The sequence below is a fragment of the Salvia splendens genome, chromosome 18, assembly GCF_004379255.2.
Source record: "Salvia splendens isolate huo1 chromosome 18, SspV2, whole genome shotgun sequence".
NCBI lineage: Eukaryota > Viridiplantae > Streptophyta > Magnoliopsida > Lamiales > Lamiaceae > Salvia > Salvia splendens.
Window position 1 is genome coordinate 2,667,119 of NC_056049.1, and position 64,848 is coordinate 2,731,966.

At 40.7% G+C, this 64,848-nt stretch overlaps 9 protein-coding genes across 12 annotated transcripts in view; 2 read left to right on the forward strand and 7 right to left on the reverse strand.

Annotated features, from left to right (window-relative positions):
• Positions 1–1,012: 1,012 nt before the first annotated feature.
• LOC121775701 (splicing factor 3B subunit 2-like) lies at positions 1,013–7,158 on the reverse strand. The gene is made up of 18 exons (XM_042172724.1): positions 6,779–7,158; positions 6,030–6,146; positions 5,790–5,915; positions 5,638–5,700; positions 4,819–4,926; positions 4,000–4,077; positions 3,755–3,847; positions 3,318–3,404; positions 3,106–3,207; positions 2,862–2,981; positions 2,710–2,772; positions 2,471–2,619; positions 2,274–2,355; positions 2,125–2,183; positions 1,988–2,036; positions 1,662–1,753; positions 1,496–1,565; positions 1,013–1,416 (listed from the first exon to the last, which is right to left on the reverse strand). The coding sequence occupies exons 1-18, from the start codon at positions 7,016–7,018 to the stop codon at positions 1,345–1,347; spliced, it is 1,770 nt and encodes a 589-aa protein (XP_042028658.1). The 5' UTR covers positions 7,019–7,158; the 3' UTR covers positions 1,013–1,344.
• Positions 7,159–8,126: 968 nt separating this feature from the next.
• LOC121777370 (protein RTF1 homolog) lies at positions 8,127–11,217 on the reverse strand. 2 transcript variants are annotated; one of them, XM_042174609.1, is made up of 3 exons: positions 11,009–11,217; positions 10,348–10,413; positions 8,127–10,240 (listed from the first exon to the last, which is right to left on the reverse strand). In XM_042174609.1, the coding sequence occupies exon 3, from the start codon at positions 10,222–10,224 to the stop codon at positions 8,338–8,340; it is 1,887 nt and encodes a 628-aa protein (XP_042030543.1). In that variant the 5' UTR covers positions 10,225–10,240; positions 10,348–10,413; positions 11,009–11,217; the 3' UTR covers positions 8,127–8,337. The 2 variants fall into 2 exon arrangements, with proteins under 2 accessions (XP_042030543.1, XP_042030544.1); XM_042174610.1 differs by lacking the exon at positions 10,348–10,413.
• Positions 11,218–11,508: 291 nt separating this feature from the next.
• On the reverse strand, positions 11,509–14,606 carry LOC121775827 (4-hydroxy-tetrahydrodipicolinate reductase 1, chloroplastic-like). Its single transcript, XM_042172893.1, has 8 exons — positions 14,280–14,606; positions 13,910–14,147; positions 12,887–13,020; positions 12,725–12,799; positions 12,489–12,590; positions 12,048–12,157; positions 11,870–11,957; positions 11,509–11,733 (listed from the first exon to the last, which is right to left on the reverse strand). The coding sequence occupies exons 1-8, from the start codon at positions 14,508–14,510 to the stop codon at positions 11,665–11,667; spliced, it is 1,047 nt and encodes a 348-aa protein (XP_042028827.1). The 5' UTR covers positions 14,511–14,606; the 3' UTR covers positions 11,509–11,664.
• A 2,286-nt stretch (positions 14,607–16,892) lies between these two features.
• Positions 16,893–20,050, forward strand: LOC121777047 (G-type lectin S-receptor-like serine/threonine-protein kinase At4g27290). The gene is made up of 7 exons (XM_042174174.1): positions 16,893–18,237; positions 18,307–18,438; positions 18,506–18,642; positions 18,722–18,929; positions 19,066–19,303; positions 19,389–19,539; positions 19,606–20,050. Exons 1-7 carry the CDS (start codon positions 16,956–16,958, stop codon positions 19,912–19,914), a joined length of 2,457 nt encoding a protein of 818 aa, XP_042030108.1. The 5' UTR covers positions 16,893–16,955; the 3' UTR covers positions 19,915–20,050.
• Positions 20,051–20,278: 228 nt separating this feature from the next.
• On the reverse strand, positions 20,279–26,563 carry LOC121777046 (wings apart-like protein 2). Its single transcript, XM_042174173.1, has 12 exons — positions 25,508–26,563; positions 24,397–24,496; positions 23,938–24,283; positions 23,369–23,481; positions 22,602–22,730; positions 22,412–22,505; positions 21,692–22,251; positions 21,320–21,519; positions 21,062–21,212; positions 20,880–20,977; positions 20,718–20,799; positions 20,279–20,623 (listed from the first exon to the last, which is right to left on the reverse strand). The coding sequence occupies exons 1-12, from the start codon at positions 26,362–26,364 to the stop codon at positions 20,540–20,542; spliced, it is 2,814 nt and encodes a 937-aa protein (XP_042030107.1). The 5' UTR covers positions 26,365–26,563; the 3' UTR covers positions 20,279–20,539.
• A 4,019-nt stretch (positions 26,564–30,582) lies between these two features.
• LOC121777387 (bifunctional bis(5'-adenosyl)-triphosphatase/adenylylsulfatase FHIT-like) lies at positions 30,583–32,514 on the reverse strand. The gene is made up of 5 exons (XM_042174634.1): positions 32,384–32,514; positions 32,158–32,264; positions 31,274–31,412; positions 30,975–31,073; positions 30,583–30,899 (listed from the first exon to the last, which is right to left on the reverse strand). Exons 2-5 carry the CDS (start codon positions 32,262–32,264, stop codon positions 30,783–30,785), a joined length of 462 nt encoding a protein of 153 aa, XP_042030568.1. The 5' UTR covers positions 32,384–32,514; the 3' UTR covers positions 30,583–30,782.
• On the reverse strand, positions 32,410–36,048 carry LOC121777386 (bifunctional bis(5'-adenosyl)-triphosphatase/adenylylsulfatase FHIT-like). 2 transcript variants are annotated; one of them, XM_042174633.1, is made up of 6 exons: positions 35,839–36,048; positions 35,615–35,725; positions 34,728–34,874; positions 34,445–34,543; positions 34,230–34,371; positions 32,410–32,541 (listed from the first exon to the last, which is right to left on the reverse strand). In XM_042174633.1, the coding sequence occupies exons 1-5, from the start codon at positions 35,974–35,976 to the stop codon at positions 34,255–34,257; spliced, it is 612 nt and encodes a 203-aa protein (XP_042030567.1). In that variant the 5' UTR covers positions 35,977–36,048; the 3' UTR covers positions 32,410–32,541; positions 34,230–34,254. The 2 variants fall into 2 exon arrangements, with proteins under 2 accessions (XP_042030567.1, XP_042030566.1); XM_042174632.1 differs by lacking the exon at positions 32,410–32,541 and having other exon boundaries at positions 34,069–34,371.
• A 6,184-nt stretch (positions 36,049–42,232) lies between these two features.
• Positions 42,233–49,258, forward strand: LOC121777435 (RNA polymerase II C-terminal domain phosphatase-like 1). The gene is made up of 17 exons (XM_042174697.1): positions 42,233–42,841; positions 43,482–43,958; positions 44,275–44,485; positions 44,572–44,729; positions 44,808–44,878; positions 44,969–45,074; positions 45,254–45,337; positions 45,547–46,116; positions 46,222–46,285; positions 46,735–46,865; positions 46,949–47,002; positions 47,222–47,318; positions 47,480–47,715; positions 47,811–47,900; positions 48,118–48,183; positions 48,316–48,389; positions 48,558–49,258. Exons 1-17 carry the CDS (start codon positions 42,566–42,568, stop codon positions 48,664–48,666), a joined length of 2,874 nt encoding a protein of 957 aa, XP_042030631.1. The 5' UTR covers positions 42,233–42,565; the 3' UTR covers positions 48,667–49,258.
• Positions 49,259–61,730: 12,472 nt separating this feature from the next.
• The window catches only part of LOC121777541 (putative serine/threonine-protein kinase), a 4,517-nt gene continuing 1,399 nt past the window's right edge, over positions 61,731–64,848 (reverse strand). For both annotated transcript variants that reach the window (XM_042174831.1, XM_042174830.1), the window contains exons 3-7: positions 63,968–64,080; positions 63,293–63,503; positions 62,973–63,207; positions 62,681–62,831; positions 61,731–62,349 (exon numbers count right to left, since the gene is read on the reverse strand). In XM_042174831.1, coding sequence (XP_042030765.1) covers positions 62,023–62,349; positions 62,681–62,831; positions 62,973–63,207; positions 63,293–63,503; positions 63,968–64,080 — 1,037 coding nt within the window. In that variant the 3' untranslated portion in view covers positions 61,731–62,022. The remainder of the gene's footprint in view (positions 62,350–62,680; positions 62,832–62,972; positions 63,208–63,292; positions 63,504–63,967; positions 64,081–64,848) is intronic.

Sequence of the window (64,848 nt, forward strand, 5' to 3'; positions counted from 1 at the left end):
AAATTTGGTTGTGTGAGGGCAGCAGCCCCTGCTGTGCTCCCACCACAGCAGGGGATCCCCATCCCAAGTTGAAGAGATGGAAAAGATTGTGGGATGGCATATGCAATAAACATGACAAGGCGACAACAGCCTAAGATCAAGCACAAATCACACTACTTTCGGCCTTTCATAACTTACTCGACTAAAAATTTTCCACCCACAATCATATGTTATCGAGAATTTGTGAATTGTGAGTCATCCTATATTTAGGGAGATGATGATGGTTGGTGAAAATTAAAATTATAGTTTCTTTTTTTAAGTAAAATTACAAGTATAACAAAAACTTCCTCATAACTATTTCCACCATCTTTCTTTTAGCAATGGGAAACAACCTAGTTCGTACTATATCCAATGTTGCACGACTTGCTTCCAATAAAAAGATACACTCACACCATCCCCATAAATAAAAGCTTTATGAACTACACAAATTTAATGTAAAATCGGTAAAATATAAGAGGGTAAAATATAAGAGGAAGAGAAACATAATCAAAATAGTGTTAACAAATAAATAAACTTATGACATCAATTGTACCCCCTCCGTCTCACATTAGGATTAGGAGTCACACTTGCGTTTCTGCACATGTTTTGTAAAAATAATAATAAATAGTTAAAGTGGAAAAATAGTAAAATAAAAGAGAGAATAATGTAAAAAAGAGTGACTCCTAATGTGGGACGAATAGAGTATAATCTATTATGTCTCGTTGAAAATGTGTTACTTCCTCCGTTCTTTAAAAATAAAAACTATTGAAATATACACAGTTGATAAAGTAAAAATAAAAAAGAAAAAATAATTAAACTACTAATAATAAAAAATAAGTCATCTCTTTAGATGGAAAAAAGTTCCATAATATACAAAGTTTTTACTCTTAAGAAACATATTAAAATAGAAATAGTTACTAATTTTTAAAATTAAAAGACAGAATCTAGCATTTCCAACATATTATCTCAAGTTTTTAATTAGCTAGGATCATCATTAAGAAACTCAATATGCAAATACTTTGATTATAAGCCTTTGTCACATTAAACACTATTGCATACATGCCTCTTAAAAGCATTTTTCAACTGTTCCTTGAAGAACCAGGAAGCTTAACAGAGAGATAAAGGGCATATTCATATTGTAACAGAGTCAACAGATTGCAGCAAAATTACCACTAGTAGGAACAGAGCCAAACATGTGACGACCCTTAGTCGGGTAACGACAATGGTTGCAGAAGACGATAACCCATAGCATGGTATAAGCAATACAAATACCCCCAACAACTACATTCAAACCCATCCATCGAATCTCCAGCCAAGTTGCAGCAGTTAAAACTTGAAATCCTTCTTTTTCGACTGTTTCTCCTTCTCCTGCATCTTCCGTTTTCTTTTGTTCGCATTCTGCAATAATCTCAAAAGGGTCACAACTTCTTTAACAAGACACACGGACTAAATGTATCGATAATGGTGTACTATTTACCTCAGCAACCATGTCACTGAAATCCTCCTTCTGGGTGCGCAACTTCTCTTCTTCTCTGGCTTCCTCGTACCTAGGGAAGACGGTATAAGAGTAAAGCTTATCTGATATGCCAGACAAAGTATTTCTACTACATAAAATGGAAATAAATAAATGTCCTGTAACTTACTTGGCTTGCAAAACATTCTCCATCGCATCCAACTCCTCCGGTGCCAATGTGACATCCACCTTATCTGACTTCTGACCTTTTAGCAAATCAACCTGGCATATAATCAATTTGATACAATAAATTCAGTTTATTGTTTAATCCAAATAATATACGAAACTGTTCCTTCTCTATGAGTAGCTAACATGATACAACAGTATATCTCACCAGCCAACCGAAAGAAGGAAATACAAAATGACTTCAAGATTTAATATAAGTTAACTTCAGTTTTAATATACAGACACATACTTTATATGTATATAGTATAGACCCAGAGTTAAACTACTTACCCTCTTTGCACCACCAGATTTGTCTTGTGTTCCAGTGTTAATGACATACCTGTATTAGATCATAATTGAGAATAAAAAGTCAGAAGACAGAATGCAAAAACATTTCTAAAATGCAAATTTTGTGATGTTTGACATACGTGTGGCCTGGTGCAAGCAGGGTTCCTGGTGCTATCTTCTCTTCTTTTTCTTCAAGCACCTTAACACAAAACAAAAGACAAAGTTGGTACATATTGAAACCTTGAAAAAGTGGTAACAATGCCAGGAAAAAATAGGGAAAAATAAATACTTGGTAGAGAGGCCTATCAGGTTCCTTCCTCTGCTGCTTCCGAAGATCAATAACATCAGGGGTTTCAACACCAGTAGGAGTGCTGTAAGCATCCACCATTTAAACAGTTAGAGCAGCTCAAGAAGATATATACACCAGTCATTGGAGTACAGTATATAAAAAAATCTCAGTATAAAAGAGCAAAGCATGTATTTCACCTTGAAAGGCTGTCGACGGACTGTATGCCATCTTCAAGTTCCTCTTCTGCCATCTGTTCCTCCTCTTCCTCCTCCTCTTCCTCCTCCTCTTCTTCCTCCTCCTCCTCCTCCAAGTCACCCCAGTGCTTACTCTTATCAACTGGTTCTTCCTGCAAATCAATGCGTTTAAATTACATGGAGAAAAAATCATAACAAAAGGCTCATGCATGAAAACGATTGAAATGAACTATGTATTTTACCTCATAATTGGGTTCATCTTGCTGTACAAAGCCAAATACATCTCCATAGAGGGGACGTCCATACTGGTTCACAAAAGAAAATACAAATATATGAGGGAGAGTCGTTGATGAAACTCAAGGTAATACCACAAAGTATATAAAAGTAAACTCACTTCATCAACGGGAGGTTTGCCCCATTCCCCATGTCCATAGCCAAATTTAGCTCGAGCGGGAATAGGTGCATTAAGCCCGGGGATTTTTAGATGAGGATAAGAAGGTGGAGGACCGTATCTCTGCATGACAAAATAAAGTATTAATTGCAACTCATCTCTATTACGAGAAAGTGACAACAATTTAGAAATTAGCTTTAATGAAACAACCAAATGAAGTAAACAAAGTAGTAATAATCTTTTAAACCTGCATATTGATGAGCCATGGTGGAGGGGCACCATCAGGCATGCCTAGAGCCTCTTTTAACTCATGTGACAATGTCCCTGGTTTCATTTCTCGTAGTTTCACCTGATAGCAGCCAAAGAAAATTGGCATATCAGAGTTCAAGATATTATAAAAAATGCAGATGAACTGACAAAATATACTTTAAGTAATAGTATCTATGTTGATTTCCATACCTCAAATTCCTTCCCCTCATAATACAAATCGCCATGATATGTTAATTTCGGCTTAGTCTGATGCTTGAAGAATGCATCATGAAGAACCTACAAAAGTTAAAATAGAACAATGATTATCAAGAAATAAGATGTGAAGTCAACGAAGAAGAAAGCTTAGCACATCATACAAATCCATACATCCTCCAGTATAAGCAATTACTCCCTCCGTCCCCAAAGAATATGCACTTTAGGGACGAGAGAGGTAGAGAGAAAAAGTAATTAAAGTATAGTTAGTGGAGAATGGGTCCCACCTTATTAGAGAGAAAAGACTTTCCAAAATTAGAAAGTGCATATTCTTGTGGGACGGAATAAAAAGGAAAGAGTGCATATTCTTGTGGGACGGAGGGAGTATATCATAACCAGAAATGTAGGGTTAAAGACTTATTATACTCAAATACCTGATAATCAATGTCCATCTTTCCCATTTTAGGCTGCATTCTCTCGCGTTGCTTTTGTTTCAACTTTTTACTATCCTCTTTTTCAATGTAAGCCTGTTAAATATAATAACAAAGCAGCAGGGATTAAATTAGGTTACAAAATAATAAGTAACTATCTGATCTGCCATCAGAGTTCTGGAATTAGAGAAGACAGAAGAAATCAATAAGAATGATACACATAAGAACAGAAAGGGGGAAAGTCTTACTTGTCTAATTTTCTCTATTCCTGTAGCAGCAATGAAATCAGGAAGTTGAAAAGGCTGTTTTTCGATACCTCTCTTTCCCTGAAAAGCAGTCATCAAAGAAGTTGAGATGTGTGACAAGCATGTACGTTTGAAGCATAATCTAATATTCATAAAATGCATCAAATAATATTTGGTCCCGCTTGTAAACTCAATGTTCCAACTTCTGATTTTAGCATCGACCAATAACATCTAATTTAAGAAGCAAAGATCTTCACTTCAGAGATACTCAGATACTTTCAGTTACTGTATGACAAAATACATTCTTCATCAAGAACTGCACAGACATTCAAAATCTTCATTCCCTATTACCACTAAAGAGTGTCAATTCAAAAGGGGATTGGTGTAGGGAACTGTGAACTAGTTGAAACAAATAAAATATAAAATCCCCAGCAAATTCCTAGGATTGTGATATCCAGAATTTAAAGTTTATTTCTCACATAAGACTGTTTCTAAGGGCATATTAAAAAGGATTATGGTACGGCCAACACCCAACCCACACTAGCCAATACGATAAACATAACTCAGACAAGGTTCCCCTTGTCAACACCTACATGTCAAGGCTCCACAAGTTCCACCGCAGCACCCCTGCAAGAACGATATATGCATATAAGACAAACCTCATTGACTTATCGTCCATTACAGTCTTCCCTAACCCCCCATTATTTAATTAAACAACCATCATGCCTCTTAGAAATATGTTTACACAAGCAATGAACGCAGTACTCATTAGTAAAACAAGCCATACTCAACCCACCATGCAACTCAGACATAATGATTCACCTGTAAAAACTTCCTTTTCTGGCACCAGTGTCGTGGTACTGCAACAGTGTTTCGGTATGACTTGAGATATACCAACAGCTTTGGATCTGAAGAAGTTGCATCCCATACCTAGAATGCGATAAATGTAAGTATTTGGTTTACTGGAAAGAGTCAAGTTATATTCCAAAGTAGAAAAAAGGCAGTTGTTCTGTAGAATATATAATCTGATCCTGATAAAAACAAGAATGCACCAGTCGTTTTAGAACTTCAATGTTTGTTCACAACTATCAGGCAAATCACTTCTCCCGAGACAGCCCCGTTATTTTCGGTAAGGCAAGGGGATTTTGAGAAATATCATTAATAAAGACTGAAATAGACCATCTTAACAAGAGTATCATATATGCTGCATTGATAAACGTAGGACTGTAAGATCCACAATGTCATCATAAAAACACTGGTCTAAAATTGGGAATGGAGGAGCATAACACGACAAAATCCTTCATCAATTTTCATTACTTGTAATACAGCAATTATCATGCATCTTGAATGAGTTGAGATATGAATATGTAAAAAAAGGAAACAGTAGTTTACTAGTTCCATCATCTTTTGCATTAGCAGACATGTTGGGGTAAAGTTCATTAGAAGTGGGAGACTTCAATAAAAAGTTGATTACATAGACATAACAACTCCCATAACCAGAGCATATCAAAGCTTGCATCATAACATTGGCAAATATTAAAGATAAAAAGGTTGGAACTGGTAAATCTAAAAATCTACAAAGTTAACAAACAAGGCTGGTACGAAGGTAAATAAAATATATTTAAGAAATTTAGTTTTAACCTCAACAACATCAGGTCTTGTACAAATCTGCTTCAGTTCAGCAATCTTCATCCGACGTTGAAGCTGCAACAGAACAAGGTAAGTATTACAAGGTCATTGTGAATTGTGATTGATAAGATCAAACACGAAAACCATGTCTGTTAGTGGAGAACCTTTTTCTTTTTATTAGAGATTCCCTTTTCTTTTTGCTGAGTATCTTGTTCCTCTTCTTCAGAATCTGAGTCCGCCTTCTTCTTTAATGCTGGATCAGGGGCAGTCTCATCCTTTTTATCATTTTCCTGAAGAAACAAAAATGGAAGTACAGATCAGGTGTATGATCAGAAAAACATAGAGAACTAACAAAAGGGGGCATTGTGAAAAATGCACCAAAAATGCATCAGGTGTATTCTTACCTCAGCAACCGTGTTGTCCATGAAATTAAATTTCTCAAAAACCTTCCTGAATTCCTCATCAACGCCATCTAATTCTGCTTTTTCTGGTACATATTCAACCTCTACTAGTTCCAAAGCCTGATGATTACACAATAAAGATGAAATGGACGTCAGGTCTATTTAATGAGTTAACAACCAGCAACCACAAAGTAATCACATAACAAAACCTATCCATTTTCCATTCATATATTTGTCTAACATCCAATACTAACACACTGAAACTAGCAATTCTCTAAGGTAATGGAACTGATCTAGTGAGAAAATAATGGATAAAATTCTAGAGTTCATCAAGCTGAAGAAACACTTCCATCACCAGTAACTGTTGCGCGTGGCTAAAAAAATCAGAAAACCAGATTGACACATACAACCATTCATATCAACCAGAAATTCAGTGGTCTGAAGCTAATAAATAAGTTGCAATGACTCGAAACTACCAGTTCCCTCACATTTCTTTTCTAGAACACTATGTCTTCACTTTTTTAGAATTGTGCAAGTTATAAATCATTTGTTATTCCATGCATCCTTCTATTAGCGTTTACGACAGATCCAACTAGCAATACAGTATACCATTCATACAGCTTCAGCATGCTAAAACCTAGATAAAACAGATGTGAAATGAAACCAAGACAACTCCATTTCCACACCAGCTAGATATCATTTCCCCCAGCTCAGGGCCTCAAAAAAACAAACCGCTGCATAAACTTCAGTACCTTGGCAGGGTCAGAGTTCTCCTTAGAACTGTCATGCGATCCGCCGTCGGCGTCCTCCGCCGCAGTGTCGCTGTCATTTCCGTTGGCGTTGCTCTGCTTGTTCTTCTTCTGCTTCCGCCTCCTCCTGCGCTTCTCGGTTTCCCGTGACTTCTTCGCGGCGGCCTTAGGGTTTTGCGATTTGAGATCGCCGCTGGGGACCGAAAGAGATTCTGCGACGCCGTTCGCAACTTCCACCGGCATCCTGAATTTGGTTGGTTTGCACGAGCTGAATCAGCCCTAATATTCTCCCCCTTTCGTGTGCAGATTGAATTTGCCGGGATCGGAAGCGGCTTCAAATCTGTGGAGTTTTGCGGATAATACTGTTGGGCTATTTCTAAGTATATTTTCCAATTCTATATTTGTCGGTGCTATGAAGTTGGGTTCTAAATGGGCCTAACTAGTCGGACCTTCTTTTGTGGACAAATTTGACAAAATATCTGATCCCACAAAAGGCGATTCTATTTTTATTTTGACAAATTTGGAATAGAGAAATTGATGTTAAAAGTTTAATGAGTAGAGAGATAATAGTGTTGAGAGAGAAAATAGAGTAAAATATGATATAGAATAATTTTTTTGCCAATAACAAAACTGAATTTAAGTAATTTGGGATAATCCAAAAAAAATATACTCCCTCGGTCCCATCGTCCCATAAAAGATGTCACATTTCCATTTTTAAAAAAAGTTTTCTCTCACATTTATATAAATATTATATTTTCTATCTCCAAACTCACAAAACAAAAGCTCCTAAAATCCTGTGCCGTCCCACAGGTGTGACATCTTTTGTGGGACGGAGGGAGTACTACTTAAGTAACTTAGGAAAACACAAAATAAAATACATGACTTAGATAACTTGGAACAAATAGAGTATTAGTATTTTAATTCTTATTTTACTAACTAGGATTTATTTGAATATAGACATTTAACTTTAATAATTGAGATTTTGTATGGCTATCATGTCACGTGGAATCAGATTTTTGTATCGTGTTTATGTTGTATCTGTGTTGTTTATGTTTGAGCATATATTGATAACAGGTCTTGTTCGTATTTAACCTATTGTGTTGTCACGTTGACCCAATAACAACCAGCACGATTTGTCAGTTCAGATTTCAGGGTTGTGCTGAGTCCATCACCTTTTGTGTCTGTTTGTTTCGAGCATTATCATAACAAGTCTTGTTCGTGTTTGACCTATTGTGTTGTCGCGTTGACCCGATAACAACCAGCCCAATTTGTCAGTTCAGACCCCAGGACCAGGCTGAGTCCATCACGATAATTAATAATCACAAGGAAGCTAGAAGGCAGAAGACAAAGATAGAGCAATGAGGATAAAAAATGTTGAGCAAACGATGTCCCCTTACATATAACGTTTGAAAATTCTTGCAATAACAATCTGCCTTTCATCTTAGAGGTAGTCTTGCCGTAATTCACTCTAGTCTGAACACAACAACTGAGATAACATAACCAGTTCAAAGGCGAGTACGAAGCTGAGACGCAGACGGGGCAAAACAGCCACAAGCGAGGATTCAGAGCAGACCCCTCCGCCTCTTATAGTCACTGACGGTCAGGGTGAGTGCGTGTCTCCTCCCATCACTCTCAGGCACTCTCACCCCGAGAGTAGCTTCGATCATCTGTTTTCTAGCCATATATCCGGCTTGGGCTCCCTGAGGGCCCCCGAATTGCTGAAGCACAGCTAGCGATATGGGCAGTTCGAAATTATGTAGCATGTATGATTCAGTCCCTTGATCAACTGGAGCTCTTGTGTCCACCAACTTTCCAGCATCTGCTGCTGCTTCGATGGCCGCAGCTGTAGCTTCCATTCCCATCTCCGCAAGACCTCCTCCCGCTCCATTATCACTACGTGTAGCAGCAACTGCTTCATCATTTGGCACACCAGCAGCTTCTCCTCCATTACTGTTCGCCACGTAATAATTCCTCGATCTAGTCCATCTTCTGGAGAAAGGATCGTACCCAGCCTCTCCAGCTTTCAAACCAGAGTTAATCGGCTTCAGCTCTGATGCATTTTTGAAATTCTCCACCCTGTTCTTCCTGTTCATTTCTGCCAGCTTAATTGCCTTGGAGTCTTTCACCTGGACCCGGCGACTTGCTTCCAATTCTTTTAGCCTCGCCTTTATCCTATCCACCTCTACCTCATCATCATTCTCCTTGGCTACTTCCAACGCCCTCCTCAGACGATCTTTCTCCGCTGCAACATTTAGCGGCCTCCACGTGGCTGATTTTTTCTCCTGCAGCATCTGCTTTACAGTGGCTGCAGAGTAGACGAATGAATTTGTTTTCTGGATGGCATCCTTCTTATCCAAAACATCCTGTTTTGAAGGCATGTGACCACCACTGCGTTCAACCTCCCTAACCCACTGATCAAACTCCTCCCTTAAAGGAGCAGCATCGGAAATCATTGCCATCTGCCACCTAGCAGCAGAGCTCTCGTTGCCCCAAACCACATTCAGGTACTTGTATGTGGTCTTATTGTCAAGTTTATACTGTCGATCAGGGTCTGTAGCATCAACATTGCGTACCACACAAAGCCTATAGATAGGACCAGTCCTTGACTTTCCAATTCCAACTCGCACAAAACAGCCAACAATCAGTTCATCAAAGAAGGGCTCCATGAACCACTTTGCCAGTTTTGACCTGCGAATTGTGATATCCCTGATGTCTTCAAATGTTGGCACCTTGGACTCCGACAGAATCTTGTCATCATCACTATCAGCCAATCCACCATCACCTGTCAAATCTTCATCACTGCGAGATCCACTCTCGCTCCTGCTAGGGCTACTCAAGGTTGCAGAAGTGATAGTTCTTCTCTTCACAGGTGAGTATCGGCTGCCAGATCCTTTAGCTGATTCTCTTCTTCGTTTAACCAATTCATCCAATGCACCCGCCCTTTGAGCTTTCGAGCGCATGTTACGTGTAGGCGCTTTAGGGGGACTTCCTTTTCTGTTGTCTTGGCCTTTCCTTTTTTTCAGCTTCTCAGTCAAATCTCGGTCACTTCTCTTGGTTGCACGGGCTTCTAGTATCATTTCACGTTCGAGCTCAGTAAGCTTCGATAATTTTTCCCTATCATCTTCATCCTTGTATAAATCACTCCCAACGGAATCATTGTCACTGTCACGATCACGATCATAATCATCTTTCTCATCACCGTCTTCACTACTACGGTCATCATCTCTATCTGCAGGGTCCAACCTCTTCTTTAGAGGCACCTGTGAACCCGATGGCTTTCTACTCGAATACCCACGATCACCATCAGAATCATCATTTTTTGAGTCACTTCCATCGTCAGAATATGAGCCTTTTCGCCTCCGCCTCGATGGTGGAGATGAATGCCTGTTCCTCCCAGGAGTACTTGTCCTTCCTGCCGCCTCAAGGAGCAATTTCTCTAAGTCCGCCATTCAAACCTTAAGGCACCTATTACGGATGAACAAATCACTCAATAGCAAAAGTAAGCCTGAATAGAACTCTCAACAATGAAGCATATATATCTAAAAACCACGAGTTTGATGAGTAGCCATTACCAGAAATTATCACAAAAAAGATCAGACCCAAGCTCTGATGCTAAAAGCCACGAGCTTGATCGAAATCTGTCCGATATTAGCGATATACACATCAAATTCCAATTCAGTAAAAAGCAAACGCTTATTCAGAACCTAATGTTGATTACGAGATGAAATCATTCAAAATTATACATTCGTGAATTATTATCAACCAATCTGACATCATATTTCAATATCTCACAAAACTTATAATTCCAATGCAGGAAAAGTGAGCTAACTTCCTGACCTCATTACGAAACCCCAACAAAGACTGGACTGAGATGTGAAGAAAAAGAAGAAGAAGAAGATGCTATGTCGGTGAAGAAGAATTTGACCTGATGAACGAATATAATAAATGCTTCTTGATGCTTTTGAGCTGTGGTTGAGTTTCACCAAAATTTTGCGAAGACGAAGGAATTATAGAGATAGAAGGAGAAACGAGAGAGATGAACACATATAGTTTTAACCTATTTCCCAAATTAGTTTTAACCTATTTCCCAAATCAATATGAGAAGTCCAAGTACTGCATATTTTCTTCCTTGTACTAAATTCCTAAAACAAACACATCTCCACACTGAAACGAGCTGAAATCTTTTAACTTGGTCAGTGATAGGCAAGTACAAGCCCTAAAATATCTTCGTACCTCGAATAAATTGTATTTCTGATCGAAATTGGCGAAGAAATTGAACGCCGTCGCACTATTTCACCCGCAATAACTCAATTACGGGTCGGCGACGAAGCGTGGGCTGCAGAATAACTCGAAATCGTTTGGGAAGATCATAACTCAGAAGGCAACATGAAGAAGAAGATTGATGAGATCGTTAAAAAAATTTTGCAAATTAATGATAAATTGTGTGTGCGGTCCCTGAACTATAAAGTCTTCCAATTTTGGTCCTCGAATTTTGGATCTTGGTTTTTTCCTTTTTTTAATATAGACAAAAATTTAAAGGCAGCGTCATGATGAATTCATAGGAGAGTGAAACCCGAAACATTTAGGCCAAGAGATTAACCACTACAATATATGATTACAAAGTGCTTTTCCAATATATGTACGTACGTAGACAGTCACAGTTTATCTAACAATAATAGTCGTAAAAGAATCAAGCTTTTTAGGTGAATTAAATGTTAGTACTACTAAACAACTAACAGAATTAACCAAATTTTATTTGAATCGAAATTACAGTAAATTACATTATACATAAATAACATAACTTCGACACATTAACCACATTGAATACAGAGTGGCACAAAACCTTTCTGAGTTTTGTGGATATTTCGTACAAAAACTTTGTCGATTCTTTATCTCATATTACCCTCACGAAGAACATCAATCATATCATAAATCCGTTTGTCAGCTTTCGATCTCACCTGCGTTTCGCAAAACAGGCTTAAATTAGGACAATTATACAACAATGGAGCAAAATGAATCCAGAAGGAGTCCAACTTTATTCCTCAGAACCGACCGTTAGGGTGATCGGATATTACTAGTAATACAACAGGTTACCTTCTTGGCGAGGAATAGAGTGGCATCAACAGTACCCTCTGCATAGATCGATCTACCACATACGTTGTGCTGAAACTCAAAGTTGACCCTGCTCCAAAGGACATACAGATGCGATAATGAGAAACGGGCAATGAACTATTCAATGGAATCCAAAATCAGAAAGAGGGCTAGTACTTACGTTCCATCGGGTGATGTTAGGTGGTACGTGTGGAAGGCATGACCAGACAAATGTTCTTCAGGGACACCCACCATCTCAACTTGTAACTTAGGGTCCCTTATTAGTTGCACCTGATTCAGAAAAAGATTTGATAAATGTAGTATTGAAAAACCATTTACACCCCATCTCAGTAAAAATGCTTCCAAACATAGTGTAATAAGCCACAAAGGCCTAGAGATATCCCCAATTGCCCCAATGATGGGAATTGATACATAAAATTAGCAAGTCATTGCATTATAAGTAATAACTGAAGATCAGTGTTAGAGCCACCAAAAAAAAATTGTTCCCAACCAAGACATATCTACAACCGCTTCTGGACAGATCAGCACATGGTATTAACGATGTCACTTGCTTCCCGATGGTGCATGAAAAGAAAAGAGTACTTTTTAGCAGAAAATCTACCTGCTCTTCGTCAAATTTAGCCCCCAGTTTCTGGAAACATGAGATGACAGCCTTAGCAGTTCCAGAAACATCCAACTTGCTAGCTTGATGAGACTCCATTACCTATACAAATGTTCGACAGGGGAGAGAGGAAAATGTCAAGACAGATAGTTGCTACTCGTATAATATAAGGACATTTTTATGTAAAAATATGCCATGCTAGATCATATCGAGTTACATGAGTGTAGATAATTTACCTTTAGATCATACCCAGAAAAAGCACCAGGAAATTGTTCAGACATAATTTCCATGGCTGCAAGAAATGCTACCACCTAAAAGATCAGTTCAAAAATGTTCTCATGTAAGTACAAGACAATGTATGATAGGGAATAGAAAATTAGTTGCTTAAGATTGAGCACCTGTTTACCCATTTGGGGAGATATCACAGCATAAACATTCGAGTCATCCACAGTCTTATACAGAAGCTCCCTGTCTCCTCCGGTAGTTCCCATCACAAAGGGTACCCCCACTTTGCTATAAAGGGCAGCATTATCTGTATGCCATGACATGAATTTTACAGAAGTCTATCTTAATATTGGATTGAAATATTAGAAGAAAAAAGGGGTTACGGGACAAGAAACATGATACACATTCCTAGTATAAACTGCGAGTTGATATCAGTATATCACCTCGATGAATTGTAGCTTATTATTCTTATCTTCTAAAATAGTGCAACACAAATAGGAAAATTTTCAGATACAAGCCTAACAGAACAAATTTCTGTTTCTAAAAGCTTACTAAGAACCACTAATTTGGTAAGAGTTCAGTCAGTTAAGAAGTACGGCACCAGTATTCAGGTTTCCAATTTCTAGGAGAGCCTAACCAAGGCCAGTAGGCAATGAAATTGAAATGTTTTTAGTCAAGCATATATGATAAGAGGATGCAAAATAGGTGTGGATTTGAATACCATACTATCTTTTTCCATCATTCCATGTCTTAGAGCACACAGGGAAAATGAGTATAAAATTGCAGGTTAAACACAGGACATTAAATTATGCATCAAATGATTCAAAAGCTAACGGAACTAGAAGATTAGATTTTAGCAGTGTCATATTTGCTTTAACACCATACTACTATATATTTTTCAGAAAACAAACTTTATACAAAGCCTAACAAATGCATTAGCCATGAGGGAACAAATAATCCACTCATACAAACAACAGCAGCACAAAATTCTGAACCATTTACATGATACAGAATACGTCGCCACAGTCATGAAATAACTCTATGTAAGTATAATCTTAGCCGTGTAACATATTGCAATATCATCAATTGAAAACTAGTTCAAGATTCAAAAGTGTTTTAGGACTTGTACACTCAGCATCCACCCAATAAACCTCAACTGCTATCTGGATTCTACAACAAAATGAGCATATGCTTACCATTCACTGCAGCTGGCACTGTGTAGTCCACTACAATCAAGTCCGGGTGATCCCTAAATGTTGAAGCCAATACAGATTCACGGTCAGACGGACCGTGAATTTCAATCTTCATCCCACCGAAATCCAGGATCTTCCCTGCATCCTCAGGACCGCCTAACGCTACAGGCACCGGGTTAAGCCCCGCAGCCATGGCGGCTTCAAGCACAGCCCTCCCCATTTTCCCAGCACAGCCATTTACCTACAGCAAACATAAGAAATTCCAACAACAATGAGGCTATAAAGCAGAATTCAAATGCTCACTTCTACATTCACCAAAATTTCTAATTGGATTGAAATCGGAAACAACTGGACGAAATATACAGAAATATACCATTATCGAAGTTCCAGCATTCCTCGGCTCAGCCGTAGACACCACCGAGGCAGATTGCACTGAGCTGCTTGCCATCGCGACGAGAGATTTTTTAGGAATGGGAGTTCTGCAGCTCAATCTATTAGCAAACGTACTTTCAATTTTCAAATCAATGCATGGATTCAGCAGATTGATGTATTCTCGACGAGTTGCGTAGCTTGAGTTTAGCGAGGCTCTCGCGAGAAATGCCATTTAGAGAAAACGGAGCTTGACGGCGACGGGAAACAGCGGCTGAGCTCAGCACTACGGTTGGCTTAGGGTTTAAGACGAGTTAAAACCACGGTTATTTGGGTAAATTGCTAAAAAAATATAGTTAGTACAATAACAATAAGAGCATCATCGGTAGATATAGCTCAGCCATAGTCTAGCCACAAACTCCTCCTGCCACATCAGCAGCACTAAAAACTTCTCCCGCCACATCAGGACAAGCAATTGGACAAGCAATAGCACAACCATGGCCTAGCCACAATAAACAAAATTATAAAAACAAATAATTAACAATCACACAAAATACGAAATTAAAGGTACGACACAGATAGGAGAAAATCAATAATAATATTAAAATTTTAAAAAGTACATTAATTATAAAAAATGTACATTAATTAAAAAAATAACATTAATTAAAAAAACCCTTCTTCCACACATGAGCCCCCCGCCTCCGCCTCACTCCTCGTCGTCGTCGCCGCTATCCGGTGTTGGATATTTTAGTGTAATTGGATTAACTTGATTGATCAATATGATCATAATGAGACATCAAATAAGTTGGAAGTGCAGCGTGCACACTTGTTTGAATTCGTTATGATTGGACGAGGGTTCGGAGGCAGCGCCCCCGAGGGGGGGTCCAAGGGGCGGCAGCCCCTGGCGGGGTCCAAAGGTCAGAGCCCCTGGCTGGGGTCGAGCGGTAATTTCCATTAAAGTTGCTATACAGAAATCTTCATCCGGAAATGTAATTTCCGATAATTGAAGGACCAAATTACAATATTTAAAACCCGTCAAAACTAAATAATAATAAAAAAAATCGCTCGCCGATCGGGAGCCTGCAATGGCGGCCAGCCGATCGGCGAGCGCATCGGCTAGCACCCGCAAATCGGCGTGCGCTTTTCTCGCCGATTTGCCGCTCGCCGGCTGCAATGGTTCGGCGAGCGGACCGGCCAGCGCCGGGAATCGGCTAGCCGGTCCACTCGCCACCATGGTGGATGCTCTAACTAATTGAAGTTTATGTTAAAATTGAAAATGAAATTTAATTCTATAGGATTTTTTTAGTTAGTTTAGCATATTTTTTTATCCTAGGTAATGTGTTGTAAGTTGTAGTCAATTCTTCATTTCTTCTAATAGTCAATAAAGATATTTCCCCAATTTTCTCTCCTCTGTCTTATTCGTAGGTCCCTCCATTCCATAGAAGTTTCTTTTCATCTCTTCTTCAATGATTTTTCTGCATCTTGATTCTCCATTTTTCCATCTATACTAAATTTGGTTCATCCTCACTCAAGAGCAGCCTTTACACGTAATGTAAAGTGTGATGCATAACTTCAAGTAGATTTAATTACAATCCTAATCATTTCTCCCTCTTATAACTTATTTTTCACCATCCATAATTTTAATTTTCATCGCTCCCCTTGATGGGGTACGTACTAAACAAGCCCAATAGCAGTGACGGCCCATCAGCCCAAAGCCCAAGGAAGAGTATCAGTTCGGTATTACCAAAGAGTTCGGCCCCAGCCTACAGCTCGGTAAAAGCCGACCAATCAAGCTCTACTCTCAGATCGGCAAAAGCTGCTCGGCAATAGTTCAGCAGTTCGGTCTCAGTATTCGACCGAACTGGGAAATAGTGTTCGACCTCCACTACACGATCTATTTAGTGGTGTCAACTCATGCAGGATCTCATGCAGGATAGCGGACCAAACAAAGAGATAGTGGACCCATGCAGGATCTCATGACCTCCACGACATCCACAACCTAGTTAGTGGTGATGTAAGCCACGACCTAGTTAGTGGTGATGTAAGCCACGACCTAGTTAGTGGTGATGCAAGCCACGATCTTAGTTCAATGTATAAATAGAACTTAGATCAGATAGACTAAGGGGAGAAAGAAAGCTCTCTAGACATCAAATATCATATAGCAAGTCTGTATTTGTAAGCTGGTAAACCAGATCAAGCAATACAATCTTGCCCTCCTTTCTTCCCGTGGACGTAGATTTACCTCAGTAAATCGAACCACGTAATTCCTTGTGTCGTGATCTATATTTATTACCTGCATTTACTACCATCAAAAATTCGCCCAACCATCACCCCTCAATAAATATATGAAGATGAATATTTAATTCATCTTCAAAACCTTTGTCATTTGTAAACTTGATAAAAATATCTATGATAGTATTTTTATTGAGTATTTTTTCAAAACTCTCATTTATATGTCGATATTTCAATAACGATGGATAGTCATTAGTCAAGGTCTTCACTTTGTGTTGACTCCAGTAACTTGCTAACAAGGCAACATTGGACGACCATTAAACATACTAATAAGTAATTATTCATGGCCCCAAATATACTCATCCACACTTCTTGTAGTTTTGTTTTGTAGATAAAAATTGCAAACTAAATCAGAAAAGTGCTCTTCTCCTTTGTTAGTTGTGCACAAATGAATATGCTATGCAGAAGCAGCACTATTAGCTTTAGGCTGTCTCTGTTTCTATTGACAACCTCCTTTATCTCAGCTCACACCATTACAACTTCCCAAACACTGAGCGATAACCGTAACGACACTCTCGTCTCATCCAACGGAGCCTTTGCCTTGGGGTTTTACAGCCCAGCGAGCTCCAGGAATCGGTACGTGGGCATATGGTACAACAACATGAAAGACAAGACTGTGGTGTGGGTCGCCAACAGAGACGATCCGCTCCCCGATCGATCAGGCGTGCTCAAAGTCATCGAGCCAGGCCGCCTGCTCCTTCTCAACAACGCTACTAAAGCTACTATCTGGTCCGCTAATATATCACGCAGTGCGCAACACTCTCCCCTCGCACGTTTACTCGACTCGGGGAATCTCGTTGTGGTGGATGAAAGCGACGAGAGCAATATTATATGGCAGAGCTTCGACTATCCAACCGACACTTTCCTACCAGGGATGAAGCTCGGTAAGAACTTTGTGTCCGGACATGAAGTCTACGTCTCGTCGGCTAATAGCAATGATGATCCGGCAACAGGTGGTTTCACGTATCGTTGCGATCCTAGTGGCTATCCGCAGACTGTGATCAAAGTAGGTGACTCGTTCCGGTACAAATCAGGGCCGTGGAATGGTGTTAGCTTCAGTGGCACACCGCACTTGGTGAAAAACGCTCTTTTCTCGTTTGGAGTGGTGATCAACGAGAACGAGGTTTACTATAACTTCCAACTCCTCAAAGACGATGTATATACGAGGCTAGTGCTGAACGAATTTGGCATTGGACAGAGGTTGATCTGGTCTGATGAGACCCGAAGTTGGAAACCTTATCTTGCTTTTCCCAACGAAAATTGTGATTCATATAAATTGTGTGGTGCATATGGTATTTGTAGCACAACTTGGCCTGAATGCTCCTGTTTGGATAAATTCATGCCGGCCAATCCTCAAGGTTGGAATGCTGGTAATTTTTCGAATGGATGCATTAGAAAGACCCCCTTGAACTGTGAAGATGGTGGCAACGGTTTTCTCCAGTATTCCGGTGTCAAATTACCAGACACGGAGGGTTCCTCGTACAACACGAGTATGAGCCTTGAAGAGTGCAAGGTATCTTGTGCTGGAAATTGCTCGTGCTCAGCCTATGCCAGTTTGAATATAAGCAATGGTGAAAGTGGATGTCTACTCTGGTTCGGTGAGCTTGTCAACATGAGAGAGATTTCACCTGGACAAGATATCTACATCAGAATGGCTAAATCTGAATTAGGTATGAATTCAATCACAAACCTTATTTGGTTTTTCAGATAGTTTGATGCCAATGTATTCTTTCGTACAGGCTCGAGAAGTAGGAAACGAGAAATAATTATAGTGACGGTGTCAGTAGTAACGGGTATTGTGCTGCTAAGCCTGGGCTTGTTTCTATTTTATCTTGTTAGGAAAAATCTGAAGCATCAACAACAAGAAACAGGTGAGACAGTTGATGAGTTATGTGATGCTTTTCTTCATGTTAACCCTTCTTTAACTCTCGTTTTCAGACAATTTGAGGGATTCTAGTGAAACTTACGAAGAGCAAAAGATACAAATGTTTGAATTATCCACAATGATCAATGCTACTAATGGATTTTCAGTCAGTAATAAGCTGGGAGAAGGTGGATTTGGGCCGGTTTTTAAGGTAAAATCCTCATCACAATGTTTTACTTCTTTGAAGAAGTTGAAGAACAAGAATTCAAATAACTACATTATTGAACTAGGGATTGCTGGAGGGACATGACATTGCTGTCAAACGACTATCGACAACTTCCCTTCAAGGAGCACATGAGTTCAAGAATGAGTTAATCTGTATCGCCAAACTTCAGCATCGAAATCTAGTGAAGCTTTTAGGATGTTGCATTGAAGGAGAAGAAAGGATGCTCGTTTATGAATACATGACCAACAAAAGCCTCGACTTAATACTATTCGGTTAACGTTCTTCCACATTTAGCATCAACCTCAATTTTATACGTCATAGGAAAGAACTAGTTTACCAAAATGAGATGTGGCAAATCTTTATCAATTTCGTAAAAAATGTGTATATATTTCCTCACTTTTCTGGCAGATCAAGTGAAGAGAAAGATGCTAGACTGGCCAAGACGCTTCGATATTATTAATGGAATTGCTAGAGGCCTTACGTATCTTCATCAAGATTCACGTCTTAGAGTTATCCATAGAGATCTCAAAGCCAGTAATATATTACTAGATTCAGACATGATTCCTAAAATATCAGACTTTGGCCTTGCAAGAATATGTGGAGGCAACGAAACTGGAGCCAAAACAAGCCGAGTTGTAGGAACATAGTATGTATACGATCCTTACAACGCTACACACCAAATTCCAGTTCTCTGCTTGCTATCTTAAATCCTTGGCGAACATTTTTTGTAGTGGCTACATGTCCCCGGAGTATGCTGTAGACGGCTTATTTTCAGTGAAGTCGGACGTGTTTAGCTTTGGTGTTCTGGTGTTGGAAATCATAAGTGGCAAAAGAAACAGAGGATTCACTCTGGTAGACCATCGCCACAACCTTCTTGGACATGTAAGTATTCTCCGTTTCTGTTTTTCTTCAGCATGGAAATTATCCTTATAATGAATGAAACAACAGGCATGGATGCTTTACAAAGAAGAAAGGTCACTTGAGTTAGCAGATTCTTGTTTGGAATATTCAAGCTATTTATCGCAAGTAGCACGATCGATACATGTGGGCCTTTTGTGCGTTCAAGAAGAGACGGAAGAGAGGCCAAACATGTCTTCAGTGGTGCTGATGCTCAACAACGATGGGGTTCTGCCCCAACCCAAACATCCTGGTTTCTTCACAGGAAGAGATGTCGTGATAAGAAGTGAAACTTGGCACAGCTCTAACACTGCAGGTACTTCTAATGCAATGACCATTTCACAGCTGGAGGCTCGTTAAACAAATTCAAACAAAAAATTTCTGATTAAATTGTATAATTACAAAAAAAAAAAAGAATTTGTGCAAACTATAGTAGTGTCCCTGTTGTAGGATAAAGGAATTTGAGTTGAATGAGAAATGGAGTATTTTTCTGTAAGAATAACAATTCCAAGCTAAGCAAATGACATTGGTTACACAATTGATTAAGGGAGAGGTCTTAGTTCATCCATGTGTGAAATTGTGAATAGCCTTTGTTCAAATCCTTTCCATCATCATAATGTTTGAATTGTGAGGCATTTCTTTCTGAAAATCACTTCCAAAAACTTCAGTCTATTGAACTGCACAGGAGAAACTATGTACCAATGATATGCAAATTGGAGTGTGGTGGGAAAAAAATAAGATACAAGAATCTCAAATAAAAATTTTAAGCATAAAAGAAGCTACTACTACAAAGAAAAATTGACAGAATACTGTAATTGGTCGTATACAATAATATCATCATCACAATATCTCTAAGATTTATAATGAATCAAATAAACCAAAGAAGAAAACTACAAACTAAACAAGAGAAGCACAGTGTAGAGAGAGAGAGGTTGTGTGAAGCACAGTGTAGAGAGAGAGAGGTTGTGTCTGTACATAACACCTCTCATGGAATCCTACACGACTCAATGACTTCAAGAACTGCAATGTAAGTCTCTGGTGAGATCATGTTCATCGCCATATGAAATTCCTGCATATGAAACGAGGCAGAAAATATATATAAGAAACTAGGATTTATATGTATGTCAAACATTGATTTTGGTCACCGGATGTAAAACACATACCACGAATCTCTCCAGCACGGGAACAACAACGGACAACTTCCGGTTGGGAAGACGCTCAGCAATGGCACGGCGTATGCTCTTACTGAAGCCACATAGAGAAAGCAATTTACGAGGGAGCGTAGGTGATATAGATTACGTAACAATGTATGGCACCACACTGACCTTTCCGTGGAGAGGAAAGCTAGAAGAAGAGCTGAATAAGCTTCCACAGCCCTTTTCTCGGCTTCTTTTACTTCCTGTAACACGGATTCTTCATCCTCCTGTAGAACGAGATATCGAATCAGTTTTATGCTACACGATGTGTTGATTTCAATTCCCAGAAATAACACGAGACAGTTCCTCACCAGTGATAACCATCCATCCTCTCCAGCAGCCTGACTAGCTCCATGATTAGCCACGAAGATTGAGCACAGAAGAGAGATCACATCCCTTTCATCCCCCGTTTCTGAACCACTGACGCTGGGTAATGACACAGTAACTGATGCCAGCCGAGATCTACAATGAAACAGAAAGAAATGAAGAGCTGGGCAACCAATCAGCTTTTTGACCATGTCTGGAAAAAAACTCTCGAAAGTCGAGGCATGCCAACAAATGAAATTAACCTGTTCTGCCCGTCCTTCTCTACCATATTCACAAGCAAGCACAGAATATTAACAAGAAGGTTGTACTCTTGATCAGTGAGAAGTGTGTTGCTAAATGATGGAAAATGGCCAGCAATCAGAGAGGATAAGATTTCCAAGCCTCCAAGTGTTGCAATTTGCTGGCAGCCCTTAGGGTTGTCGTTGGACAAGTTCACAAGAACCTGAAAATCAATGAAAAGTAATTTTCAATCTATTTTTTAAGGTCTCAAAGCGAGTCTATGACGTTGGGGGAAGGGCTCCATAACAGTCTTTATGGCTAAAAGTTAAGTACAGTGAAGTCCATATTTATCTATAATGTAATATAGGATCAAGAATTATTTTTTTCAAAAGTACCTTAACAGCAGTATCTAGAAGGTCAAGCATATCTTCCTCTTCCTCACTAGCAAAAGAACATGACGCATCCTCTGGATTATAAATTTCCATGTTACTCGACTCTTGTTGGCTGCACATCAAGCCAGAGGGATGGATTTCTTCATTTTCCCTTGAGCTTCCCCTGTTATCTTGAGCCAGAGATTTCCTCATTCTTCCAGTCCCTGATAGCAACTCCCAGTTTGTTGCCTCATCACCCCCATCAAATGCAAAAGGATCCTGGTTGTTGGACTGTTCTAGTAGTCTATCTGAATTACCATATGATCCACTACATGATACTGCTGAAGAAGACTCAACCCTCATTTTTAGCAATAGCGGATCCACAGATGCCTGGCTAGATTCTTGACTAGTCCTCGATCCTGACTGCCAAGGTACTAGGCATATATTGCACGTAGGAGATGCACTTGAGCTTTTCTGAGAAACAGCCATGTTACAGCACGCTCCAGAGTGAATGTCCTCCTCAGAGGTACCGCCCATCTTTTCATCATTTAACGTTCTTGAAGATCTTCGCTGTATGGTGACACCTAGACAATAACACCACAGACTGTCAGGCAACAGAACAAGATCATACTGAAGAATTTTCAGTTCCAAGCAAGGTCATTTGCAGCATTATCGGTAAAAGTACAACCAAAAGAACAAAGGATGTGATAGTGTATAAATTCCACATATAAACTATGGTGATACCTGAGAGAATCTTAATGACGCTCAGAATGAGTTCTGTGAAGAAACGTGGAGCTCGTTGACCATCGGATTTTCCTTTCATTCCAAGCAAATGGCACTGCATTTCAGTATCACATTGATAGGGAACTCAGAAAGAAGTGCGTGTTTTTGGAGACAACTATAAGAACTAGGTATGCATACAAACATCATATACCTGGTTATCCTTGCTACGGATTGTAGTGTTTTCCATTATTTTTAGACATTTCAAGAGCACTACTAGACTATCTGGCCCCAACTTATCTTTCAAATCTAGAGCAAAAATTGGACTCTTCTCCAACCATTCCTGCATAAAAGAATGAGATTTAGAAAAAATTGCCTGAGAAAAGCGAAAGGAGAGAAACAATGTGTAGACATGATGAGTACGAACTCATCTACAGAATTTTGAGAGCATTCTGTCAAAAAATCTCAGACCACGCATTATACGCAAAACATGAAGAATGGTGATTAGGGGCAACGGAAATGTTGAAAGGCTGATGAGATCCTACATTATCAAAAAAGGTTTCACAAAGCCTCAATTATTTCATAAATTACAGACTTATTGGGATCATTTACAAGAAAGATAACCAAGAAATAGAAATTCCAAAGCTACATCCATTATATGAGACAAGATATTAAAACCTTCTGCATAACAGATTGTAATTACAAGAAAAAGAACCTTGGGGAGCCAGTCTAACAAAAAATAAGTTACTGATCAACTATCTCAATAGATTAGCTCTCTCTGACTCTGCTTTCACTTTGTGCTGCTAACATGTGAATGTTGGAACTTTCTGCCTAGCAGTGTATATCGTCAAGTCATTCTTAATCAGGTCACAGCAGACATAAACCTTATCTATTTGTACACAGTATGAGTTGCACCTTCAGCAAAGATATATAACTATATAACACATAGGTATCAATTAGAACAACATTCAGGGTCCGTACCTCCATTGTGGAATGACAATTCCTCGCCACTTCAAACACTTCATCAAGTCCTCCAAGCTCTCTTAATTTTTCCTTGAAGTTACCCCCCATTTTCCTTACAGTGCCAGAGGTGTCTGGTGATGGTTCAGAGCAGAGGAAAAAGAAAAGTGAAGAAAAATGAGACTACATCAATATATATAACTCACGTGAACACTACCATAAATAGATTATGCCCCCTGAGAATCTGAGATTTAATAAATGAATGTGAAACTGTCCGTTACACAATGTCTTATATCTCCATGAAATACAGACATTTGAAGTTTTTAATCATAACAGCAAAAGCTCTTTAAGGTGAAAACATGTGCAATCAATTGCCCCCAAAGAACTGCGGATAGCAATTTGTATGTGATGCAATTAAGAGCTTAAAACTAACAGACAAGGAAAATAGAGTCACTTTCCTAATCAGATCTAATTTAAACAAAGAGAGAGAGAGAGAGAGAGAGAGAGAGAGAGAGAGAGAGAGAAAGGGAAAGTTCAGAAAATAATAAAGTTAGGAAGCAACAGAAACAAATTGTATCAGGAATTCTAACCTTGAATAGAGATGGTCGATAAGGAAGCTTTCTCCATTGTAAGCAAACTAATCCATTTAGGAGTCAACTTGGGTTCTTCCATCCTATGATCAGCAGCATCTTTTGGCTTCATTTCCTTGACACTGACAAGGATATCCTGAACCTTTAGCATGATATCAGTAGAGCTGGAATCAGTTCCCTTGGCTGAGTCTTGTATAGGACCAGATTTCCTGCAGAGTCCTAAAAGCCTGCTACCAATGGTTGGAACTTTCTTTTTGGCGGCTCCACCTCCACATTCTAGTGGTTTTAACAACTTTATCAGAAAGCATATGCAACTTGGTGCCTCCAGAAGATGGTCACCTCGACCCTGGAAGAAATTAAATCAAGAACGTACACAAGCATTAAGCTCTTTATACGTTCAAATCAAAATGAAAAGGCATCAAATCGTTCAGTAGTTTATATGGCATTCAAATCACTCACATCAGTTGTCAGTAGACAAAGTAAAGCAGCAGCAGCGAGGTTGCTTGGAGGGTCATCAAAATTGAGTCCCGAAACAGCATCAACAATTTCTTTGGTCGACCTACAAAATATATCAGCAGATACTGGAAATGAGATGAGATCAAACCAAATGCAACTTCAGTGAGTACATCAGAAACCTCGTTCACTAGTAAATCTAATTCACTAAGGTAAAAATCTACAAATATAACATGTGTTACTGGCATCATTGATTGTCAAAAAAGTTCACTCTCTTAAACGAACAAAAATTAAAGGAGCATGCCTTTTCCCTTTCAAGTTTTCAGAAAGAAAGGGTAGCAAACTTCCACTGCAAGCAGTGGCATAAGAAGTGAAACAACAAAAATCATACTAGAACAGTAGCTAACTTGAGAACTATCGCAGACGCAGAACGAAATTTAATCTGCAGAATATGTTAGGTCTCAGACTCTCAGTGGTCTATATTTGATCAATATCCAGAAGCAGAATGACACTAATTAATACTCCCTCCGTCCCACAATAGGAGTCCTATTTGGTTTGGGCACGAGTTTTAAGAAATATAAAGAAAAGTGGGTTGAATAAGTTAGTAGAATGTGGGCCCCCTTATATATATTAGTTTTATAATAAAATGTGAGTGGAATAAGTTGGTGGAATATGGGGCCTACTTACCATTATGGTAAAAGTGAAATTGGACTCTTATTGTGGGATGAACGGAAATGACAAAATAAGACTCTTATTGTGAGACGGAGGGAGTACTATACAGAATGTGTTCAGCCCCATTGATCTATTTCAACCAAAATCTTCCACGTTGTCGTAAAACAATAGTACCCATTCCAATAACACCAAGTCCATGACAAACAGACAACCAGCCACTACGTACATCCTTCATTGGTTACGAAAAATACCCATGCCTAATAGGTATTGAGGACACAGCTCAGAGTCAATAAATGCAGAGAAGTTTAACTAGCCAAAACATAATAAAGAAAATCGGCATATAGCATTACGAGTCTTAGACAGTGAATATCTAGATATCGTTCAAGTTGATTATACAATGATCAGATGCTACTGATTGTCAACTAGAGTTCTATAAACAGCATACCCATGAACCCTTAGAATTCGCCGATGTTGAGCTGTTCCACACGCCGACAACAAAGATAAAAGACTCCCCTGCCAAACCTTCACACTCTGCCCCTTCGTTAACCCATCCAATGCGTACTCCACCTCCTCCAGGAGCTCATCCGTTTCCCCAGACTCCTGTGTTTCCATCAATGTAGAGGTAACAAATAAATCGCCTAGTCCCACCTCCTCCACTTCCAACTTCTTCTTACTCTTCTTATTGTTCTTCTTCTTCCTCTTCTTCTCCAACACCCCATTCTCTTCCTTATGATTTCGGGAAACCACTCTGCTACTACCCGAACCCACTCTACTCCCCGTAATCTCCAATTCACGCAGCCCCAATGACGAATTCAAACCGTGTGTATCCTTCCACTTAGGTTTCCAAGAACCCCCATTTTCAGAAAACCCAGAAACGCCATTTTCCACACTCTCTCTCCTTGGCAAACCCGAAAACTCACTCACCTCCTGCGAAGAATCGATATCGAAACGATCACGGTCGATTTTCTTGACCAATTCCGGCTCCTCCGACTCCCCATCGGAAATCTCCACCACCGCATAATCCTCCGATTCCCGAGAAGAAATCAAAACGCACGCCTCCGAATCGTTCACCTTCGCTCTCTTCCGCTTCCACAAACCCCCGCAATCGGCAGAGGGCGAAATCGGCAATTGCCGCGGCTCCTGCGGAGAATCGAGGCTGTAGGGATCGGACAAGTGGCAGTGGGCGGAATCCGCGGACGAATATGTGAAATTGAAAACGTCTTGGGAAGGGGGCTCCGAAACGACGTCGGAGTAGCTCCGCGTCAGCCCTCTGCTGCGCCGGCCGTATGTTCTCACTATCATAATACTACTTATTGCTATCGATTTTTTCACTTCAATTGGAACTCAGCCGTTTCCGCTTACGAATCGGGAAATGGTTGGGAGCGGAAATAGTTTCCGATTGGAGGGGTAAAACGGGAAACGGATTAACGGAGTAAGGCTGCGTGCAGTCCTCCGCTGCGACGATGAAATGCTAATGAATTCGAAATTGGGAAGATTTGAAGGATGGGAAACGGATTATTATGATTTAAATTTAAAAGGGTAAATACTTTAATTGGATTTATTTACTACAGCTATAGGTCTCCAAACCGAACCGGCCCGGACGAACCGGCCCGGAACCGTCACCGGCGGTTCCGAACCGGAACCGGAACCGGCGGCGGCGGTTCGAACCGGGACCGGAACCGCCCGAACCGCCGGGCCGGTTCAGGTTCACAAAAATTGAAGAACCGTAACCGGCGGTTCCCGACACCTTTTCAGGCCTACTTCCTAGCCTTTTCAGAAACCGCTCCCCCGGCCCCCGGTTTGGTCAGAAACCGTTGACGGAAACCGCCGGTTTCGGCCGAAAAACCGTCGGTTCCGGCGGAAAACCGGCGGTTCCAACGGTAATTTCAAAATTTTGAATTTTTAAAATCAACGAAAACCGCCGGTTTCCACCGAAAACCGGCGGAAAACCGGCGGTTCGGCCGTTTTTTCAATTTTTTTTTAATCACAATTTTCCCCTATAAATACCCTCCTCCTCTTCATTTCTACTCACCCCATTCTTGTGTTAATAAGAATTTCTCTCTCAATCTCAATTTCTCTATTCTCTCAAGTTGTTTACGTTATTTGCGCTCATACTTTACTCTCACGTTGTTCACGTTATCATCTTCACGACTTTAAATTTCCATAAATATTTATATTATGTCTTCATCTCGTCGTGGTGGTGATCGGGGCAAGGGAATTGCCCAAGATCAAAGTCAAAGTGATACTCGTCGTCGACGTGCCCCTTCTAGAGCACAAGTTGCGGAGGAGGTGGGAAGGCTAGCCGCTCTTCGAGCTCAAGTAAGTTATAAGATGTTTTAATTTTTTGTTAATTCATTTTTATTAAATTCATAATTTCATTTTTTATGTGTTTTATTTTTGTGTTAGTAATCTACATTGGAACATATAGAATATTTAGTTGATTTTTATAGAACTTACCCTGTTGATGATTTATATCTAACATCTTCTTGTTGGGATCAAAGCATGAGCTTGTTTAAGTTATTCAAAGGTTTTCGAAATGCCACTATTGAGTTATCGGGTGTGTATTATTGCACATCCGTTCGTGTTTTAGAACATTGCATGATCATATCACTTGGTTTTAAAACTGCAATGAAAAATTCCACAAACAATCTTGAGTTAATGTGTGTTTTATATTATATGGTTGAAAAATGGCTCAAGTATTTCAACGAGATCCCCACGGTTTTTTTGTTTGCCAAAGTTTTGGATCCAAAGTGGAAACTAGTTGGTACTTTCAAAATTTTAGAATTTTATTACAACAATTTGGCTTCTATTGATCTTGAACCACTCCGAGCTTTGCAAACTGACGAGGACGACGACAACTACATAAACCTAGCCCAAACATTCCAAATAAACATCCCCCACCTCCCAAGCCTCCAAAGAAGTTTTGAGTTCGACTTGCGGGCTCTCTTTCACGATTACGAAGCCAAGTACAACCGTACCCACCAAGTGAGACCTAGACCCCCCGTCAAACACATAACATTGGCTTCTTCCAAGTTGATGACCCCGACGCCCAATCCCAATTGGCGGACCTATACGGCTTCAGCAGCGGAGGAAGGACGGCAAATTCGACAAGTGAGTTAGACTTATATTTTGACTCACACTTTTCATTCAATGAGGAAGAAGGAGGTCCCGTTCCCCAACAAATCGACGTCCTAGATTGGTGGGGATCACACGAGAAAGATTTTCCCATCCTTGCATCAATGGCCAAGGAGATCTTTTCGGTTCCGGCTTCCACTGTCGCCGTCAAGTCCGCCTTTAGTGTTGGAGGCAACGTCTTGGACGACCGAAGAAGTAGACTCACCGGGCAAAACATGGAAGCCACCATGTTACTTGATGATTGGTGCTCCGCCGAAATTAGAGACCAAGAACCGGATTGGGACAATCAAGTAGTACAACCTGACCAAGACTACTTCCCCGACGAAGAAGAGTAGGCGCCAATTCTTCCGATCAAGCCAAATAGGTAAGCAAGGTAAGAGAACTACGTGGACTTTGATTCCAAAATGAAATTGAGCATTGAGGATACGTAGGCATCTCAACTTAAATTTTAAATTTAAGTTTAAATTTAAGTTGAGCTCAAGTCCTTTTCCTTTATTTCTTTTTTCTCCCCTTTGTTTCGAATATGTAATTTTGTAAATTGTAATCAAGACTTTAAGTTTTTTGTAGTTTATAATTTTGAAGTTGTAATTTGTAAATTTTAAGTTGTAATTTGTAATTTTGAAGTTGTAATTTGTATCAATAAAATTGCATTTGTACATCGCTTTATTCTAATTTTATTTATGCAAATATATTTACATTTTTTACTTGAATTACAAATTTACAAAAAAAAAATTAAACGAACCGCCCAACCGGCCCGGAACCGGATTTGCACCGACGGTTCCGCGGTTCACGCGAACCGGCGGTTCACGGTTCACGAACCGGAACCGCCGAACCTTGGCCGGGCCGGTTCAGGTTCCATCATTTCTCGAACCGGAACCGGCGGTTCCGAACCGTGAACCGCCGGTTCCCGAACCGTGGTGACGTCTAAATATAGCATTTATTTCTGTTTTATCATTTCAATCTTTCCCATTTTATCATTTTCATTTTTCATGCTTTCAGCTCAATGGCACAATTGACCTTTTACTTTTAACCGCAATTTAATACAGTTGAATACTTGGATATTTGTTAATTTATTTATTTTAATATACAGAGATAATGGAAATATTTGGTGATTTGATGTTTTAACTTTTAACTTTTAACTTTTAACTTTTAACTTTTAACTTTTCTTCTCTATATATTTTTTTTCTCTTTATAGGCTGTAATTTTCATATCCCTCTCTTATTTCATTTTATAGTTTTGATATTACACACTTTTTAAAATTTTAATCTTTATTTTACTTTGAGTACTTCATTTTTTAATGGAAAGAAGACGCAACAAATTGAGAAGTCAATGAATACAAAAAGAAAAGGTCAATTTGTACCCTTAAGTCTGAAAGAGCAAAATGGGAAAGAAAAAAAGGTGAGTAGTGAAAAATTTTCCAAGCACTTCAGATGCAATTTATTTTTACGAAGTACTCTTAAACACCATTTTTGTAGTTCACTCTTTTATCGAAATCCGTCATTTTGAAAGGACCAAAAGGCGACGTTTTGGATATAAAATGAGACCATTGAAAAAAATTGAAACTTTGAGATTTAATTTAACCAAATTTCATGATTTAAATTATTGTTAACCCTCTTACATTGTGTCTCGACTTCTAACTTCAAACCCAAAACTTTACGACTTCTAACTTCAAACCCAAAACTTTACAAATCCTCGGATTGATCGATTTTTCGCATTTATTTTGATGAACATCTTGTGAGATTTTATTCTTTTTGGGCATTCTTGTGAGAAATTTATGAACTACAAAATGAGTTTACTATAAAAGAAGCAATTTTTGGGAAGGTTCATATGATAGTAGCAGTAGTACTACTTGTTAATTATCTAACCCATTGGAATTTATTAAAATAAAATAATTGTACTAAAATGATTATTCATCGCAGTAAGGTAAGCATTTATAATAAACAGTAAAAGAACAAAATCACTGATGTAATAATTGTACTTGTTCAACGAGAAAGGAACAAAATCTACTATTGATTCAGTGTTGTACAATGTAAAAGAGAGTATCAAATCTTAGTCAGATTGTAAAGAGAGAAATTACTTGAATTTTTTTGGAGAACTTATACGCATTAAATGTCCCCACCCAATAAAATTTAAGTTCTGTTTACAAATAGACAGAATCTTAAAATGATACATGAAATTGTATTCACAGATAAAAGAAATGAAAGGAATATGCAATTTTCAAGAGAGACATGTATATATGAATAATGTTTTTCTATATATACTTAAAAAAATGATCAGTAGTAGACACGTTTACCCTTGTGACTCGATCCCAGATATATTGAATGAAGAGGAATCGTCTTACCATCTAAGTTGTGCATGTTAGCAAAGTTAAATGAGACCAAAACATATCGAACTAATTTCCCTAAAATCACCAGCTGACAATAACGAGTCGTTTACAAGGCAATAGCACACCTGTTCGGATTGCTTAAATCTTAGGTTTATTAATAACAAGTCGATATGAAAATGTTCGCCACAAGGTTAGGTCAGCCAAACCGCCTACAGAACAATACAGGGTTTTCTCACCTGAAGAGGATATCAAAGGGTTCCTATATGAATAGTTTTCTGTATTGATCCGCCTCTTCAGCCATCTCTTCCATGCTTCTGTCCTTCCTTTCATTGTCGGGATCAAACTTCTCTTTCAGCGCCTTCTCCTTCGCATCAATCTGTTAAAGGGAGGGGCATTAGCGGGGGGAGGAAAATTCATGATTGGATGAAGGTAAGGGAGCTATTTGTCTTACAGCATCATAGATCTCATCGTTCTTCTCAAAATCCCCAACTTTCCGTGGAATTATGTGGATGCAGACATGAAGAACGGTTTGTCCAGCCTGAGGCCCATCCTAAGGGTAAATATGAAAAATCCAGATATCAATGTCGGAATGTTTAGTAGATCTTCCTCGAAGCTAGATTACAAGAGGATTTTTAGTCTACAGCTAAAGTAGAAACTGCAATATCATTCTCGGCTAAGAAAAGGATCAATAAGCATTTTAAGAAGGAAACGATTAATAATGGTTCCTGCTCACTTGTAAATTGGTCTTACTTGGATATTGAGTGTCAGTGAAGATGCCTTATGGTAGGACTCAAGCTGGGGCCCAATCTTATGTGCCGTGAGCCATAGGTCACTCGTCTCATCAGCAGTTAGATCAATGAAGCGCTTAACAACACGTCTTGGGCAGACAAGCACGTGTGTGTTGTGTCAAGTCAACGGATTAAGAGAAATATGAATATGGCAAGGAACTACTTACTTCACTAATGCATACTACTACATACAATCATTCTTCTGTTTCTCATGTGGATTAACAATGTTGTATACTGTAGTCTGTAGGTACTCAAGCAAAAGCAAATCATAAAATTCATGATAACAAAGGCATACACTTTCAAGGCCAAGAAAACCTACCAAAATTTACAGTTCAAGAAGTAAGAACTGAAACGTGATATGTTTGTGCCGTTTCTTCTAATGCATTTTAATCACTGAGGATAACATGCAAAACGCGATCACCCAAAAATTTGAGGCGAATAAACGCATATATGGTTTAAAAGGATGTGACCTGCAAACAGAAATCAAAACAAAATAGGAGATATGCATATATCTTCCAGTTTTATCTGTTTAGCTATACTCATCAAACACACTGAGAAACAATTTAGTTGGCATCAACGTTCAACAATTGCAGATTCACCAATCAGCTCAGCATAAGGCATAAGCAAATGAAATTCAAATCAGTGATTAGAAATTTAAGCTCCAATTCGAAACGTAACATCATAATCCAGAAACAACAGCTCGGCAATTCATCAAACACATAAGAGACAAGAGATATACAAAGATATACCCTAACCACATTTGTTTTTAACTTACAATTTTTTTTCCAGCAGAAATATTTGATCACATAGCAAAAACATCCGAAGTTGGATTGGAAATGCATACCGGGAACAAGGGGGCGCAAATTGACCATCGCGTACGAGAATTGAGTAGTGTAGAACACTCCTCTGGGGTCGATTTTGTATGGACCAAAAGTGAAACTCTCAGTTTCCATCTGCGATCTCTCAGTTGAAAAACAAATCAATGAAATACACTATTACAGCACGAAAAATCACGTCTCACTACGTAATTAGAGCGTGATTGAATAGAATTGGGCATCGATAGTGCTCTTGCCTTGTGATCGCAGAGAGTGAAGGAGGAAAACGGCGGGAGCGGCGGCGATTATCGGCGGAGGAACTGGCCACGCGTGGAGTTCGTTTTATACTCGCACTAACACAAGCGTTGACATAATTATGTCGCGCGCAATAATTTGTACTCGGTACTATCATTTCCTGATTTATATGGAGTAATTATAATCATAATTATTATTATCTCAACTTAAAATTGAACATATAAACTTTGAATGTACTTCTTTTTTATTAATGTATTTGAAAAAAATAATACAAAACTTATTCATGGACATAAAAATCTTATACTACTATAACTTCAACCAAATTATAGACTTGGTAAGCAAAAAGGAACACAATAAAGAGAGGAATATTTATTTGACAAATATTATTCGGTCAAAAAAACTACTCCATATATTTTACTTTAAGGTAATTATAATACTATTAGTTAGTGCTCATCCACTTATATTAATTATACTATCATATAACCAAAGTAATATAAACATTAACCTATAAAGTTTATATTGGAATTATCAATATTCACGATGAAATGATGAAAGATTATTGTGGGCTCGTGAATAGATAGAATACAATTACTACATAAAAAAAATGAAAGGAGTAGGACATTGAGTTCATGATGAAGCTTAGTAGCTAATCAAATGTAGTACTGGTTTCATTAAAGAACATGTCTCTGATTTCATTAAAATGGAAAGCCCACCAAATCCACTTACTAGAAGAAAGCTTTTAAAATGGAAAGCCCACCAAATCCACTTACTAGAAGAAAGCTTCATTGTATATGTGAGTTGGCCAAGCGGTAGAGATATTAATGTCTGAAACCAAATGTATCAGATTTGAGTCCTCCGTGGCGCTGCCTTTAAAATTAAATTCATTTTACCCATCCAAAAAAAATAGAAGAAACCTCATTTGTGTGCGTGTGTTGGTCAAGAGGTAGAGTGGTTGATGCCAAGACCAAAGGTTACGAGTTCGAGTCCATTATGACGGGGCCTTTAAAATTTATGTTTATTGCCAATAAAAAAAATAGAAGTCGCATGGCCTCCATAGCGGAGGTAACCAAATCACTACACCTGCACAACTGTTAGAGCCCATTTTCGAACTGCCACTAGCTTTACTATCGCAATAACTCGTCTCATCCACGGACCATTCGACAATGCTCGAACAAAAAAAAATTGACCCGAGTTGAGACATCAACTATATTCCGAGATAAACCCAGTTACAATCATCCGAATTCTCGATTCTCAGCCATTGAATCCCCTAGCCACCCTTCCCCATTAGAGTTGCGGGATGTTGCCATTTCACGAGGTGGGTTTCCCCAAATGCAGCCAAGACCATCATTCCTTCACTGAGGCTATCGCAACTCGCAAGGTCGCCATGAACTTAGATTTTTGTTTTTTTATAAAATGGACAAAAAGGGAATGAAGACCCCTTTCTGGAACAAAAGAAGTGGAAGTTGAGATGTGGTTTTCTAGAGGCATGTATCTATGAGAGATAGGTATACCGATGTTAGCAAAGCTAGACGAGGAGACCAAAACAGAGGTGTATCTAATTAATTCCCCTAAAAATAGCAACCAATTTCTTGTTTTATGGGTCCAGTATGTCACTACATTTAGCAACGAAATATTGAGAAAAAAACAAGAATGTATCATACTAAATGAAAAGAAAACAGATACTACATAGCAAATGATGATTTTAATCATTAACAAGGCAAGAGCACATCTGTTTATATACCTTAAACCGTATTAATAAAGAGTCAAAAAATGAAAATGTTCAGCACAAGGTTAGGTTAGCCAAACCGGTTACAGAACAATACAGGCAGGTAATGATGGTTTCCTCACCTGAAGAGGATATATCAAAGGGTTCCTATATGAATAGTTTTCTGTATTGATCCGCCTCTTCAGCCATCTCTTCCATGCTTCTGTCCTTCCTTTCCTTGTCGAGATCAAGCTTCTCTTTCAGCTCCTTCTCCTTTGCGTCGATCTGTTCAAGGAAATGATTAGTGGTGGGAGGAAAAATCATGATTGGTTGAGGGTAAGGTAGCTATTTGTCTTACAGCATCGTAGATCTCATCGTTCTTCTCAAAATCCCCACCTTTCCGTGGAAGAATGTGTATGTGGACATGAGGAACAGTCTGTCCAGCCTGAGGCCCATCCTAAGGGGAAAGACGAAATAACCAGATATCACTGTCAGAATGTTCCTCAAAGCTAGATTATAAGAGGAGTTTTAGTCTACAGCTATGGGCGGAAACAAACAATCTCATTCTCAACTAAGAAAAGGATCACTGAGCGTGTTGAGGAAATCGATTAAGGTTCCTTCCCACTCATAACTGATCTTACTTGGATCACGAGTGTCAATGAAGATGCCTTATGGTAGGACTCAAGCTGGCGCCCAATCTTCTGTGCCGTGAGCCATAGATCACTCGTCTCATCACCAGTGAGATCAATGAAGCGCTTAACATCACGTCTTGGGCAGATAAGCACATGTATGTTGCGTCAAGTCAACCATTTACAGGAAATACGAATATGGCAAGGCACTACTTCACTGTACATAAATAGTAGTATGTTCTCTTTCTCATGAGGATTACCATTGTGTAAGCAAAGCAGAGGGCATAAATTTCATGATAACAAAAGCAACCCTTTCAAGGCCAAGAAATATACCAAAATTTAGAAATCAAGAAGCTAGAATGAGTTCAAGGATGTTCGTGTCATTCCTCCTAATGCATCTTAATCACTATGGTTAACATGCAAAACATGATCACCAGAAAATTATTCGGTGAAGACTCCCTATAAATACGTATAGATGAAAGGATATGACCTGCAGCAGAAATAAAAACAAAATACAGTCAACGAGACAGATATGCAGAAGATCAAAGGTGCTGCGAAAATGGTGAAGTAAATCAATATTTTTCGAAACAATATAGCATTCATGTCTCTTCCAATTTTCTCTGTTTAGCTATACTCATCAAACAATCGTGTGATACAAATGAGTTGGCAACAACAATCGTAAATACAACATTCAGATCAGTATAAGCAAGTGAAATTTAAATCGGTAATTAGAAATTTGAGCTCAAAATCGAAACGCAGCATCATAATCCAGGAACAGCTCGACAATTCATCAAACACAGACACCAGATTTCAAAAGATATGCCCTAAACACGTTAATTCGTGCAGAAATATCAAGTATTCACATAGCAAAAACATCAGAAATTGGATAGGAAACGCATACCAGGAAGAAGTGGGCGCGAATTGACCATAGCATACGAGAGTTGAGTAGAGTAGAACACTTCTTTAGGGTCGATTTTGTATGGACCAAATGTGAAACTCTCAGATTCCATCTGCGATCACTCAGTTAATAAGTAAATCAATGAAAACACACTCTTACAGCACGAAAAATCTCGCTACGTAATTAGGGCGTAATTTAATAGAATTGGGCATCAATTGTACTTACCGTGTGAGCGCTGCGAGTGAAGGAGGAAAAAAGCGAAGGCGAGTGTTGGCGGAGGAACAGGCAGCGGGAGGTGGGGCGTAGGTAGAGAAACGCGGTCAGAAAATGACGGAAAGTAAGGAATGGCGAAACGTTTAACATCAGCGGCGGCGCGTGGGGTTCGTTTTTATACTCTCAGAAGTGTTGAAATGTAATTAGGTCGCGGGCATCAGAGTATCAGCAATGGAGGCGTCAAAACCGCGACGCCGATTATTCGCCGACGCCGGTTCTGACGCCGAACCATTACGACCGGCGTCGGCGAAATCGGCGTCAACTTCGGCGTGGCCATGCCGATTCGTGTGATGACGCCGGTTCTAACGCCGATCCTCACGGCGCCATTGTAGGCCCCGGATCGGCGTCAGATCGGCGTCAGATTTTAATTTTTAAATTTTTTTTTCGAAAACACTATATATACGCGCTTTGAACGTCATTTTCATTCGCACCACTTGTTTTAACGAGTACTCTCTCTATCTTTCTTTCTGTGCAAGATCAATAACGAGCAATGGAGAACAACTACGAAGGTACTCCAGTGACTCCCGGTGGATGGCCTCAGACTCCCCCGACTCCCGGGGTAGGGCCTCAGACTCCCCCGACTCCCGGGGTAGGGTCCCAGACTTCCCCGGCTCCTGGGGGAGGTGGTTGGCCTCCGATGACCGGGTACTACAACATGTACCCGTGGCAGCAGATGATGCCGGGGTGGGCACCCGGCATGCAGCCCCCTATGCAGATGATGCCGGGGTGGGCACCCGGGATGCAGCCACCGGCGCAGCAGATGATTCCACCGCCGCAGGGGACGCCCGGAGGGGACAACGCATATCGGCCGACTTTTGATTTTTCCACCGGTTCTTCGCACACATCGACCCCAACGGATGCACAGTATACGGAGACCTTCTCCTTAGCGGACTTGGGTTTTGATATTAACGAGGTTTCGGAAACTCTCATTCAAAGCCAGGGAGTAGGGTGGGGTAAGAAGAAGGGCAAGGCCAAGAAGGTCGGCGAGTCGTCGCAGCCGGAGGAGGATAGCCGGGTCCGGAGGAAGTGGACGGACGCGGAGAACGTTGCGGTTGCCAAGGCGTGGGTGAGTGTCTGCGACGATCCTCTCGTTTCGAACAACCAGAGGATCGTCAACTTGTGGGCCAAGATAGCCGCAGCCTACAGGGCATTTTGCCCTGAAGGGAGACCGCTCACCGGGGAGGAGTGTCGAAAGTGCTGGGACCGAATCAGGTCTGGCGTCTCTCGATTTTCGGGTTTGTACGCCAACGCCCTCCGCATGCAGACCAGTGGCCAAACAGAGGAAGACTGCGGGAGGATTGCGGAGAGAGCCTACCCCGATCCGCATAAGAAGTACTATGAGTTCACCTACTGGAACTGTTACGTTGTGCTCAACGAGTCGGAGAAATTCCGGGCAGGTGTCGACGCTGGCTGGCCGAAGAAGCAGAAACTGAACTATACCGGAGATTATAGCGGCAGCAGCGGTGGTTCGACAAACCTCCCCGAGACGGCCTAGGAGGTCCCGACCCCTCGTTCGTTCGGTCGCCGACCTCGCCCGGTTGGCCAAAGACGGGCGTAACAGGTTGCGAGGGCGGGCACCCCGAGTTCCCAGGGGGTCCATTCGGCATCCCCCCTCGGCAGGTCTACCAAGGAGCTCAAATTCTTCGCGCGCCAACAAACGCGCGCTCAAATGGTGAAGACCTTAGCCGACTTCCAATCGGCGGTGGACCTCGAGGTGAAGGATTATCTTCGTGTATTGCTCCAAAGCCAGTGTGAAGAATTGGAGGCGATGAGGAGGGAGACCGGCGGGAATAGCCGCGGCGTAGGTGGCGACAGAGGCGGCGGCGACGACGGTGAAGAAGGGCTGGGCGACGACGGAGATGAGGACGGCGGCGAGGAGTGATTTTTTTTACTTTTTAAATTGTACTTTTTTATTTTTGTACTTTTTTTTAAAATTATTGTATTTTTTTAAAATTAATGTACTTTTAAAATTTTAATAGTATTATTCGAATTTCCCGTATTTGTCTCGTAAATTAAATTCCGTATGTTGATACGATTGTAAATTAAATTATGTAATTGTTATTAATGATGTGCATAGGTAGTGGGAAGGCTATGTGAGGGCTATTTGATGTCGAGTTGATGTGGCAAGCTAATGTGGCAGGAGAATTTTAGTGCTGATGATGTGGCAGTGTGAAGGCTATGTGAGGGCTATGTGAAGTCCAGTCTCATTGTGGATGCTCTTAGGAGCGAATCACCTACCCACAAATGATGCACCATTTCTACCCCACACTCACGTAAAAATAAAATTAACCCACCACCACTTATTATAATACTATTATTTTGGTATGAGTGTGGAGGAGGTGATCCACCCCTACCAAAATACTCCCTCCGTCCCAGATAATTCGTCCCAGTATTCCATTTTAGTTCATCCCACATAATTTGTCCCACTTCACTTTTACCATTTTTGGTAGTTGGCTCCGTATTCCACTAACTCATTCCTACTCACATTTTATTATAAAACTAATATATAAAAGTGGGTCTCACAATCCACTAACTTTTTCAACTCGCTTTCCATTACATTTCTTAAAACCCGTTGCCGGTCAAAGTGTCCCAAATTATCTGGGACGGAGGGAGTAATAATAATAATAATAATAATAATAATAATAATAATAATAATAATAATAATAATAATAATAATATACATGCACTTAAATTTAAATTTAAACAAAATAATGTTATTATTAGTTATATTATTCTATAACGATAAAAAAAATTGATAACATTGTCGTATTCAAATAAAAAGTTGACGTAGGTGTTGTGGGTATAATTTTTATTCGTTTTGTTCACTTCTTTGATCTAAAGTTTTTATCACTTTCTATTAAATAGTTGAATGAAAAAAAGTTTTTTTTAGAGACTGGCGAAATAAATTAGAATTCTTTCCTATTTACTGCAGCAACGAGCAATCAAATTATCGCAAAAGTTTCAATAACATTTTTTAATGTATTAGAATCAAACTAAATATATAAATCGAAACGAACAACGTTATACATGCTTTAAACGAGATTGGTGCTCACATAAGGAGCTCAAATAAGGTGGGTAGCATATGATTCTATCTTATAAATATTCAAAATTTCAGCATCTATTATATACATATTTCTGCATGTATTCTACGGGTGGTGAAACCAAGTAATTATTCCACCAATTAATGACAATATTAGATATCCATAAATATCATTATAATTGTATAAAGGGATATTGGTCTTTAAAACCATGAACTTTGGCCAAAATTTGATATTTTCCTCGAACTTTAAAATTGATTTAGATTATCACAAACTTTGCATTTTGTTTGGTATTTCCCAAAATCACTCAAATATTTTCATCAAATTTTTATTTTATGTTGACAACCATGGTACGTTTTATGATATTTTAAACCACTTTGTAAATCAATAACAAATAAGATAAAAAGTTACGTAGAAAAGTACATTGATTTAATTGAGTCAAGTATGATAAAAAAAGCCTTGCAAGTTAGTCAATATGGTAATAGACATGCCATGGGAAATACCAAACAAAATGTAAAATTTGTGATATTCCGGCCAATTTTAAAGTTCGAAGGAAATACAAAACTTTGACCAAAGTTCACGATTTTATGGACCAATATCCCTTGTATAAAATAGAAGCAAATGGATGAACTGTTTTTTCTAACCTTACATTGATTATGACATATTTTATAAATATTTAAATTCATCCCATAACTTATAAATATTTTAAATAAAGCTAAAATTCGCCTTCTATATAGTTATGGATTAAATTTTTTTGTTGAATATTGCATAATTATTTTGATTAATTCAAGCTCGAAATTGTATTAAAAAATTGTCATAAAATTTTTATAAAAGTATTTTTTATTGCAATAGAATAATATACGAAAGTAGTTGTACTATTTTAATTTAACTGAATTTAAAATTTAAGAGCATTATGTATTTATACAGGTAGATTATCTTCATTCATTATGTTTAAAATTACGTCTTCATTCATTATGTTATTATTTGATCTCCATCCTATTTTAGTAAATATCATACTCTATGCTCTTTCTGTCTAACGCATTAGACATTTTTACATATAGTTCGCAAGTTTAAAAAAACCATCTCAGTTAATGCAGGATATAAAAATGTAATAAAAACGATAAAACTAAGAATAAAATGCAAGATATTAGCATATCGATATTCTTAAAAAACTTAATAAACCTTTGTTTTTTTCTTATGTCCAAAAGAACTATCCCAATCAATAGAGGATGCTGAAAAAATAAATCGATACTACTACCAAAAAATTGCAAGATATAAGAGCATCCACAGCTGTTGAAATTCGCCGTCAGTCCGTCCGTGCCAGCGGCGCGGCAACCGCTGCTCGCCGCTGGCACGGCGCTGCTCGATGCATCGAGCACGTCCGTGCCAGCGAGTTGCCTACGAGTCAGCCTGTGATTGGCCAACGGCAATGTCGTTAGCAATTTGTTTTTTTTAAATCGAATTTTAATTAAAAAATCCGATTAAAAATAAAAAAATATATAGCTTCCCACTTCCCAAAAAATTATATCCGTTTTCTACCCACTTTTAATTTATTTTTTAATTTTTTCCCTAAAAATACACATTTGCATCTATAAATACCTCCACTTCCACACCAAAAAATTCACACCACAATACAAAATTCTCATCTAAATTCTCTCATTTATATTCTTACAATTCTCAATCTTTCTTTCACTCACAACAAAAAAATGTCCGGCTCCGGCGATCACCCCTCCGGCTCCCACGGTTGGAACCCATATTGGTTCGGTTCACAACCATTTCCTAGTCCGGAAACGGAATATTCGGCCCCTTATCAAACCCAAGGTTCGCAAGTTCCGGGTGGCTACCGGCCTTACCCGATCGACGACCAAGATGCCCTCGAAGGGCAATACGGGTGGACACCCGAACCACCCGTACCTAGAGCGGGAGGGAGCGGCCCCTCTCAAACTCCTCCTCTTCCTACTCGTGGTGTCCGCACCCCGTACACTCCGGGGGAGATGGAGCAATTATTCAAAGCGTACTTGTCAATCTCCGAAGATCCGGAGGTTGGCACGAACCAATCCGGTGACCATTATTGGTGGCGCATCTGTATCCGGTACAATCAAAACCGGCCGGCTGGAACAATCGAGCACAACGAGAGTATGGTGCGCAATGCCATATACAGAGCCAACGGAGAAATCCAAAAGTTTCAGGGGTATTACCTCTAGGAAGAGCGGTCGGAACGAGCTTGACATCATCAGTTCCGCATTGGCAACCTACCAATCCATGAACAACGAGCCGTTCAAGTACCTCAACATTTGGCAGGAGACGCGGGCGCATCCGAAGTATAGGGGAAGCGTATCATCCTCCTATAGCTCATCCTCCAAACGGTCGAGGTCGGTATCCCTAACCGACGCCGGCTCCGAGGATGTGGCTAGCCAACTTGCCGGAGCTAAGTTGGGTAGCCCCGACGCAAGGAAGGAAGAAGGCGGCGGCCAACCGCCGTCGCGGCGCGACTCCATCCGCCCCTGCTCCCGAACCCGCTCCTTAACCTCAACCATCCACTAACTCGTTATGGAGGATTTTGACCAAACTCAAATTGGATGATAGGTTAACTATGACCACCAAGCAACTTCGATCGCATGTGGCGATGATACGGGGTCTCCAAAGAACATTGGGGGTAGAGCCGGATGAATAGTCATCCACTAGGGTAATTTTTATTTTTTAGGTGTTTAATTATGTAAATTTTAATTTTTTGGATTTTAATTATATAATTTTTAATTTTTAGTATTTTAATTATGTAATTTTTAATTTTTAGTATATTAATTAGGTGATTTTTATTTTTTTGTAATTTGGAATATTATTCCAGGTATTTTTAATGCATTTTAATTTTGTGGAAATGTTTTTATTTAAATTGAATAATAGAATGATGAGACCCTTGAGTTTGTCCTTGCGGAAGAGCACGGATGTGAGTGTTGTGCTCTTGCCTAGGAGCAGAGAGTAAAAATGGGACCGGACCCACATCCGTGCTCGTTGGCAAAAGCACGGATGTGGATGCTCCAAGCATATCGATATTCTTTAAATTTAAATTAATCTAAAATAAAATAAAGTAAAAAATTGAATGAATTGTAAATCTTGTTACATTAATATTTTACAAGTAGATAAGTAGGCAAATATGAATGATATGTTACACATATAATATGGTAATTAAATTGTTGGTCCAGATAGACTTAGAAATTAGAGTAGGACAGAATTTTAGAATATCATATTATTGCTTTGACCTAATTTTATCATTTTAATTAATATTTTTTTTAATTCTGGATCTAGGGTTTTCTCCTCAATCGTCGTCACCACTCACGTACTCTGCTATTAAAAATCTCACCAGATTCATAACCCTAGTTCTAAATTTAATCTTAGATACTTCAACAATCGAGAATTCAATCGGGGACAACGGAATAGCTGCAATCTAGATTTCAATCCAACTTTTTTTTTCCGGATTTCACTATCAATCGATTTATAAATCTCGAAAATTCGGACCGATGAATTTCAACGAACTACTCTAGAGAAGGGGTTATACATAGCCCAATTACTCGGCCGATTGGTCGATTGTTTACAAAACCACATTGAAGTAGTGAAATTGGGATTGAAACTAGAAAATTTCGTAAATGTATCAGAAAATGGTGTTGATGTATGAAGGGGCGAGGTTGTTGGGAGAGGCTGAGTTGCAGCCGCAGGAGGGTGCCGTGTGGGCGCAGGAGCTGAAGGAAATTCGAATTTGTCAGTACACTGCTCCGAGTGAGAGGTGCCCGCCGCTCGCCGTGCTTCTCACGATAAACTCCGCCGGATTATGCTTCAAACTGAAATCTACTGTCAATATGAAGGATCAGAATCAGGACTCGCCGCTTTCTGTTTTGCACGCCACCTGTCTCAGAGAAAACAAGGTATTGCCCACCAGAAACAGAAACCACAGAACTACCTAAAATAAGTATCACTTGATTCAGCAACTCTTATTCCTGTGACATTGTGATTGAGTGTTTGCAGAAACCCTAATATTTTAAGTTGAGAAGATACATAATTTCTAAATTTTCATTTGGACAAGGAATGAGGACAAAAAACTGATTATTCCTTGTGATTTTGTTGATTTAATTGTTTACTATTGCAAGAATATGGAGAATTTAGGCTTCAGTAAAAACAGTTATCACTTTCCAAGGTGAACCTGACGATAGTAAATTGGATGTTAAGAGCATTATTTCGATTCAATTGGGATTCTGGAAATGGTATGTTCAGTTGTAACAACACCTGAAAACTGAAAAGAACTAAGTTAGCAAACCCAGTCTGAGAGAACCTTGTGTTTGTTTGCATTATGTTGTTTTGTTTGTACTGATGATGGGAATGGACGGCTCTATGCCGCCTTGGGATTTTTGTGGTCTACTTCTATATGTTGACCTCTTGCGTGTGATAATTTTGGTTCCGATGCATTTCACTCATAGTTATAGCAATCCTTCAATATTTATAAATCTTTCTTATCTGTTATGGTTTATTCGGTCTCAACACTAAATTTCAATGCAATCAAATTTTCAGACTGCTGTTGCATTCTTTGGAGGAGGGGAAATTCATTTAGTTGCCATGCATTCGAGAAAGGATCAAAGGCAAGGTCCATGCTTTTGGGGGTTCAATGTCGCGTCAAGCATATACAATTCTTGCCTTGTTATGCTGAATCTCAGGTGTCTTGGCATTGTGTTTGATCTTGATGAAACACTCGTAGTAGCTAACACAATGCGCTCGTTTGAGGATAGGATAGAGGCTTTGCAGCGGAAAATGAATTTAGAGTCTGATCCACAGCGTGTTTTGGGTATTCAAGCAGAGATGAAAAGATACCATGATGATAGAATTATTTTGAAGGAATATGCAGAAAGTGATCAGGTGACTGACAATGGGAAAATTATCAAATCACAGTCTGAAGTGGTTCCTGCTCTGTCAGAGACTCATCAACCTATTGTTCGCCCTCTTATACGTCTTCAAGATAGAAATATTATTCTTACTCGTATCAATCCACTGGTAAGCATCAAGTATGTTGGATTTCATTCCCTTCTTGGTCTTGTTCACTCGTGAGCGCTCTGGTAGTTTTGGGTGAACTACTACTTAGTGTGTCTAAAACGTGCATTTTAAGAGATTTATCAGTTTAGACTCTTTTATCAATCAGTGGAAATTAATACGAGCAGTTCAGGGGTTTCTGTGTGGCATATTATTACAAAGCACTTAGCTCCTTGTGAGAACTTAACTTATGAGGAACAAGTCATAAAAACTGTAAACTTTCTACTGCATATGTCAAGTCGCTATTAAGGTTAAGGATGGTTCTTTTTCACTTATGCAGATACGTGATACAAGTGTTCTTGTGAGACTGAGACCTGCTTGGGAGGATCTTAGAACTTACTTGACTGCTAAAGGGAGAAAACGGTTTGAAGTTTTTGTTTGCACGATGGCTGAAAGGGATTATGCTTTAGAAATGTGGAGACTTCTTGATCCAGGATCTAACTTGATAAACTCGAGGGAGCTCTTGAATCGCATTGTGTGCGTCAAGTCTGGTAAGGTTCTTGGAACTGTTGCCTTGAGGTCTATTGTCAATACATACATGTGTGACGCTGGTTGATGACTGTTACTTTTTAAACAGGTTCTAGGAAATCACTGTTTAATGTTTTCCAAGATGGAAACTGCCATCCTAAGATGGCATTGGTAATTGATGACCGCTTAAAAGTATGGGATGAGAAAGATCAACCACGAGTCCACGTTGTTCCTGCATTTGCTCCATATTATGCTCCTCAAGCTGAGGTAATGGCAATTTACTTCAAATCTCTTTGTCTGCAAGGATAACTCAGTATTTTTCTAACTTGTATTGACTTTCTCTAGGCCAACAACACTGTCCCTGTGCTCTGTGTTGCAAGAAATGTAGCTTGCAATGTGAGAGGTGGTTTTTTCAAGTAAGATAATGTTACCCTGTGTTATTTCCTATTTCACTGTATGTATCTTGTTTACCTCGTATTCAATTTGACCTGGCATATTCAACACAGAGATTTTGATGATGGGCTTTTGCAACAAATAACTGAGCTTGCATATGAAGATGATATTCGGACTGTGCCTTCTTCACCAGATGTGAGCAATTACTTAGTTTCAGAGGCAAGTCTATTTAACATCTCTACTTATTCACCCTTATCTGGTATATGTAGTCCAGGCAGCTGCATTCACCAATAGTTCTGCCTAGATGGCATCTTTCATTTTTCTATTATCATTCGCATGATAAAAATTGCCAGTCACTAAAATTATATGCTACGCAACAATGCCTTTCTGTGTTGCAGGATGATCCATCAAGTTTAAATGGGAATAAAGACTCCCTTGGTTTTGATGGAATGGCAGATTTTGAGGTGGAAAGGAGACTTAAGGTGTGCTGTCTTGCTGAGCATCTTTGTTTTATTGCTTTAATATGGAGATACTCTGCAGCCTCTTGGGGCATATGCGTTTGCTTTTTTTTCTTCCTCTATTTAATATTGTAGTTCTTCTTTGCTCCCGGCCGTTTATGTTAAAAGTACATTGAATGTATTGCAAACAGAATCCTAGTGGTATCATAACTTATATGTGTGCAATCATTCAGGAGCCGATTTCCGCTTCTTCAGCTGCTTCGTTGCCAACTGCTAATTTAGATCCAAGACTCGCCTCAGCACTCCAGTATGCTGCATCATCCTCTTCTTTTACAGTTCCTCTACCAGCAATACCAGGACCAGCTATGTCTTTCGTTAATCAGCAATTATTACCTCAAGTGGCTCAGCTTAGCCAAGCAGAAATGACTGTGCAAAGTTCTCCTGCAAGGGAAGAGGGTGAGGTTCCTGAATCAGAACTAGATCCTGATACAAGAAGGAGACTGTTAATTTTGCAGCACGGTCAAGACATGAGAGAACACCCTCCAAGTGAACCTACATTTCCTGCTAGGCCCCCAATGCAAGTATCACTACCAATAGGTCAGGGCCATGGCTGGTTTCCTGTTGAAGAAGAGATGAGCCCGGGACAACTGGACCGTGTGGCACCACCGAAGGAATTCATTTTGAATGCAGACACTATTCCTATTGACAAGAATCGGTCTCCTCATCCACCCTTTCTCCACAAAGTGGAGCCTTCTATCCCGCCTGCTAGAGTGTTGCATGAAAGTCAGAGATTACCAAGGGAGGTTAGTTAACTTCTCTATAGTCCTTCATTACACATTTTGGCTGGTTGAGAAGTCAAGTTCCTTTTGATGTCTGGCAAGTTTCCTGATACTAATCGCCATTTACAGGCATTTTCCAGAGAAGATCAATTAAGGTTGAATCAAGCAGTATCAACTTTTCCTTCTTTTTCTGGTAAGCTTTGGCCCTTACAAATCTCTGCCAATTGCATTTATAACAGCTTATGTGGGCATAATTTACCGCGGGTTCCAGATTACATGTACAGCATGACATCCTTTTATACTAGTCCAATTTATGCTCCGTACCTCTTACTCCCAGTCTCCCACTCAAAAGGGCCAGAGACGACTCATACAATAAACACTTGGGAAGTATAATGTTGAAAGTGTGCTTCTTTACGAATTATGTGAATATAGGACATATAATATCTGGTTATTAGGAGGTTTATTCTTCTGGATCTCAAGTCACTTCCAATTAAAGATCCAAACTTAAATCTATTAAAACATCTGATGCCACCTTGTCCTGTTTCAACAGATAATAATTCTTGGCTGTAGTTGTTTCTTCTTCTATATTAACTTCAATCTGTAGAAGTTGATTTTTACTTATATGTATTGTTAATTTTGAAGGTCAAGAAAGTTCGGTGGCCCAATCATCTTTAGCAAGTAAGGATATTGATCTCGAAGCTGGACAAATAGATCCGTATACTGAGACATGTACTGGAGCATTGCAGGACATTGCATTTAAGTGTGGAACAAAGGTATAAACAAGCAGTTCATGTGTTTTTCTTTCCTTTCTTTTCGGGATTATTTGTCTTGCTTAATGTTACAGCTACTTATGCAGGCGGAGTTTAAGCAAGCCCTGGTATCTGGTGCAGAACTTCAGTTCATCGTGGAGGTGATTCCATATTCCAGTCGCACTTCTCTATTACATTTTACTGAGGAAAAAAAAATGAAAACTACGATAACCTTATGTTCTACCTCGCTTGCCATCTCACTCTCTACCTATCCATTCTTGAATTGCCTCTTAATTTCTCACAAATTCTTGTATAGCTTTTTACCTCTAAATTAATTTAAATCATCGCATGATTGATTGTATTATATTGGTCTTTTGTAGGTCTTGTTTGCAGGTGAGAGAATTGGTCGAGGGATTGGTAGAACAAGAAGGGAAGCACAACGTCTGGCTGCGGAAGGATCTCTTGTATATCTGGCTGGTAATATACAAATGCTAGCTTCCTGATGTTGAAATGTTTAAGATGTTTTACAATTAAACTTTGAACAAATCTATATGCTGATACATTTCAATATAAAAGGCTGATTATTTCCTGAATTTCTAATATTGAGTCTCTGACAATAATGAGCTGTTCACCTGCAGATAAATATTTGTCGCATCGTAGACCTGACAACTATGTGCCTGGGAATGGGAGTAGGATTGTTGCTAATCAAAAAGAAAATGGCTTCATTAGTGATCCTAATACTTTTGGATATCAGGTAATGCCTAAGGAGGAGGGTGCTCCTTTTTCTACAGTTACAGCATCGCCTAGAATTCGAGATCCAAGAATTGAGCCTTCCAAAAAGCCAATAGGTTCCATTGCTGCACTTAAAGAGTTGGTAAGTATCATACTTTAACAGTTCTGTCCATGGTTTTCACAACTAATGTCAACATTTTGGGACCGTTCACATACACTTTGTTAATGTCACTTCAGTGCATGATGGAGGGCCTTGGTGTAGCATTCCAACAACATCAACCTCAGTTTTCAGCTAATCCAGGACATGAAAATGAAGTTTATGCCCAGGTCGAGAAATACTGTCCCCCTTTTATGCGAATAGATGTTACAAAACAATATTTTCATGTCATTAATCATGTCTACTCCATAAAGATGCATTCTACTGAGATTCAGTAGTTCAGTGATTAAAAGCATCCACAGTACATATAATAAAATTTAGTTAAATAGGTGCATTCTAAGATTATTAATTCCATTGTTTAAGTGGCTCGCTTTTTCTGGTTTATAGGTTGAAATAAATGGAGAAGTACTGGGTAAGGGAATGGGCCTAACATGGGATGAAGCTAAATCCGAGGTACTGTGTTCTCCCATAAATCTTGTTTCTTCCCCTTTTAAGAATTGTCAGGACAGAATTCTTCTGGTGATAGTAGAATTTTACTTGTTTATTAGTAGTTTCTATATTTTAACTCAAAATATATCTCCTTAGGCTGCTGAAAAAGCTCTCGGGGTCTTGAAATCCATGACGGGTCAGTTTCCTTACAGGCGTCAGAGTTCCCCGAGGTGAGTGTTTTTTTTTACTTGGTGACGTTCCATTCTGACAAACTGGGTGAATTTGATGAAAGCTTCACGAGAATAATTAATGTTTTATGCAATAATCTTGCTGATGACTGCTGATTTTTACATTTATGGCATTGCACAACGGTATTTGATCAAATCATTTTGCTTCAGATCAATGCATGGCGTGTCAAGCAAGAGGATGAAACAAGAGTTCTCTCGAGTTCCTCAGCGAATGGCATCCTCTGGCAGATACTCGAGAAATGGATCACCTATACCATGAAACCTATACGTCGTTTTTTGTGCTTGCATGTATGTATAGCATTAGCCCACATGTGTGCGACTTACATGATGAAACCTGTAATGTGGGGATGGTGGAGGCTGGGCTGCAGCTGCAGTTAGCTTCCACTGAGAATTTTGCTGAAGCAGAACTGCACCTCGCCGATGACTGTTGGAAAGCCTGAGGAGGCGGACGCCTCTGTCATTCCAAGTCGACATGGGATCTTCAACTGTTGTTGTATCAGACTTGAATCTTAATCCGGTCTTAGAAAGGTACGAAGATGAAGGAGAAGACGAGGAAGATGGAATTGTTCAGGGGAATAAACAATGTTGTGATATAAGTCATGGAGAAGCCAAGGGAAGATATGCACCAACTTAAATGGAATCCCATCTTCGATTCAAAGTTTCATCAGTAAATATGAGACCACATCAATGCACATTATGTAGTTTGATTGTATTTGTCATGGCCTTACTCCAACCAACCTGGGGAAATTGTTCATTAATCATTTTTTACCACCACCACAAGTAGCTGTTTTTGTCCTTCACTATGTAAACTATAACTTTCATGAAATGAGTATATTTGTTTTTAGGGTGAATTGTTGGAAAATATTATAATGAAATATGGTCAAATATTAGATTGTGTGATAATTAAAAAAAAAGCAACTAAAAAGATCCAAGTAGATTAGATTTGTTTGCTAATTATTTTATGCCAAAAATTTTGGTTACATCCAATCATTTGATTGAAGTGACATAATGATAGATAAACATCCAAAACCACTAAAGAATTTTGGAAATCTAATTATATAATCATTCCTAGAAAAAAAATCAAATACTATGCAATGTAAATCCATTTATGTAGGGATGGGTGAAATAATCGAAAAGCAAATATTCAATATGAACAAAATCGAAATTTAAAATTCGGTCCAATTTTTTAATTTGGTTAAACTTTTGGCTAATTTCGATTTTCCGATTCAATTCGAGTCGAAAAAATTGAAAAATCGAATTTATTTTTAATACTATATAAACAATATATTATAGTACTTGAAAACAAACTCTACTTGTGTTGATTTATACTAATAAATGTAATAATATTTACATTTTATAAAGATTGTAATTGTTTGGAATGTTGATTGGTTGGTACAATATAATTTATGTGTTTAATTATAGAAAATTAATTTTGGGATTTTCAGTTTTTTTGGACATATTGTGCAGTTTCAGTTTTTCGGGTTCGGTTTGTAGTGTGAATTTCGATTTTTTAAATTTTTGGATATATTTCTAAAATTCGGTTCTTTAGGTTCAATTCGGTTTGATTGCATAGTTCGGATTTCGATATTTTAGATTTGTTTTTTCAAATAATTTCCAAATATTATTTATTAAAGCAAATTGTAAAAATCTAATCAAATGCCCTTTTGTAAGTATTTTGTAAGTATTTTTATTTTATATTGAATGGATAATTTTACATTTTTTATTGACGAGATTATTTGATAATTCAAAGAGGGGGAAATTAAGTATTGCGTAAGAAGGTTAGACCATCTCCAACCATGCTCCAAAAATGAGTTTTGGTGTAGAAATCTTCTCCAACCATACACCAAACTCAAACTCATTTTTTGTATTTTTTGTTAAATAACACCAAATATGGTGTTATGCAAAAGCTATTCTGTAATATTTTTATGACCATTTGTTTTTGTGGGATAAAAGCTATTCTGTAATTTTTCTTTACATGAATGACCAGTGGAATGTATAAATCTTGACAAAGATGGGATAGGGACTGTATTCGAATCTTTGATGAATATGTCTTACCAACCCATCGCTACAGCAAATACTGTTTTACGGTTTTATGAATCTGTGATATGTTGCTCCAAAATGTCTTTAATCATATGCGGGGCCAAATCATAGAAGAAGCTGAAGAATATAAACAGGCTTTCTTTGACAAAAGAAACCTCAATGTAGAGACCAACAACCGAGAGAGAGAGAAGGTTTGTTATGCCCATATTGAGCTTCACTCTTTTTTTTTTCTTTTTTTTTGGCCAATCAAGAAAAGTTCCGCTGACAAACAGTACTGGAAAGCCATCGCCAAACGAGGTGGCCCCCAACATCAAGAAGAGAAGAAAGAAGGACCAAGATAAGAAGCCTGATGGGGTACGAACTAAACCCTAATGGCAAGCCCAATAACAGTGACGGCCCATCAGCCCAGAGCCCAAGAAAGAGTATCTGTTCGGCACCCAAGAGTTCGGCACGACCAAAGAGTTCGGACTCAGCCTACAGCTCGGTAAAAGCCGACCAGTCAAGCTCTCCTCTCAGATCGGCAAGAGCTGATCGGTAAGGTCCATCAGTTCGGTCTCAGCATTCGACCGAACTAGGAGTTAGTGGACTCATGAAAGGCCTCCACGACCTCCACTATACCCACGATCTATTTAGTGGTACGAAGCAGTTATTGAGCAGTTATTGCTCACCCACGATCTTGTTAGTGGGGCTGCAAACCACGATCCTAGTTCAATGTATAAATAGAACTTAGATCAGATAGAAAAGGGGTTAAGCTCTCTAGAGATAAAATCATATAGCAAGTCTGTGTTGTAAGCTGTAATCCCAGATCAAGCAATACAATCTTGCCCTCCCTTCTTCCCGTGGACGTAGATTTACTTCAGTAAATCGAACCACGTAAATTCTTTGTGTCGTAGTTTTCATTCTCTACCAGCATTTACTCACATCAGAAATTCGCGGATCCATCACTGGCGCCGTCTGTGGGAAACAGAGAACAAAATTTGTGATAAAGCGAATTTTTGATCCATTTTTTCCACCCAAAAAATGCATACCAGATCGCAGAATACCCGTATTCCTGCCCGTGAGAACCAGGAGGAAGCCAATCCATCCCATAGGTCGGGAAAACAGCCTAGGGATAAATCCACCACCAGTTCTCATGGCGAAGGAACAAGCCGCTCCAAAAATCGTCCCACTGAGTCTTCCCAGCAGCCCGATTTGAATGAGGCTGTCAAGCAGTTTTTGGAGGCGAAGCAGGAGGAATTCTTAACCTTCCTGCGAAGAAGCCAAAAGCAGCCGGAGACGAAAACGGCGGATTCTCCTTCTCCCTCCGCACAAGAAAGTCACTACCGCAGTAGTGTCGCATCTCCCAGGAGAAAGAATCCCCGTCCCCCACATATTCCAGTTCCTCCTCGGTACCGGAATCACAGGAGAACTCAATCTCCTCCATACCGACGAGATATCGGATTCGCCGTGTACGGAGCACTGAAGACTCCGTTCTCGGACGACATCACCCGAACTCCCCTACCACAGAACTACCGAACTCCGTCGATGACTTACGACGGGCTCGTGGACCCTCACGATTTCTTGGGGCGCTATCAATATAACATGGCGAACCAGGGTCTCAACGAGGTCCACATGTGCAAGCTGTTTCCCGAGCTGCTCATCGGGAACGCGAGAAGGTGGTTCGATAGCCTCCCCCAGGGCAGCATCAGATCTTACCGAGATCTAATGGATGCCTTCCACAGGAGGTTCTTTCAGAAAGCGGAAGCCCGAATCACTTCGGCTCAGCTGCTTTCCATTCGTCAAGGTCGCGACGAAAAAATCAGCGACTTTATGACAAGATTCCACAAGGAATGCCTGCAAGTAGACGATCTCAACGATCTGCTTGTCATTTCGGCATTCCAAAATGGAATCCTGCCCGGAGCTCTCTACAGGAAGCTCGTTGAGTGCGGTCCGCAGACAGCTCAGGAAATGTGGGACATTGCGGACCAGTACTCCCGGGCCGATGAGGCAGACCGTCGCAAACGGTCGCTAGACAGCTCATCGACCCGAGGAGACAGAAGGAAGCCCGATCATAGCGATCAGGGGCATCCTCGCCGGACTCCATTTGAAAGAATTCAAAGGGCTCCGGTGCAAGACAGATTGGGACCTCGTCTCAATCCCGAGAAGCCGCCCGCTCAGTTCGTACCGCTGAACAAGCCGAGAGCGGAAATTTTCGAACTGCACTCTGACCTATTCGAAAAGCCAAAGCGGATGACGAAATCAGCCGCGCGCCGACCACAGGATAGCTACTGCTCCTACCATCAAGACCACGGTCACGATACTGAGGAGTGCAGAAACTTGGCTGCAGGTATCGATGTTCTTGTGAAGGCAGGGACATTGAAAAAATACCGAAGCAAGCAGCCAAAGAAGAATAAAAAGCAGAGTGGTGCGAACTGCGCTCCTCAGGATCCGAAAAGGCAGCCGGATCCCGAAGACGATGACGAGCCGCAATATGATGGAGTAATCCAGACTATTGACGCGCTCCCTGCCGGGAAGACCAAGTCGTCCCTAAAGTCAGAACGCAGAGGCTCCAATCGAGAGGAGCCAACGCATAAAAGGCTGAAGCAGGACGAAGTGATTACGTTCTCGGCTGCTGATCCCGTCCCGGCCATCTCTCCTCACCAAGACGCCATTGTCATCCAAGCCGGAGTGGCAAACAAACTGATCCACAGGGTGTTTGTGGATACAGGAGCGTCGGTTAGCATTCTTTTTAAAGAGTGCTTCGACAAACTAGAAGTGGACCCAGCTCGGCTCAGTCCGGCTCCGCTTCCCCTGAAGAGCTTCACCCAGGAGGACACCCGCCCTGAAGGTATTATCAGCCTTCCGATCACGGTGGGGAAAGCGCCTACTAGCTCCAGTACGATGATTGAGTTTTTCGTGGTGAAAGCTCGGTCCCCGTACAACGTCATCCTGGGAAGAGACTGGCTCAACACAGTTCGGGCCGTTTGCTCCACTTATCACCTCACCATCAAGATCCCTACTAAAGGAGGGATAGCGGTCATCCGAGGTGACCAAAAGAGAGCAAAGGAATGTCTGCAAATTGCGCTTAGAAGTGCCGAGCAGTCAGATCGGCACCACCAAGCATAGCAATCACAGCAGCCGGAGTCAGAGGCGATGACCGAAGTCATACCGGAGCCGAACTCGATGACAGTTCAGCTGTACGAAGACGATCCATCCAGAACGGTTAAGATCGGCTTCGCGGGAACGCCCCTACTTCGGGAAAAAACCATCCAGCTCCTCAAGGAGTATAAAGACGTCTTTGCATGGTCTCCGTTGGACATGACCGGAGTGCCCCCCGAAGTAATCACTCATCGGTTAAATATTGATCCTTCAGTCCGGCCGATAAAACAGAAGCAAAGACTCTTTGCGGCAGAACGAAGTCAAGTCATCCATGACGAAGTCCGTCAATTATTGAAGGCGGATGTGTTATTCGAAGTGAAGTATCCTTCGTGGGTGGCCAATCCTGTCATGATCAAGAAAAAGGAAGGAGGATGGCGGATGTGCATAGATTTCACCGATCTAAATAAGCACTGTCCCAAAGATTGCTATCCCCTTCCGAACATAGATAAAAAAGTAGAAGCTTTGATAGGCTTTGAAATTTTTTGTTTTCTTGACTGATCTGCCACTTCGGCAAGTGTTGACCAAACCAGAAGCATCAGGCAAAATCGCCAAGTGGGCTATAGAGTTGGGAGAGCACACAATTGAATATCTACCTCGGAAAGCCATCAAGGGACAAGCCTTGGCAGATTTTCTTGCGGAAGCAAAGTTCGATCAAGCAATTCCTGTTATTGCCGAACAGAAGAATTCTGCCAATGCCGAACTAGCACAGCCCTTGGAATCCGAAGTACAGCCGCCGGACTGCTGGAGCGGATTCGTAGATGGAGCTTCAAACAAGATGGGAAGTGGAGCTGGTATTCTACTTGTCGCTCCCGACGGACACGAGGTAACCTACTCACTTCGGTTCCTATTCCCCACTACTAATAATGAAGCCGAGTACGAAGCCCTCCTGGCCGGACTCCAGTTAGCGCAAAGTCTGCTCGTCAAATCTCTCAAAGTCCATTGTGATTCACAAGTCATAGTAAATCACATGTTGGGTACAAGTGAAGCCCGTGACGAGAGAATGAAGAAGTATTTGGACAAAGCGCAAAGCATCAGCCGAAGTTTCTCCTATTTTCGGATAATCCGTATTCCCAGAGCGGAAAATAGCCGAGCAGATACCTTAAGTAAGTTGGCCTCAGATCCGAGCTCAAGGGCGGAAGAATTAATGCATCGAAGCATTGATGAGGCCGAGGTACATTCAGTATCCAGCTCGCCGAACTGGATGACGCCGATCTTGCAGTATCTGGATCAAGGACAATTGCCCGAGGATAAGAGAGAAGCTCGGAAGATCACGTGCCGAGCACTTCGGTACGAACTTCATGAAGGAGTCCTCTTTAGAAAGTCTTACCTCCAGCCGTTATTGCGGTGCGTAGGACCAGAAGAGACGGACTACATCCTCAGAGAAGTTCATGAAGGATCGTGCGGTAGCCACATCGGAGCCAGAGCTTTAGCTAAAAAAGTTCTGAGATGGGGATATTATTGGCCAACCATGGTACAAGAGGCAGTGCAGCTCGTCAAGAAGTGTACGAAGTGCCAAATTCATGCAAATGTCCCAAGGATGCCGCAGACCGATCTATACACTATGCAAAGCCCTTGGCCTTTCATGCAATGGGGCATAGACATAGTGGGACCACTTCCTCAAGCTCCTCGGCAAATGAAATTCCTTATCGTTGCCGTGGACTACTTCACGAAGTGGGTGGAGGCGGAACCATTAGCTACGATAACGAGCTCAAAGGCATTGGACTTCGTCTGGAAGAACATAGTGTGCCGATTTGGCATACCCCACATCCTCATCTCGGATAATGGGACTCAGTTCACCGACAAGACGTTCAAGAATTGGTGCCAAGAGCTGAACATTCAACAGCGGTTCACTTCGGTCTCCCATCCCCAAGCAAACGGACAAACGGAAGTAACGAACCGGATTCTGGTGAAAGGGTTAAAAGCTCGGTTAGAACAAGCCAAAGGACAATGGGTAGAAAATCTCCCTCAAGTCCTATGGTCCTATCGAACTACACCCAAAACCTCCAACGGTGAAACTCCGTATAGTCTGGTGTACGGCACTGAAGCCGTAATTCCGGTGGAGATCGGCGCACCCAGTCCCCGAACTCTAAATTTCTCCTCAGAAATGAATGACGACGGACTGAGAGCAGAACTAGATCTCGCCGAAGAAAGAAGAGAATTGGCGTGCATAAAAGCAGCCAAGTATAAGGAGCAAGTAGCCCGGTATTATAACCAAAGGGTGAAAAAGCTTCAATTTCAAGTGGGAGATCTCGTCTTGAGAAACAACGAAGTAAGCCGAGCAGAAAAGCTGGGCAAACTCGAGCCCACATGGGAGGGTCCGTATCGGGTGTCAGAAGTCCTCGGCAAAGGGTCTTATAAATTGACTCACATGTCAGGAGAACAAGTACCCCGAACATGGCACGTCTCCAACCTCAAGAAGTTCCACTTGTAAGAGACAAAGTCCGGTCAGTCTGTCTGGTGTCTAGTTCGGTCATAGGGGTACATGTTTTTATTTGTTTGTTTTTACTTGTACCTTTTACTTGTCGTTTTATAAAAAGTTTAAAGTTTTTTCTTTCATCTTTTTCATTTTTTCTCTATGTGTTTTGTCTCTATGTGCTTGTCGTCTCTTACAAATGGTACCAAGGGATATCGTTCTTTAAAGACTGATCCCCTTTTTAGATCGATTATTAAAGACTATTGTGAGTCCAAGCTTCTAAGGAGGATATAAGACCACAATTCAGCTTAACAAGCAGTCCGTCTGAAACGAACTGCAATAAGCCAACGATTGTGAGTCCAAGCTTCCAAGGAGGATACAAGACCGCAATTCAGCTTAACAAGCACTTCGTCTAAAACGAACTGCAATGAGGGAAAGTCCGATCCACGCGATAAACCTCGCCGAATTAGGACGACCAAGTTCGGTCAAAGAAGTTTACCTCATAAGACCGGGGACGACCACGTCTAGTCAAAGAGGTTTACTGCATAAGACCACTTCGGTTAACTGGGAAAGTCCGATCCACGCGATAAAACTCGCCGAATTAGGACAAGGGAAAGTTCGATCCCGGCGACAAAAATTGCCAAATTAGAACACAAACCAAGTTCGGTCAAAGATGTTTATTTCATCAGACCAAAGACGAGTCCGGTCAAAGATGTTTATTTCATCAGACCAAAGACGAGTCCGGTCAAAGATGTTTATTTCATCAGACCAAAGACGAGTCCGGTCAAAGATGTTTATTTCATCAGACCAAAGACGAGTCCGGTCAAAGATGTTTATTTCATCAGACCAAAGACGAGTCCGGTCAAAGATGTTTATTTCATCAGACCAAAGACGAGTCCGGTCAAAGATGTTTGTTTCATCAGACCAAAGACGAGTCCGGTCAAAGATGTTTATTTCATCAGACCAAGGACCAAGTTCGGTCAAAGAAGTTTACTTCGTAAGACCAAGGACCAAGTCCGGTCAAAGAAGTTTACTTCATAAGACCGAGGACAAGTACGATGAAATTTTTTCGCTAAGCTGTAAATACAGTGTTAGAAGCGAAAACAAAATTTCATTTTTCAAATCTTGTTCGGCATACAACTCCGCTACCCTACAAAATGGCGTTACGCTATTACAAAGGACTATTCTACTGTCCAGGGTTGCTGAAGTTAAGCCACCTATCTGCAAAATCCTCTGGAAGCCGAGTTCGGTTGTTCCGAGCAGATGAAGAATAAGCAGGTCGACGAGATGCTATCCTCGACCCAACGCCTCTTCCCCGAGCCCGAGAAGTCCTAACACCTCGGCGATGAAGAGTCTCTGCAATAATCATCTGCTGATCTTGCTCGCTCATAGTCACAACTCCTCGGCGAATTTCAGTCCGTCCCTGTCTTGACGATTCCGGTTGCTCCTGAGCCCGTTCTCGTCTTGACGTTTCCGGCTGTTCCGGAGTTCGTTGTTGACTGGAAGTAGGATTTTGAACAAGGGAACCAGAGGCTTGATCTGGAGTGCGAGCATCTGTTGGCACGATATGCCGAAGGAATCTTTCTATGGAGGGGCGCCGAGAAAGAACAATGTCGTACCGAGAAGCCCAGCGCCGTAATGATTTCACAACTTGTTGGCAAGCCGAGCTCTCCAGCGCATTGTTCCTCCGGAATACATGATATTCCTCCCACAGTTCGTCAACTCGACTCTGAACATCTGATATGGTCAATCCCCCGCGCACACGGATGTAATCCTCGTACGCAGTCCTCTCAGCAATGGTCGTATTCAGCTCGGCCTCCAGATCCTTCTTATCGGACTCTAAGTCCTTATTATCGGCCTCCAGCTTCACTAAACGAGCCAGAAGCTCGTCATTCTTCGTCTGATCGGCTATAGCTCTTTTCTCAGCTTCGTCTAAAGCCGAAGAGTACAGCCGTTTCCAGTGAAGTATCTCCATCTCCTTGAGTACAAAGCAGCTATATTAGTTCGGCAACTGTACCGAGCAGATAGTAAAATACAACAGGAATAAAGGCGAGTACGAAAAGCTATACGAAGACAAGTGTAGAGAATTTTTCATTCACAAGGAAAATTTTTACACTAGGAGGGCTTCAAGGCCATTTTACAAGGAAGAAACTAGACTAAGAGAAGGGAGACGAAATCATACTCCGCCAGCTTCGTCTCCGGCTCCTTGGTCTGGTTCAGCTTCTTTCTCCTGAGCTACCTCAGCCTCGGCCTCGCCTCCTGCCGGCCTCGCCTCCGCCTCCTGATCGGCTTCCTTCTCCGGATGCCCGGCCCGCTCGACTTCGGCCTCCAGCTCCAGCGGCTCGGCCTCACCCTCTCCGTTGTAAGTCGAAGCGGGTGAAACGGGTCCCACGGAGGCAAAGATAGCCTCCAGGTTCTCGTCCCGATCAGCTCGACAACTCCGGACTCGGTCTGCAGAAAGCAGGACCGAAGATGAAGCGAGCTCCTCAAGGAGCGGCAGATTCTGAAGCCGAGCTGCTATCTCTCGGCTGTACAGAGGCAGCACGACGTCGGCCCCCTGCTCGCCCTTATCGGCAATTAGCCTTACCAGACTGCCGACAAAGGCCGAGAACTGGCTGCTCAAAAAGAGTTTCTCCGTGTAAACACGGAGAGCCTCCCCTTGGGCAACCACGGCAGCAGCATCCCTCCGTTTCGTCTGCTCCCGCTGGATGACGAGCTGGTTTTTGGCAAACTGAGCTTCATCCTGGGCCGAAATCCTAGCAGCTCTGGCCTTCTCAAAGTTAGCCTCAGCCTGTTCGGCCCGATGACAAGCAGCTGCCAACTTCCTCTGCATCTCAGCATAGTCATTGGACGCTTTGGAGAGTTCGACGGCGACGAGCTTGGAGAGCATATCGTTCCTCTGAAAATGAATAAAGAAAAAAGTCAACAAAGGGGCCACAAAAAATACAGGAAAGCAAGGCCAGAAAATCAAGAAGAGAATTCACCTCGGCGAAGTCCGTGGGCCATAAAAACGGCTCACAGATATGTTCCGAAGGAGGCGCCAAGACCACATCTTTCTCTGGCGCTCTCGGGGGCTTCTGGGCCTTCCCCTTCCCCTTTGCCGAAGTCGACTCCGGCTTCTTCGGATCCGAAGAGGTTTTTTGCCTTTTCGGAGTCCTCTCGGCATCAGACGCCGAGCTGGTGGTTTTCGGCCTCTCCGGCTCCTTGGACTCCGAAGATTTGCGGCTAGCCTTACTCAGCATGTACACTGCCAAAAAGCAAGAAAGCGAAGTCAGATTTTCTTCGTTAAAGCAGTAGAGCAAAAAGATAAAGAGAAATCCTCACCCTCGGCCTCTTCGTCCGAAGACGAGATGTCGAACACGACGTCGCCCTTGACGAGCTCAGACTCCGTGTATTGTTTCCTAACTATGGGAATCTTGTTGAGCTCGCCATCGAGCTCGTCCAACGGTTCAGGCCGAGGATGACGGATAACGGACTCCGGCCCTCTCCAGGGAAAACTAGGAGCCGCGGTCCTATCATAGTAGAAGAAGCGATTTTGCCACTTCGGCCACTTCGTTTTACAAAAGGCCCTAAAGGGCTGTAAAGGGATCAAGTAAAACCAAGACCCCTTCCTCTTAAATTGAAAGAATTTAAGGATCGCCTTCAAAGACAAATCCCTTCCTAACCTACGGAGTTCGGCAGCGAAGGCCGACAAGTGCCTCCAAGAGTTCGGAGTCACTTGGCCTAAAGGAAGCTGAAAAAAATCTAGTAAATCTATAAAGGCAGAAGGGAGGGGGAAACGAAGCCCGCATTCTAAGCAGGCCTCGTACACGGTGGCGTACCCCTCCGGCGGGGAGTCAGCCCTATGATCACCGTCAGGGACCACCGCCTTCCCCCCAGGAAAAAAGTATTTTTCGGGTAGGGATATCACAGTATCCTTACTCAAAATACTATGGAAATACTCTACGGTCTTCTCCCCGGACTCTTTCCGGCTAGAAGACCCCTTGCCCCCTTTCCTACCGCTACCCGACTCCGAAGAGGAAATAGAAGCCATTTTTCTTACTTTTTGAAGGTGAAGAAAGTCTGAAGAAGCTCTTGAAAGCGGAAGGAAATTTCTCGAGAAAGAGAGAGTATAGAAGACGCAACAGCAAAAGTGTTCAAATGAGGAAGAAAGAGCATATTTATCAGATTCGGGAAAGATTTCGAAATCGTTGCGCCGTTTCGAATCCCACCTTTTCAGGATTCAACGGCCGGATTTTACTGTCGCATTTAATGCAGGCACGCGCAAGGCACGTCCCCTGACGTCAGCCTCCCCCTTACCGTTATCCAGAATGCCGAAGTGACTCACCTCGCCGAAGTGATTCACTTCGCTTTTCGGGGGGGGTAGTGATGGGGTACGAACTAAACCCTAATGGCAAGCCCAATAACAGTGACGGCCCATCAGCCCAGAGCCCAAGAAAGAGTATCTGTTCGGCACCCAAGAGTTCGGCACGACCAAAGAGTTCGGACTCAGCCTACAGCTCGGTAAAAGCCGACCAGTCAAGCTCTCCTCTCAGATCGGCAAGAGCTGATCGGTAAGGTCCATCAGTTCGGTCTCAGCATTCGACCGAACTAGGAGTTAGTGGACTCATGAAAGGCCTCCACGACCTCCACTATACCCACGATCTATTTAGTGGTACGAAGCAGTTATTGAGCAGTTATTGCTCACCCACGATCTTGTTAGTGGGGCTGCAAACCACGATCCTAGTTCAATGTATAAATAGAACTTAGATCAGATAGAAAAGGGGTTAAGCTCTCTAGAGATAAAATCATATAGCAAGTCTGTGTTGTAAGCTGTAATCCCAGATCAAGCAATACAATCTTGCCCTCCCTTCTTCCCGTGGACGTAGATTTACTTCAGTAAATCGAACCACGTAAATTCTTTGTGTCGTAGTTTTCATTCTCTACCAGCATTTACTCACATCAGAAATTCGCGGATCCATCAAAGCCATTGATCGCAGTCATTCAAGGGCCCAAACCTGGTAAACCAATTGATCTTTCGAGGATGCGTGGAAGCTCAAGCACAATCCTCTGGCACACATGCTACCGTCCCCGCCCGCTCCTGCCTCGGACGGGAAGGAAAACAAGGACAAAAATGCTGCTGCTGCTGCTGCTAATTCTGCTCCGGCCATTCATCAGCAGGCTAAATAATTGGGACCAAGTTTTGATTTTTCAAAAATTCCAATTTTTTCATAAACATTCATTTTTTCTACTCCTTTCTGTGTCTGCCTTTGATGCAGGGATATGGAATCTTACTGTCTGTATACAGCATTTCTTGGCCGTGTTAAAAATATATCATGTTTGTTGCTGTAATACTCCCTCCGTCCCGCACTACTCGCACTTATTTCCTTTTTGGGCGTCCCAAGTTACTTGCACTCTTTCCATTTTTAGTAAAAAATTTCACCTACCGCCGTCATTTTTGACTTTCCTATAGACTCATTCCTTAATCTCCGAGCCGAAAAGGAAATGAGCGAGTAGCCCGGGACGGAGGGAGTATTTTTTAAAAACAATATCAATAATGATTCTACATTTATCGTTTGCACCCAACATTTCTTTGTTAGGGTTGAAAGTTCATATTGTTTGTCGTTGTAATCCTCTTTGTCTAAGTATTTCATTGTTTAGTTAAAAATTCATGATATTTGATGTTGTAATTTTTTATTAAAGAAAATCAATAATGGTTTCACATTGACTGTGGTTGTAACACGACCTATTGGTTGAGGAAGAAACATGATGATTGGATATTTTATTTTTTTAATCGCACCTCTTTCAAATATATTCTTGTCTCATACATAGGGGAAGAATATGAATTATTAAGAAACTATATGACAGCAGACCGGTTGTACCATGAAACTATGTAATGTAAATAAATAGCTGAATAGCAATAATATCATTTACGCAGAAGGCTGAGCGAAAGCCAGCACCGGAACTCGAATGCAAACTCAACGACGCTATCGTTCTCGAAATATTCATGCAAAATCATCTCACACTGACTTCAGCTATTCAACTTCATCTCGGGGCTACCTCAGTAATTGTGATGGGAAAAGAACTCATCTGGCGGCTGGTTGAGGTGTCACTCGACTTATTTTTCGACGTCTTACCACTCTGTCGGTCTGAATCATCGAAGAAGCTGGGCGGCGTGAGTTGATCTTCATTTAGCTTTACGTTTCTGGAAAGCATCTCGGTGACCTGGCTCATCAATGGCCTCCTGCTCGCATTCGCTTGAGTGCAGAATAGGGCGACTTTCATGTACCTGGTCACCACATCCTTTGGGAACTCCTCGAGTTCTGGATCAACAAGATCCAGCAATTTCCCTTGTTCGTAAAGCTCCCAGGCCTAAGAAGCAACGATTACACATCAGCAAAACAAGGACTAAATTTCACCAACCAAAGCGATAAAACAGATCAAACAAGTAGATATGGATCACATAAATTTTTAAATAACGATATCCCAAAGTTTGAGTCACTGCCAAAAGCTAAAGCTAATCCAGCAAGCAGCAACATATGGGGGCATGGAGGTGGGGGTAACGGGGATTGATACAGAGTATCATGAAAATATTTTACGATCATATATGGATCATCAAGGATCAGAGGAACCTCTTGCAAATATAGACTCGTACATACGATAATGCCCCATGATATCAAAGTAATGAGAAAATGATACGCACCCATTCTATTAGTAATTTCTGGCCACCTCCATAATCACTATTTCCACTGCTTCTTCCGCTTACAATTTCAAGTGTCAAGACTCCAAAGCTGTAAACATCAGCCTTCAGAGTTAATTGACCACCTAGGACATACTCTGGCGCCAGGTAACCACTGGAAGGATCAAATCCGATACAAATTTAGAAAATATTGCTAAAAATATAGCCCAATTCAAAATTGACAAGGGTATCCCGACTAATAGTAAGCCTAATCTAAAGATGCGCGTAGAGTCACAAGAAATCAAATTAAACATACGTTGTTCCTGCTATTCTTGTGCTGATATGAGTAATATTATCAGGAAAAAGCTTAGCTAATCCAAAATCACCGATTTTTGGTTGGAAGTTCTCGTCCAGAAGAATGTTACTAGCTTTGATGTCTCTGTGAACAATGTGAGGCACAAGTTCTTCATGAAGATATGCAAGCCCTCTTGCAGTCCCCATGCAAATGGCAGACCTCTTCTCCCACTCCAAATTTATGGACTTTCGAAAACCTGTGGATACACTATGAATAAGCTGAGCGTCCAATGGGAAGCAGAAAATTTTTAACTTGCTTCATGCTACTAATTACAAGCTTACTCAATAGTGCACGATCGATGCTACTGTTTTCTAAATACTCATACACCAAAATCCGGTTATGACCATAAACACAGCAACCAAGTAACTCAACAAGGTGTGGATGCTTGACATCAGATATGGTGTCTATCTCAGTCATAAACTCCCGTTCTCCCTGTTTTGATTCAGCTGAAAGCACCTTCACAGCAACTTCTCTTCCATTTTTGAGAACCCCCTGAGTAATATAATTGGGTTTTATAAGTAAATTAAGGTAACTCAAAACTGGGGAATAAGAAAATAACAGTGTAAAGGAGATACACCAAAATTATTAACAAAATTATAAACGTAGCACAAAGTCCAGTGAAAATTAGTCAACAATGCTCCTTCATTGAACCCAATTAAGCTTTCTACGAGATGGATACTTTTAAGTCATAACATCAATTGCTTGACATTCAAAAGAAATAACTAGGTTCCAAAATGCTACAAATATGAATTAAACTTGACTTTACATCTCAGGTTAAGCCTTTTGCAACTTGAAAGGTTAACTGCTCCTTGATTGCAATACTGAGAACAGCAGTAGTACATTTTATTGAAACGAAAAAGCACCGTTCAGCCTGCTATCACTTTGGAATCAGCTTAACAGAGAGAGCGGCTTCAATATAGATGTGAAGGGAAATAATATGCTGCATAGAGTGATACCTTGTAAACTGTACCGAAACCTCCTCTTCCGATCTTATTACTTCGATGGAAGTTGTTCGTTGCTCCTACCAGTGAATTGTAGGTGAAATTTTTCGTCTTCGAAATTGAGACCCCTACAGAGAAAGGTGTAAACAAAATATCATAGAAACAGGAGTACCATTAAGTGCATCTTGATTACGTAAACAAAATGACAAAAAATAAGGCGCCCAACCAACCATAGATATTCAATCAAGGTTGAAATGTTCAATTTTAAGCACTTACTGTCCAAAAACTTATGTTTCTTAATCAGACTGTAAATGCTATTCCTATGGGCTTTTGCATATATGCACTCACCCACCCTCATGCAGCATGATATTAGTGATAACACTACCGGTGCCACACTGCCATATGATTTGCTTTAGTGTGGACTGGACACGTTATGCTGAGTGTTTATTTCCTTACAAGTTAGAACCGTGGACCTGGGTGTAGCAATGACACTTGCTGAACAGCAGCATTGGAATGCTATTCACTGATAGTATAAACAGCTCTTGCATTTCTTCCTAAAGTCGGCAATAGTATTGGAAAGCAATGTTACTATGTAACTAAAAATACAGCTCAGATCACTGATATGATCAAAGATATCCAATACTATCTAGGTTGACCACAGGTTAGACATCCTACTCATCTATGGTTAGCCACATGGATCCCTGTAGTAATGCAACAAGAGTTGAACTATTAATTGATTATCTAGTCATCATCTCAAGCAACAGGCACAATTAATACTAGACTTCTTTAAGTTCATTAATATTAGACTTGCCATATTCAAATGATCCCTTAGAAATGCCGATTGAACTAGGTGGAATTATTTAAGTACTGTTTTGTTGGGTTTTAAGATAGAAAAA

What these genes read in the sequence shown, in the direction of transcription:
- LOC121775701 (XM_042172724.1), bottom strand. Translation starts at nt 7,018, where the DNA reads ATGCCGGTGGAAGTTGCGAACGGCGTCGCAGAATCTCTTTCGGTCCCC. An exon ending in AGAACTCTGACCCTGCCAAG is followed by an intron (nt 6,147 to 6,778) that starts GTACTGAAGTTT and finishes TGTAATCATCAG; the next exon opens with GCTTTGGAACTAGTAGAGGT. An exon ending in GAATAGAGAAAATTAGACAA is followed by an intron (nt 3,848 to 3,999) that starts GTAAGACTTTCC and finishes TATATTTAACAG; the next exon opens with GCTTACATTGAAAAAGAGGA.
- LOC121777370 (XM_042174610.1), bottom strand. Translation starts at nt 10,224, where the DNA reads ATGGCGGACTTAGAGAAATTGCTCCTTGAGGCGGCAGGAAGGACAAGT.
- LOC121775827 (XM_042172893.1), bottom strand. Translation starts at nt 14,510, where the DNA reads ATGGCATTTCTCGCGAGAGCCTCGCTAAACTCAAGCTACGCAACTCGT. An exon ending in ATGCTGGAACTTCGATAATG is followed by an intron (nt 14,148 to 14,279) that starts GTATATTTCTGT and finishes TGTTTGCTGTAG; the next exon opens with GTAAATGGCTGTGCTGGGAA. An exon ending in CTCTATTCCTCGCCAAGAAG is followed by an intron (nt 11,734 to 11,869) that starts GTAACCTGTTGT and finishes TGCGAAACGCAG; the next exon opens with GTGAGATCGAAAGCTGACAA.
- LOC121777435 (XM_042174697.1), top strand. Translation starts at nt 42,566, where the DNA reads ATGTATCAGAAAATGGTGTTGATGTATGAAGGGGCGAGGTTGTTGGGA. An exon ending in AGGTGGAAAGGAGACTTAAG is followed by an intron (nt 45,338 to 45,546) that starts GTGTGCTGTCTT and finishes GCAATCATTCAG; the next exon opens with GAGCCGATTTCCGCTTCTTC. An exon ending in AACTTTTCCTTCTTTTTCTG is followed by an intron (nt 46,286 to 46,734) that starts GTAAGCTTTGGC and finishes TTAATTTTGAAG; the next exon opens with GTCAAGAAAGTTCGGTGGCC.
- LOC121777387 (XM_042174634.1), bottom strand. Translation starts at nt 32,264, where the DNA reads ATGGAAACTGAGAGTTTCACTTTTGGTCCATACAAAATCGACCCCAGA. An exon ending in AATTTGCGCCCCCTTGTTCC is followed by an intron (nt 31,413 to 32,157) that starts CGGTATGCATTT and finishes CACACACGTGCT; the next exon opens with TGTCTGCCCAAGACGTGTTG. An exon ending in ACGATGAGATCTATGATGCT is followed by an intron (nt 30,900 to 30,974) that starts GTAAGACAAATA and finishes TCCCTTTAACAG; the next exon opens with ATTGATGCGAAGGAGAAGGC.
- LOC121777386 (XM_042174633.1), bottom strand. Translation starts at nt 35,976, where the DNA reads ATGTTAAACGTTTCGCCATTCCTTACTTTCCGTCATTTTCTGACCGCG. An exon ending in TCACTCGCAGCGCTCACACG is followed by an intron (nt 35,726 to 35,838) that starts GTAAGTACAATT and finishes GAGTGATCGCAG; the next exon opens with ATGGAATCTGAGAGTTTCAC. An exon ending in ACGATGAGATCTACGATGCT is followed by an intron (nt 34,372 to 34,444) that starts GTAAGACAAATA and finishes TTCCTTGAACAG; the next exon opens with ATCGACGCAAAGGAGAAGGA.
- LOC121777047 (XM_042174174.1), top strand. Translation starts at nt 16,956, where the DNA reads ATGAATATGCTATGCAGAAGCAGCACTATTAGCTTTAGGCTGTCTCTG. An exon ending in GCATCAACAACAAGAAACAG is followed by an intron (nt 18,439 to 18,505) that starts GTGAGACAGTTG and finishes TCTCGTTTTCAG; the next exon opens with ACAATTTGAGGGATTCTAGT. An exon ending in AGCCGAGTTGTAGGAACATA is followed by an intron (nt 19,304 to 19,388) that starts GTATGTATACGA and finishes CATTTTTTGTAG; the next exon opens with TGGCTACATGTCCCCGGAGT.
- LOC121777046 (XM_042174173.1), bottom strand. Translation starts at nt 26,364, where the DNA reads ATGATAGTGAGAACATACGGCCGGCGCAGCAGAGGGCTGACGCGGAGC. An exon ending in CGAATTCTAAGGGTTCATGG is followed by an intron (nt 24,497 to 25,507) that starts GTATGCTGTTTA and finishes TATATTTTGTAG; the next exon opens with GTCGACCAAAGAAATTGTTG. An exon ending in TTTGTCTACTGACAACTGAT is followed by an intron (nt 24,284 to 24,396) that starts GTGAGTGATTTG and finishes AATTTCTTCCAG; the next exon opens with GGTCGAGGTGACCATCTTCT.